Source organism: Tachypleus tridentatus, chromosome 2 (genome assembly GCF_004210375.1).
Source record: "Tachypleus tridentatus isolate NWPU-2018 chromosome 2, ASM421037v1, whole genome shotgun sequence".
NCBI lineage: Eukaryota > Metazoa > Arthropoda > Merostomata > Xiphosura > Limulidae > Tachypleus > Tachypleus tridentatus.
The window spans coordinates 120439676-120500623 of NC_134826.1; the positions used below are offsets into that span (position 1 = coordinate 120439676).

At 34.9% G+C, this 60948-nt stretch overlaps 1 protein-coding gene across 1 annotated transcript; it reads right to left on the minus strand.

Moving 5' to 3' along the window:
- Window positions 1-26951: 26951 nt before the first annotated feature.
- Window positions 26952-38757, minus strand: LOC143244960 (failed axon connections-like). The gene is made up of 5 exons (XM_076490569.1): window positions 38322-38757; window positions 31609-31811; window positions 28810-28942; window positions 28431-28568; window positions 26952-28159 (listed from the first exon to the last, which is right to left on the minus strand). Exons 1-5 carry the CDS (start codon window positions 38580-38582, stop codon window positions 27806-27808), a joined length of 1089 nt encoding a protein of 362 aa, XP_076346684.1. The 5' UTR covers window positions 38583-38757; the 3' UTR covers window positions 26952-27805.
- Between the last annotated feature and the right edge of the window lie 22191 nt (window positions 38758-60948).

Consider the following 60948-nt stretch of genomic DNA (forward strand, 5'->3'; position numbering starts at 1 on the left):
GAGTACCATTGTGCTTAATTTAAAACAACAACAACAACAATTCTTTGGCGAACATATAAACAAGTGTTTGGTAAAACCTATAAAAACTGAGTTTCATTTCAATGCTTCACCTATCAAAAACGATTCCATTAAAAATATTTCGTTTCATGTGTCTTAAAACTAGTGTTAATCAAACTGTTTCAAAATCAAAAAGGTTAGAAATTCTTCAAAAATTAAAAGTAATCATAATATTAAAAATACTGTAAATCAAAAAGTTCGCGACGCGAATTGATCCTTTGAACTTCTGTACTTGCAAGACGAGAATAAATCCGTGAGGCAACACAAAATATGCCCTGCACCTTAAGCTGCTGGTGCATTATAAAAGGTACAGTCAAACTCTTAGCGGCCCGGCATGGCCAAGCGTGTTAAGGCGTGCGACTCGTAATCTGAGGGTTCGCATCCCCGTCGCGCCAAACATGCTCGCTCTTTCAGCCGTGGGGGCGTTATAACGTGACGGTTTATCCCACTATTCGTTGGTAAAAGAGTAGCCCAAGAGTTGGCGGTGGGTGGTGATGACGAGCTGTCTTCCCTCTAGTCTTACACTGCTAAATTAGGGACGGCTAGCACAGATAGCCCTCGAGTAGTTTTGTGCGAAATTCAAAACAAACAAACAAACAAACAAACTCTTAGCTTGAATGGCAGGCAGGGTGCTGCCGACTGGTTCTCTCCTTCTGGCACTAGATGACGCTAGTTGCTTTGCCATAAGATACAAGTATCACAGTTCTGAAGGAATTATTTTTTATCAAAATAAATAATGTTATTAATTCATCCAAGCTCGAGATTTTTCTAATTTGGAGCACTAATTAAAAACAACCATATTTTGTCCTTTGAAATATCCTTTCCGTCAGGTAATTTTTGTAATAACTAAATATTTATATTCGAAGTTTTTATAATCAAAATTTCAAGCGTATATAAATGTTATTTGCTTAAACATTTTCTCTAAGGCCCGCCATGGACAAGTGAGATAAGGCGCTCGAGTCGTAGTTCGAAGGTCGTGGATTCGAATCCAGGTCACATCAAACATGCTCACCCTTTCAGCGATAGGGGTGATATAATGTGACGATTAATCCCACTATTCGTTGGTAAAAGAGTAGCCCAAGAGTTGGCGGTGGGTGGTAGTGACTGGTGTTACACTGCTAAATTATGGATGGCTAGCGCAGAGAGCCCGCGAGTAACTTTGCGCGAAATGCAAACAATTTCCTCTAAATTGATTTTATTTTACATACTGAGAAAAGTAGTAAATAATAAATATTTTCGTATTTCTTTAGTCCATTCAAAGCAAACTCTCTAGAACTATTGTTAGGATGCTTTAGTCAATTGCTGTTTGAAGTAGTTAAGATGTTCGGAGAGGATTCGATACAATTGTTATTTTATCAACCTGCTCAAAGTTCGTTCTTGATAATTTTCATTGTCTAACTATGCTTTATTGCACTTGTGTTTAAACGTACTTTTTTCTTCACTGTTGATCGTACTTTCGATTCGAAACACAAAAGGTTTGAAGCAGTCCAAAATAAATATACCACAGTGATGTCGAGAAAACCCACTTGTAGATAAAAAAATATATATGTAAAATGGCTCGTTTGGGTTGAGAATATTATTTTTTAACGTAGAGGAGCGAACAACGTTTTGACCTTCTTCGGTCATCGTCAGATTCACGAAGAAAGAAAGAGGTAACTGACCGGAAGCTGACCACATGTTTGAAAGGGATTGTACAACAGAGTGTCGGAATGTAGAGGGCGTGCTTATATGTTTTAATATATAATTTTATATTATTTATTTTATTATTATTATTTATTTATTATTTTTAATATAGGTATAAAGGCGTTCCTTGTTACCTATATTAAAAATAATATAATAAATAATAATAATAAAATATATAAATATACCACAATTAAAAATTCCCATGTCATCTTATCCGTTTCGTGTTATTGAATGAAAAAATATAAAGAAAGAAAAAACAGAGTGCCTGCGAGTTCCAAATAAATATAGCAAACGTGAAAAGCTAAACGGATAAAGTAAGCTAATTTTGTGATTCTACCAAGCTGTCAATAAACCAGGTCTGTGAGTAAATGTATCGAATATTTGACATAAACTATAAGTTCGGCCTACTGTCCTGGTTGTTTTACAGCAAATGAAGCATGATCTTCAATCTGTTGTTATCGTTGTTTTTCGATCTTATTAAAATTTATTTTGTTGCCTGGTAACACACTATTAGCTAGTACAATCAGCAAAAGCGGGTGTAAAGTATAATATATAAATTTGTAGCCAAAACAAAGAATGTATTCTCTTTGTCTAAACCTTAATTTACTGAAGCTATTGGACTTACTTCTAAAGGTTATAACAAATTTACCGTTACACATTAATTTTATTATTTACATTTGTTTCAGTTTGATGCATGTGACGTATTTGCACAAGTCCCGCCTGTTCTCTAAATTTCTAGAAGATTTTTGAGAGCAAGAATCAATAATACATGTTTACGAAAACACAAGTGCGTCTTCGCACAATGTTGAGCTTTCGAGAATCTCGCCTAATGAATATGCAAAAGCAAGTCATCATAAGACGCCAAGAGATAATTTTATATCGTTTGGTCTGATACAGTCAATATACTGCAAGTCTTAGAGGCTATAATTGTGACAAACGCTTATTAATCGGAAAACTACAGATATTTAACCAGGATCGTTTATAGATTTCAAACCGTTTAATTTCAGTTAATTAACTTCGAACGCTAGTATTTCTACATGGATATTAAATATCTTTATCAGTAAAAAAATTCAGCTTATAAATAGCGTGAGACCAACCCAGCTAGCTAGCTTAAGCGAGATGTAGCAATATCAACTCAGAATTAATTTGCTCGTCGCGTATCTGAACAGTCGATAAAATATTTCGTTCCAGATCAGACAGAAGACTCAGTATAGTTTGTAAGTTTGTAAAACTCGTGTAAATAAACCATTTTTTGTAATAACTGTTTGTAGTAAGCGTTATTATAAATCGTATTGTTGTTTGTATATTAAAATATATTTGTGTGAAAAAAGAAAATTGTGCATATCAATATTGTTAGCAAATATAAGTTTAATACACACTGACATTCAATTAACTTTTTAATTTAAATTGAAATTTCTGGCTATTTGAAATCTTAATAGCTAGTGTACGTAACACAATAAATCTGAGACTCGTCCAAGATAAATTATAATGAGTAACAAGATGTTTGAAGTTTTCTTTGAAGTTCCGACATAAAATAAGTGAAGCTTGATAAGTTTCTACCAAATGATGTTTAAACTTGACAAATCCAGCTGTTTGGACGTTAGTTCTGTAACAGTTTATGAAAAATACATGTCAGTGAGGTCTAAGATATAAATCCTTAGCTTTTTTCTCGTTTCGGTTGGTCTGATTATCTGTGCAACGTAGCTGGTTAAAAAACAGCGAAACTGGTGTTTGATGTGCCAGTTCTCAATCGTTTCGCTCTGAGAATCACCCGAATCCGGAACATGATTTACGATTAGAACAGTTTATAACCATTTCTGCGTCCGAATTCACGCTTGATAACAACTCCCTTTTTCCTTAAACGTCACAGTATTTTAGTTCGAAGTGTACTTATGTTTACGATGAAGTAAACATTCAGAAATTTTGTTGCTGTTATTTTAGGTATATAATAATGTTTACGAATGTTGACAAAAAGTAACAATAATTGTTAATGCTATATTTTTCATAAATGTTCCATTGTGATAAAAGGTAAGGTTCCTAGGTATAAAGATCAGCTAACCTACTGCGTGTCAGTAAACGGTAATTAGTGCGTTCACTACCTACTTTTTTTTTGTTAGTGGTTTATTATACCCAAACTGTAAATCTAACAGTCTATGGTTCATTACATAGTGGCCAGGTGGTTAAGGCAATCGAATCATAATCTGAGGGTCGCGAGTTTGAATCCCCGTCACACCAAACGTGGTCGCCCTTTCAGCCGTGGGGACGTTATAATGTTTCAGTCAATCCCACTATTCGTTGGTAAAAGAGTAGCCCAAGAGTTGGCGGTGGGTGGTGATGACTAGCTGCCTTCCCTCTAGTCTTACACTGCTAAATTAGGGACGGCTAGCGCAGATAGCCCTCGAGTAGCTTTGCGCGAAATTAACAAAAACAAAAACAGACAAACAAACCATCGTGTAGCTTAGCCCGAAATTCAAACTAAACCAAATCAGTATATAGCTTTGGGTAAAATTTTGAAACAAACAAACAAAAACAGATATCATCTATCACAACATAAACACGAAACGCTGCTGGGATAATAAATGAAAATACCTCTAACATTATAAAGGATTACAAGTGTGAGTCGTTTGACACAACAACACTATACGTTATAAGATTTGCCTTTATGAGAATCATAAAAATAATAAATAAAGAACTTTATGCAAAATTAAAACGAGTTTCTCTGCGTAAAATCATCCTACATTGACACCTTTTGTCATAAAACATAAACTATGGACGAACGTTTGTTTGTTGTTATGTGCAAAACTACCCATTGGGATATATATGCTCTGCCCACATTGGTTTATCAAAACCTAATATTTAGCGTTACAAGCACTCAGACTTAGCGCTAAGCCAACTGGAAAAGGGGTTTGTATGAATGTGGTCATAATATTATTATTTGTACTAAACATAAAATCTGCTATAATAACTAGTTTATCCATGCTTTAATTTCATTATGTGTAAATATAAAGTTTTGGATTAATACTATTGAAATAGGAGATTTTAAAAGAAAATCGGTGAATGATTTTATTATTACATCGTTACAAGATCTTCAAAAATAGTTAATCGTAACATAATATACAGGAAACAAAATCACAGACCTAACAAAAAATGCCTCTAAGCTTGAGCACCTTTCGGTCTTAGTTCTCATAATTTTTCATCGTCTCAAAACTTCACGAGATAAAACATCAGTTTAGTTTTTTAAAAAATCTGACATGCACACTCCAGCTGCGATGACATTTCGTCTAACTTATACTTTAGCGAATTTGTTTACATAAATGTAAACTACATTCCATTTAACGTAGAAATAATAAAACGTAAAATGTGGAAGTTTACTGGCACCTTATCACAAGTTCACAGCGTGTATGTAACTTACTATTTATAAAAGACAAAACGCGAATAATTTCACATGTGAAGAAAAGCTTTATTGTGATTGGTTGGGTAAACACGCTACGTGAACTTGTACGTCAGCAAATAATGGCGTCTTCGAAGTGTCTTGAATTCCCTTGTGACTTGTTTTAGTCCTTCATAGTGATGCTAAACCTTTTGTATATTTTTAAATGATACGGATATTGACCTTCAGTTTCATATTTTTAATACTAGTTAAAATATTTTAATAAAATTGTACAAAACTATATTTTAAACACGCTCTCTAGTCAGATTAATCTCTGTGAAACAGAGGTGACACTTGTCAAACTGCTAATGTGATATATACACGTGTTACAGATCTTGTAAATATGAAACGTTTTATGTTCAGATAATTTTATTAGACTTTGATTACTGTATTTGATATCGTTTATATATTTTTTCTTTCATTGTATCTAATAACTGTATTGCACTCATTTAAACTAGTTTCTCAGAATGTTGCAAATATGTTAGAAAAGCAAGCAAAAGAGCTATTTTATTTTTTTCATTTCTGAAGTATGCGATGTCGAAGGTGAAAACAGTATTAACGTAGATATATGTTAATTAAAACATATATTTTTCATACTCTGTCAGCTTGTTCCATGTTATTGCATTTACTAATAAGAACAAGTCAGTGGTACAGCGACTTATATATGCTGGAATCCAGTTTAGAGAAAAAACGAACAAAAACACGTGGATTGGTAATAAGTTTCTTAGTTTGGTTTGGTTTAAGTTTCGCACAAAGCTACACGAGGGTTATCTGAGCTAGCCGTACCTAATTTTGCAGTGTAAGACTAAAGGGAAAGCAGCTAGCCATCACCACCCACCACTAACTCTTGGGGTACTCTTTTACCAACGAAGAGTGGAATTAATTATCACATTATAACGCCCCCATGGCTGGGAAAGCGAGCATGTTTGGTGAGACGGGATTCGAACTCGCGACCCTCGGGCCAAGAGAAGTTAGTTAAAAACTCCAATCATGATTTTAAACTTTGGACATTTCTTTTTTTCTATTCCATTATTATAAAAGAGAGATAGATTTGGATTATTACTGTCCTCTAAAAATGGTACAATGTTTTAAGCCTTTTTATTTTTTACTGTCTTTTTTAATTAGAAATACTGTCAACTTAAAAGGGAATGAATAAATTATTGAGTTTATTGGTTCGAATTCATCTGCAAATTGAAAAGTTGTTTGATGCTGATAAAAAGGAAGAGAGAGCTACATTGAACAGAATACTTTGTCTGAGCAGTTTATATGAAATATAGATTACATAACTGCATAGCTGTTTACATAAAATCCATAAACATTCAATGACGAGTCAACAAATCATTATTCTGTTCTAACACTACATGGGAAGCTAGCTAGACTTAAATCAGAATAACTATATTTGTTTGATTACAGTAAAGCACTCCATTTTCTATTCCCAAAGTTCTTATTATGTATTAAATTATATTACTAACTTAAATAACTTTGTACAAGAGTAATACGTTAGCTATTTCAACCACTGGCAATAACAAAAAGAGCATGTTCGTCCGAACCCCTGCGTATTATGTGATTTGGGTTCTGTTTTAGAGGGTTACATTTTTTAATTCAATCAAGACTTTATAATATACGAAAACTTATAATTACCGTTGCCTACAGGAAACTGTAATGTAATGACTTAAAACTGGAAAGACTTATCTACTCTGATTTAATTTTTCGATGTAGGTTAAGATCATATTGTGTGAAAAAGAGTTTTTTATTTTGTACCTGAAAGTATTATATTTTACTTTCTTAAACTGAGACTTTTTGAATAAAGAATGGGGTGCAATTTACTAAATACTTTGTGAACTTTTAATTAATACAGATCTAAACATGTTAAGTCGCAATAAAGCAGATACTGTAAACAGATACTGGTGTGGACCTAGTGTGCACTTGTAAAAATATTTGTGCGGTTTAATTTTCACTTATATAAGTAAGCTTAAGATGACAAGTATTTAAAAAGCATACTTAAGATAATAAACTTCCATTCCAGAGTTAATAAATAAATGTATTTACTAGAATATTCTTTATTACTGGGATCATGTGTTCCTAGCCCTGTATGTATGAGATGCAATAAGGTGTCATGTAGTAAAAAACAATGAAACTAAAATATAATTTTGCACTTGAGAAAAAAATCTTTAGGTAAAGCTCTGACCGTAAATTATATAACTAGTTATCAATACGATGCAACGTCATTTTTAATAGGTATTCTAAAACGTTTTCGTTTGCATATACAATTTTCTAATGTCTAGAGAATGAAAGATAAAATGTCACTCGCAGCATTGTTCTACACGACATACTAAGTGCAAACTGTGGAAAGTCTGAATCATCATGTATATAGTTTCCCCAGATTCCTGGAAGATTTGTGCAAATAACAGATCAGGTCTTACAGAAAATGTTCTGCATAGCATTAGTTGTCGTGTCCTACAGTGGTAAACAAAGTCGAAAAAAAAAACACAACTAACCGCCTGAGATCAGACTGCGGTATCGAAAAACCGTTACAATCCGAAACTGAGAATCCTTGGCCTAGTTTTTAATCACTTAACATTTCTTCTCCCTTACTATTTGTCTGACACTTCTTTACTTCCCTTCGAAAGCCAAAAAAAAAAGGTTTTTTTTTTACACAGTGTTTACAAAGATACCATTGAATACGCTCATTCTTTCTATTTCAATGAAAAATAATCCGAGAAAACACAATGTCGTTGTTGTAAACAACTTGAAAACGAGAGAAATGTTTTCTGGAAGCTTTTTATGAAGGAAGTATATGGAATACTTGCTAGAGAGACTAGGAAGAAAAATTTTAATTTGTCGTATTAAGCTAAATAATTTTCTTGCTGATAAAAAAGAAGAAAAGCATGTAAAATAGTTATTATGTTCTTCGTCCTGAGTTTCTTCAAAAACTATTTGTTACTTATTACATTTAGTTGATATGGTAGCAGATGAGACCTGTGACTTGATGTAATCAGAAAAAAATATATATGTTGTGGTATATTGATATAAAACAAGAAATAATGATAACACTGAGTGGACTTATTAATTAAAAACCAACATTGTTAGTTGTGTTTCGATAAACGCATCTTCAATCAGTATTAGTCAACTACCAGAAGACATATTGCCAAAAATCTTCGTGAACGCGATTTAAAACAATAACATACAAACTGATGTTTCGTTGACTGCAGTTTCTAAAATACTGGAACAGAAGATTCGTCCATCACGACCTCAACGATGTTCGATTTAGTTCATATCATGAATCCTATTATTTTTCATTTTTACACCTCCTAACTGTTTGGTGTTAAAAACAGTGTTTTTACAATGAACTAGCTGCGCTGTTCCGACCCCTAATTTTAGTGTTACAAGCAAAACTCTTACGAATGGATCGCCTTCTGAACATTCTAGTCTCTAGCTTATTCAACTATAATACTTAGAGGTATTATAATCAGATAATTGTTAGTCCATATTACATATTACAAATAAACAATATTTTTTAAAATAATTTTATCTCGCTCAATTTGGAAATACAATCTACAATTTCTATTTTTGGCTAATATATCCTACAATCACAAAATAAATTATTCGATTTTGAAACACTGTCCTTTTTAAAACAACTAACATAAACTACAACGTTACATTTTCCCCAGAACATTGAACATGGGGACGTTTTAAGACTGCTATATCTTGGGTACAAAACATACTAGAATGGGGTCAGCGATCACCATTATTACTGTGGCATTTGTACCTGCTGAACTATCTAGCTACGATACTTCTTAATCCGGTTCCAAAATTTGCCTATCCAGTTCAACCGTATTCATTAAATTGAGAAACCAAGAGATTATGACAGAAAACTTCTGTGAGAGGAATTTCAGGCTCATTTCAAACTAATTTCTAAAGTGAATGTATAGAATAGTGAACAATAAGGTTTTAATTTAAAAGATCCAGTCTTCACAGTATTAAACAAACTCCCAGCTGAGAGCCGTAAGAATCATCAAGTACTAGTGTTTGCTTCACTACCAAGGAAGTTTCTAATTTGTTTGTTTTGAATTTCGCACAAAGCTACCCGAGGGCTAACTGCGCTAGACGTCCCTAATTTAACAGTGTAAGTCTAGAGGGAAGGCAGCTAGTCATCACCACCCACTGCTAACACTTGTGCTACTCTTTTACCAACGAATAGTGGGATTGGTCGTCCCATTATAACGCCCCTACGGCTGAAAGGGCAAGCATGTTTGATGTGAAGGAGATTCGAACTCGCAATCCTCAGATTACGAGTCGAGCGCAAAGTTCAGGAGAAGAGTACGAAGTTAGGATGAACCTTAGGTGGACTTGAATAAGCTGTAGAAAGGCTGGACTAGTTAAGTAATCCAGTTGCTTCACGTGAAATGATGAATTAGTTGTCCCGCGATTAATTCACAGATGCCACAACATGTTGGAATATGTGAATTAGTTTAACATAAAAGTACATTTACGTCTTTAAAAAAGCTGTCCAGTTGGCGACATAACTTGAGTAAATTGAAGTCACATATAAACATTTAAAATCACTATTGATAACTTATTGGATCATAATATTACGTAGTGTAAAGAAATATACACTGTTTCTGACAGACGTCTAGTACAAATCAGATGATTCATAGGACGACTGGTTACTCAGAATAAAAGGGGTAAACAAATCACAGGACAGTAAGTGTTTCACTGGTGTTTTAAAGGATTGCAGACAAAAACCTGCAAGAAGTAGAAAGTTCTCCTAAAGTTGGGAGAAAAATGAAATGTTTTAAATGCGAAAAACATGAGATTGCAGCCGAGACTGACCAATTAAAAAATGATAGTAAATCAAGGAAATGATATTCTTATGATGAATCTCAGCGACCAAAACAGATCCAAAGAATAACAAGGGGATAAGAAGTCCCTTGTTTAAAAAAAATCAGCCCATGAACCACAGGAGTCTTTAAAGAAAGCATGTTGAGTTACAGTGGTTCTACAGCTATCATTACTCCACCTAATTTAAGTAAATGGCATCGAAAAATACTGTATAAAGGCAGTACGTCCGTGCAAAAACATTGATGTGAGGTTATCTCTCTTCCAAGTAATTTCACTCTCTTCAACCAGGAAATCTATGTGAACTATACGACAATTACAACACCAGTGATATTAAGGAAGAAGTTATTAAACCATCAAGAAGTAAAATACATACACCAGAAATTATTAACAGCTTCCTTCGATTAGGTGACTGGGATATGGTAGAGCTAAGCACTTCATCTTTTCTTAGGAGAATATTGTTTGAATGACCCTTATCAGTTTGAAAAATTAAGATGTCATCATCAGGTCCATAAATACAAAAAAAATTATGATACTTCAGTAAATGTTGGGCAAAACATCATAAGATGTGAACCTTTTCGAATAGTAATTCCACATCAAAGAAGAACGTTAGAAGTAGACACCTAAAAATTCAAGATGTAGGAAGTCTAATGTCAAATCCTCATATAAAGACACAAGAGTTGTATGACCAGAGCTGTTTAGGTCTGACAGCTTATCAATGTCGTATATTACATGATTTGCTAATGGAATATTAAGATACGTTCTCCAGTGAATCTAATGACTTATGGCAAATAAATGACATATCCTTTAACATTGATACTGGAAATGTAACCCCAATACATCAGTTGTCTGAATGACTCCCAGTGCAAAATCGGCTGAGGTTCTAAAAGAACTAGAAGCCATGAAAGAACAATAAGTAATAGAACTGAGCACTAGTCTTTGGGCGTCACTTATAATACAAAATTCTATAGTAGATGAATTAAATGAAAAACGAAAGACGGCTACAATTCCCCAGGTCTAATTCTTCAAGATGGATTCTTCATCTTGGTTGAAATAATTTTTGAAAGTGTATCTGGAGAGAGGTTACTGCAAGTGCAAGTCTATAAATCTAATATAAAAAAGACTATTTTTATTGCAGAAAAATACTAATAACAACCTGTAATGTTAACCTCTGGGCTATTCAGTGCATTTGCCACCTCCGAATTATTAATAATGTTTGTTGTTGTTTTTCTTACCTACTCTGGAGTGTTGTACTCATCTACTTAGATGGCATAATCATGCAAGAGAAAAATTTAAATGATACTTGTAATAGAGTAAGAAAAGTGGGGAAATGGCAGGAGATTGTAAGCTGAATACCAGAAATGTCATATGTCAGAATAATAGAATGTATGAAATGTTGCGTTGACATGTCAATTTCCTGGTGTATATAATCAGTGGAGAAGAAACTTCTACAGACCCAAGCAATAGTGAATCTGTTCAAAATTTCCCAACAAAGCAAATGTGCACGAGGTGGGAGGATTTGTTCAATTTTCTTTTACTATTGACATTTTGCAAATTAATTCTTTAAATTAAATTGTCCTCAAAACAAACTGTTTATCAAACCAAACTAGTTTTGTTAAACTCAGTTTGAACAAACAACAATTCAACAAACTGAAAAAATGAATACTACTATTCCTGTATTAGGAAACTCAACTCTTAAAGATTCACTCCTGGAAGAGGTAAATGCCAATTGAAGCAGCGTTATCATAAGTACAATACAGAATATAACATGTTATTGTCTATTACAACAATAGAATAAATGCTACAGAAGGGAAGTATTGTACAACACAGAATCGGCTATTAAACGTTGTTGAAGCCTTGAGTTAATCCCATCTATAGATATGTAGAAAAACGTTGACACTCTGGAGTAATCAGGCGACACTGATATGCTTGATGAATTTGCCCATTTCAGAAGGCCAGATAAAAGATTTCTCCAGAAATTTCAGTAAAACATCTTCATCGTCGTGCAATGACCTGAACAAAAGATACGAGTCTTGGGCTAATTATTTAGTGGATCAGGGATAATTAAGAATTACTTTTATGACAGTCTGTGGATCAGTACAGTCCAAAGACAAAAGTGTACTAGGCATGGTTGTGTGTGTTATATTTATGTTGAAAATGGTAAGGTACCAATGGACAAACAAACTATTTCCACACTCTCTACAATCATAAGAACTTCTTGAACTCTATACCTTTCCAGCAGCTACTCCTGTAGTGATGCTAATGAATGTTTTTTGTGTCAGTAAGAGAACGGAGAGAATAAAAATATGTTTCTATTGGGGAGAGGTGCTGTAAATCTGTAAAGAACTAGTGTAAACTATGTGAAATATGTTGTAAGCAAAAAGTTTTGTTTACATTGTAGTTCCACAAAGAAAGAGTATGGACAGATATAGCAGAATTGTGTTGGAACACTATTTGAGAGAGTTGTTTAATTGAGCTTGGTCCTAAAAATCAGAGCAACAGTAGAAATCAATATATTTTCATTGTGTTGGAATGTTTCATCAAATAAGCAAACACATAGGCTGTTCCTAGCCAGGAAGTAGATAATTTAGTAAGGAAGCTTTTCAATAGACTTGCTTCAAGATTATAAAGTTCAATCATACCAGGACAGAGCTTTGAATCAGTCTTGTTTACAGAGTTATAGTCAATTCTCGGAATCAAAATTACCACGATAACATCCCTTTATCCATCTTCTGATGGAATAGTTGGAAGATAAAGTCATATATTTTTAAATTAAGTAGTTTTTGTGCGGATGAGCATAAAAAATGTGAGATCAAGACCTTTCTACTCTTTATTACGATTTATAAAAGAGCGGTACTTCAGCCTACAAGAATACACCAGCGTCACTGATATTTGAGAGAGAACTCAAAGGGCTTTATAACCTTTTGTATTCATACTCTGAGGACCATTACTCAGAAAAGTTTTGTATAGAATAAGCAGTGTGATTAAGGAGCACCTATGATGTCATATATCATTTTGCCCGAGAAAGACTTAAATCAGTCTGTGATAAAATGTATATGTTAACAAGACTGGACTTCATTATGTTGAAACAGTACGGTTTTACAGTACACAGTTAAAGAGACTATGAACTCTGAACTTAAGAAGATTTTGGAAAAAGTCCCATGATGTAGTAAAAAAAGATCCCAGAAGAACAGGCAGTCTAAACTGAGAGTTATTCATCATACTCAGAGCCCAAAGTTCTTCTTGACTCCGTTCACAAAGTATCACCAGAGTTGGAACAACCAGTTAATTCATTTGACCATCGATATTTTTAATAGCTAAAGGCTGTCGATACAATTTCCAAGGTATAACCAGAGGTGAAACAGTCAGTGGATTCACTTGACAACAGTTAACGATAAAAGACGTCCTATATCTACACCATAAGCCACGGAAAGTACATTTTGAGATTGTATGTGCTTTATTAGGTCGTGTTAAATCTAAAAGTATATCTAGCCAAATCATTAAAAATTTCCAACTTAAAGTAATAAAACCACAGCCAGTATCGGTGTGAGTCCGCAGACATACCGCTATGCCACTGGGGGCTCCTACACGCTGATGAATGAAAAACAACACACATAACTTGCTGATATTTTTGTCAGTATAGGAGATTTTGATGAGGTACAAACGTTTTTCGTCGTATTAAATGAAAGGCATCAATATAAAAGCTCTCTTCTTTTATTCTTTAAAGTTAAATTACTTTTGTCTAAGCGAAAGAAAAACATAATAAGAAAGCTTTGATAAATTATTCTACATTCAATTTGCAACTTGCGATGTTTTGACATCTGAATAGTTGCAGCATTTAAAATAAAACAGAAACAGTTTGGGTTGACGTGTGTGCGGTTTGGTTGTTGTTTATGCACAAATGTACACAATGAACTATCTGTACTCTGATCCCAATGGGTATCGAAATCCAATTTGTAGCGTCCCTGCAGACATAACACTGAGTCACTTCAGAGATTCACGTGTATGTAAAAGCAAAGCAAAACACTCCAGTTAATATTTTAAAGCATTACACGCTCATTTAGTTCGAGACAAATATAGTTCTTCAGACACCTGTTTTTTTCTGTGAAATATCTTATTTGCATATTCAAGCAAAATGTTACGTCATAAGTTTAAAAGATATTGTAATAAGGCACATTTAGAAATTACGCTAACTTGGTAATACATACTTGTCATTAGCTCTGAATTGCATTTATCTTTTTCTTAAACTAATTCTCCCCCGAACGATCCCACAAAAACCTCGTTAAATGGAATATTCAATAACTCGCGGTTGTTTTTTTTATTTTGTAGTAACTTTTCGGGACTTATTCTGCAGCAGTTGCTTTGAGGTAAAAAAATATGTATAAACTATATGTATAAAATATACGTATAAAATATATGAATAAAATATACGTATAAAATATATGTATAAAATATATGTATAAAATATACGTATAAAATATATATGTATAAAATATCCCTGAAAATACTTTTAACATTGCATGGAACGTTTTATGTTACTTTTCTTCCATTGAAGTCCTTAAAGCTTAATCATGTTAAAAACATATATTTTTTAATAGAACCTCTATTTGCAGGTACTTTACATATTTTTATTCCTGGTGGGATTAGGGAGGCCAAATCATGTGGGATCAATTGACAGCTCGTACCATTTTTTATTAGTGTCATTCTTCAAGACGCCCCGGGCGCAAACCGTGAGCTTTCCACCTTATATAACAATGCGTTCATCTTTAACTCCAGATAAATGAAGTATTTATTATTTCAGGTTTGTTTTTTACTTGCTAAGCGCAAAGCTAAACCATGGGCTATCTGCTCTGTGCCCAACGTAGATATCGAAACCCGATATTTAGCGTTGTAATTCCTCAAAGACACCACTTAGCCATCTTTGGTATTGACTTTAGGGAACTATTAAATATGTCGATTTTTTTTTTCTCGCCCCATGTTTTGATTTTACATCCATCACTTCAACTCATAGATCTGAAGAGAGCAAGCCATGACTTTTTGTCTGTAGGTCAAAGAATCTCTTAAAAGTTTGTGATCCCAATCTGTAATCTTATTCACTATGATGTAAATCATTTGATATACGAGCACTGAAAACCCTTGTAATTAAAAATATACAAAGTTGCTCTCTAGTAATAGTCTGATGGTTAGGGCGCTCGACTCGTAAACTGCCGATCGCGGGATTAAAACCTGGCATTCAACAAGATTGTTCTTGTAGTCGTGGGAAAATTATAATGTTCATTATTACACATACATATAAATATACATAAACTAAAAAGGTTCATTAATAAATTTATATTATCGTTTTATACATGTGTCTGAAATTAATTTAGTGAAGTGTGTTTGAAGTTAAGCATACTAGAACAAATAATGCAGTCAGTTACCACAAAATAGAATGTATATGCTTCTTTGTTGTTAAGCGCAAAGATACACAATGAACCGCGTTTATAAGAAGGTAAGCAGTCTTGCCAGGTAGTTAACGCATTCGACTGGTAATCTAAGGGTTGTGGATTTGAATCCACAAAATATGATATTACGAAACGTTAAATTACTTGTTGTTATTTCTAACCAATGTTTATTAGAGTCCTAGATAGTAACTTGCATTAACGTCTAGTCTAGCCATTTCCTCTGTGTTAAAACTGAAGTGCTTCAAAGAATTGACATAAAGAAACCGATTCGTGGCTTTATGCACGTAACTAAGCGTTCTGTCAGAGAAAGACAGGGGAAAATAATAAACTTTTTATGAAGCTTCAGTTCAAACCACGTGCGTGTCCACATTCTTAGGTTACACGCAGAATGAGACTCAAGTTTCATTCATGCTTCACAGGCAACATATGCGAGTGGCGTTCTAATTTCCCACTCAATGTCTCTTTTTCGTTTAATAACTTGGAGTATAAGCAAACCACAGGCGCGAGTGTCACTGATACCATCAGTGCTATCGACGGCCCTAAAGCAGAGGTACGAAGATATGTTTAAAAATTATTTATTTCTTGCGTTGTAAACCTCGCACTTGTGTAATTCTCTCTCCTCTCCCACGTGCGGCCTTTCGCGAGTACAGCGGTATGTCTCCGGATTTACAACGCTAAAATCAGAGGTTCGATTCCCCTCGGTGGGCTGAGCAGATAGACCTTTGTGGCTTTGCTATACGAAAAACACACAAACACACTCCCACGTGCGTAACCAGTATTAATTTTCTTAGCCCTTCAAAACAAAGTTCTCTTCGAATACACGAAAACAGAAGTTTATAACATTATCCTTATCGAAACTATTACACACCACCAAGTTCTCTGCTGGTACAGCGGTAAATCTCCGGACTTACACCGTTAAAATGAGGTGTTCGATTCCTCTCGGTGCTCTCAGCAGATAGCCCGATGTGGCTTTGCTGTAAGAAAACACACATAAGATGAAACGTTTATTTTTGACTTGACTTTTTAAATTGTTTATAAATTTGCCTTAGATATATGATATGTAGCATACAAAGAATGGAAAACGTTAATCATAAAAATATGATAGGATTGCTAGAATAAAAGTTGCGTTTTACTAAATTACTTCATATGATACCAACAATATTTTTTTTTTATATTTATTCTCAGAAAGTATTTACATTCTGGAGTAGAAAACGGTGGTATTTTTCTTCTTTGCAATAATATTTACCCATTATTATAAAGATAAGCATAAATATTATTAACTGCACAATTAATCGAAATTAATTTAGATTTAAGGTAACGCTAAAGTTACACTAATAAGCAAGACAGAAAAGTATTACTTATGTATGTTATCTTTTACACATGTAAGTTGGATTTGTGAGCCAGTTAATTAAAAAATTAAAATAAATCTGGTTATGTGTGAAGTATAATGGTGAAATCATACACAAAATAAGCGTATTTCTAATTGTCTTGATAGACTAGAGACTTTCCCTGGCACATAGTTGTTTGCACCTAAAGCAATCTTTTTGACTTCTCGCATGCACCTGTCATCACGCTTAGAATGGGAACGTGAGATTCGCTCGTGAATTTTAAACTCAAATATGTAAGTATGTACAATGTCTCAGAGTAAAACAGTATTCAAAATACCTCACGGGAGCAACGTGAGTTTCGAATGAGTTACTACACCAGTCACGTGGATGGACTATTTATCTTGTAGCAAATAAGAGTGTGTGTGTTTTCTTATAGCAAAGCCACGTCGGGCTATCTGCTGAGACCACCGAGGGGAATCGAACCCCTGATTTTGCGTTGTAAATCCGAAGACATACCGCTGTACTAGCGGGGGGCGTAGCAAATAAGAATTTTGTTTAAAAGACACATTTATGTATAACGTACCAGAACGTTAAAGTAATATAGTGCTACTTCTAGTATCGTCTTCAGTTGAAGCTTGCTATAATCCAGTGTCTAACAATGTGTGGACCACAAAATGCTGGCTGAGGTGGTGCAGCCTTTATTTGAAAGACCAGAAAAATGACGAAGGAAACAGAGGAAATGGAAAGACGATAACCTAACAAAACTATCACTTCGCTCGCAAAGTTTGTTTTTTTCTCTCGCATTTAGTCACTCCTTACGAGCATTTTTTCATTAAAAACTTATTAAACACGAGTGGAGAAAATATTCATTTTGCTGTTACCTCTCGCGAAAATAGTTTTAATGTGAAAGGAGCGCAACGAAAAATCTGCCAAATGAGGGCAGTGTTACTACATAAAGTGTGGAAAACACTGCTCTAGTCTGCGTTATCATACGATACGTTATTTCGTAATGAAAGAACAACAGAGTACAGAACACTTGTCAACAGCGTTTTTAGAACAGACAGTCTGTATATAACTATATTACTTTGTTATAAGCTGCATACATACTATTTAAATGTGTGCGTTTGTTGTTTTCACTTTGACTGAGCATTCGTTCACAAAAATCGAGTTGAATTTGCCTCTATATAGAAACTATAATATATTTGAAGGCGCCGTCTATAATGAGTGTATACGTTTTGGTTTGTTTTGAGTTTCGCGCAAAGCTACACGAGGGCTATCTGCGCTAGCCGTCCATAATTTAGCAGAGCAAAACTAAAAGAAAAGCAACTCATCACAACCCACCGCCAACTTTTGGACTACTCTTTTTACAAACGAATAATGAGATTGACTGTAACATTATAACGCTCCCTCAGCTGAAAGGGTGAGCATGGTTGGTACGACGGGGATTCGAACCCACAACCCTAAGATTACGAGTCAAGAGCCCTAACCACTTTCACAATACGTATTTGTACATATTTTCTACTTTATCCATTAAGAGTGTTGGCTAAACTGCAAGAACATCTTTTAAGGATTTCATTTCATTTTCATGTCTGACATTTTTGCAAATGTGTGTGTGTGTGTTTGTACCACAAATCACTGGCCAGGAGACTTTTACTTCAATTACAGACTTCTTGAGGTTCAGACAGAAGATAAATCTGAAATGTATTTGATATTCTTACACACTTCTGACGGAAAGTCTCTTGAGTAAAAAAAATTAAACGAATGTGAGGAGAGCAAATACGCAGTTAAGCGTGGTATTATCACATTATAGTCACTTTATACTAGGAATTCAGAATTTATAATCTGTGAATACATTTCTGCAGTATTGTATGTCATAGTACTGATGGTTCATTTTTAGATGTACTGCGAGTTTTAAATATATTTGAAATACGAAACTTTTTCAGCTGGCTAACTAAAATTGGATTAAAATTCAAAATGATATTGTACGCCAAATAAGATGTTCGCTCTCGCGTCTCGTAGCTACTGATAAGTGTGATGGATAATAAAGCTAAAAATAGGGTTTCGATACCTGCGATAGGCAGAGCATACACAGCTCACTGTTTAGCTTTATGTTTTTTTAAATAAACAAACGAACTATTTGCTGAATGTTTTTCTTTGAAAGAAGGGACACAAAATATATACTACTAATTATAGTATAAAGCTAAAATCTGGTGGGAAAAATAATTTTATAAGTTTGTGGAGCGCTGTAGAGAAGGCAGTTACACTAAGGCCCGATATAGCCAGGTGGTTAGGGTGCTCAACTCGTAATCTTAGAGTCGCGGGTTCGAATTCCCGTCACATCAAACATGCCGTGGAGGCATTATAATGTTTGCGATCAACCGCACTATTCGTCGGTAAAAGAGTAGCCCAAGTGTTGAAGGTGAATGATGATAACAAACTGCCTTCCATCTAGTCTTGCACTGCTAAATTAGGGACGGCTAGCGCAGGTAGCCTTCATGTAGCATGGCGCGAGATTCAAAAAACAAACAAACAAATAAAGCATTTGCGCTGGTAATGGAACACAAAAGCTGCGTTATTTCTATTAGTACAATTTTATCACGTGATTATTGTTTACGAAGGAAACTTTAAACTTGGCATTTAGCCAAATCAAAGAGGCTATTTCAAGGCCTATTAGGATATGAGTTAGTCGTAAACACTGGGTATTACTTCCAATGTTGACACGTTCATTATACGCCGCTTTCAAGACATATGAAACAGAAGCCATTCACTATTTCTTGCCAAAATATTACAAACATTTAAAGCATGTTACAGCCGGATATAAATCACGTATGACATTTACATTTTAACCTCATATTTAATGCACACCCACACACAAACTTACAGATCGGGATGGGGGTTAGAGCAACTATTTCCTACTCCCAAAAATATTTGGGCAGAGTAAGTCCCTAACTTAGCAGTGTAAGGCTAGAGGGAAGACAGATAGTCATCACCACCCACTGCCAACTCCTGAGCTACTCTTTTAACAACGAATAGTGGGATTGACCGTAGCTTTGTAACGCCCCCACGGCTGAAAGGGCGAGCATGTTTGGTGCGACGGGGATTCGAACCCGCGACCTTTAGATTACGAATCGAACGCCTTAACCCACCTGGCCATGCCGGGCAGGCAAAATAAAAAGCAGTAATTATATTTTCAGAGGTCAAAAACGCTGAATATCCATACCAGCGTAGATGAAAAATTAAGCTCAATATTACAATTTATGGAAATATTTGATCTTGAATATACTATTTATCCCACTTTTAAAACTATTAAGTATCTCACTATGCACAGAAATAAAGCTTTAAGGCTGTCATTATCACTACGTAATTGATTGTTAATTAAATTTAGCAAAATCCTTAAAATACTTCGGGAAATTGATCTAGTGATACTTCGCGAAACATATATTAATGATTAGTATGCATATCGTCTATGTGACCCAATAAATTTCACTTTGCACGCATTCACTACCAGGACACTAACAGCCTCGTTTTTGTTTTTCATTTCATATCTTTGAGAGTCGTGGTTTCACAAAATTGTAGTCGTTTTCTGATCCCAAGAAGATAGAACCGACAGCCTGTCGTGCGCGAAAAGTACAAGGAGGAAACTGACGTAGATTATAAAGAAAATCATGTGAGAAAAATTCACAAAGTCTAGAAAGCCACATTGAGTGCAGTGTTAGTGGGAAATCAACCACATTTCAATATTTTCTTCACTGGGAGCGTCAAGCGTCGAAATCTGGAACGTGCACGTGGAAGCAGTGACAATGTGTTTGTGAATCCTTTCGCACAAAACAGTCCATCAGAAAAAAATATTTAATTGGAAAAAGTGGTGCCATCTAGAAATAAAATAAGAGGAGATTGTCGAAGCTGAGCACAGTGTCAATGATTCAGACTTTTCTATAGAAAATATAATACTGGAAACACAGCTTGTTGTGTCTGTGACCGACATTGACTCAGCTAGCATATTAGTCTCAACCGTAAGAAGAACGTTTCCGATATATTACATGCAGTAGATCACGTTGTAGATAATTCATTTACTGAAACGACTGACGTTGATTAGAGCGCTAATGATGACATCGAAAGTTATTAACCTCTCTCAGCTGAGACACAAGAATCAACTGGTTACTCCACCCCAACCAGTCGTTGACCATCTCCCCGAATACACCCAAAGCAATCGTTTCTAAAGGAGTATAGTTCAAAGAAGTTCGGAATAGTAATCTTTTAGAGGGACTTAAGTCCCCAGTGGCATAAGACATAGCCCTGGATTGACTGTGGCATGAGGAAACATAAGTATGTGTGTATGCTCTCCTTGCAGGAAATTCAGAAATTGGAAAAAAGTGTCAGAGACTCATAAAACATCCCAGAAGGTTAATCACAAAAAGCCAATGGCCAAATGGATCAATTTGATGTTCCAAGCCAACGCTAGACTTCTGTGTTGCATCAGATGGATACGGCTCGTAAACGCGGGTCCTTCGTAATCGCGAGTATTTACATATAATCATCGTTGCAATAAGAGGGAATTAGAATGGCAGAACAAGTGTGGCGGAATGTACGATATCAAAGAGTCACTTTCCTGAAATTATTGCACCTAAAGTGCAAAGATCTTTCCATGGCTCAAGAATAAATTACAAATCTAATTTGAGTTACACACGATCAATGGGCACTGCCATCCAACCAAAACAAGATATTAAAAATTGTATCCAACCCTTTGTGTAGCGGATTATCTGGGATTAGCTGATGAGTGGAGAGTTTGTAATAATCATGGATGGAACCGCGGATTAGCCAAATGGAGTAAGTGAAACTATCCCTGAGATACGTTTTGGAGGATAAAATGTAAGAGGCATTCATTAGATTCCGCTCAACAGGATTAGCTGAAGATAAAAAACATTATATGAACTCGTGAAAAGAGTTATCGGTGGAATTGGCTTGAAGTTGCTGAAAATTGTCGGTAAGTGTTTTGATGGTGCGTCAAATGCGAGTGATGTTCGCAAAGGAAAAAAAAAAAAGAGTGCACATCGTGAAGAATATATATACATCATCACGGTCATCTCCTCAGCCTCAAGCTGCAAGATACGCCAATTAGAAATGTGCTCGGGACAATCTAGAGCCTTTACAATATTTTGGAAGCTAGTCTAAAACGCTACGCTCTGTATAAGGTCATTGAAGTAGATGGTGATCACATGGTTCTTACATTAAAATTATTGAGTGTAACGAGATGTCATGCGAGTGGAAGATGGTGAAAGCTCTCCTCAACTTAACGGGTAATAACGACACTAAGACCAACGCTGACAGCACTGCACATCTGAATGTTGTTTGTGATTTTGAATTGGTGTTTTGATTGCTCCTTCTGAAGTTGATATGTTAGATACCAGCAGTTTCAGTAAATACCTGCAAGAAAAGAGCATGGACATTATCACCACCAGAAGAAATGCAGACCTCGCCATCAAATCCTCAGAGACTGATTGTTGGGGCGAAAATAACATCGACCGATTGTGAACCACACCACACTTCTTTGTGGATAACATAAAAGAAGAAATTAGAAGGACTCAGTTCACATTCAAGGAGGCGAGGGTGCTAAGAAGTAACCCATCCCACCATTTGCAAGTGGTCATCGATGAATTAATTAATACTGTGCGCGTAGAAACTCCGAAAGAACACCACTGCATCAATACATATTATCGAAGCCTCAAAGCCTCTGTGAAACGAAATCGCACTTCGAAGGTAACGACCCAGAAATTTTGTGTGCTTTGGGGAACATTGTACTGAACAATTCGCCTTCGGATTACACTCGTCAAAAGCTTTCCGGTAGTCGAGAAGGAGATATGTATAACTTCCATCGCTGAATGTTCGATCCCTCAGCTCAAAACCTTGGCAGATGTTGTACGAGATAGCGACCATCCTGGTATCAATTCTGGTTACTTCGAGCTAAGTGGAATGATCATTCAGTAGACTGAAACGAATGAAAACCTACCTTCACACAACAATGGGACAAGACCGTCTAAACAATAATGCCATTATAAAAATTGAATAAGCCTACGCTAATAGAACTGTTTAAAATTACATTGACAAAATTATCGACATCCTTGCTAAGTCAAAGAGGCGAAACGCTTATTTTACCTGGTACTTTGATATTGAGTTTAATAGTTGTAATTAGTAACCCATGTATACATACAGTTTCATTTCCATTGCGTTCGCATATTCAGGAGGAACATCACGTATAAATAGATTGATTAGTATTATTATTCAAATCCAAACAAAGTTGTGTTTGCTTTTTATCCCAAGACGGCTGATATGGGTATTAAAAGTTTTATTACCCATACCAGCTGTCTTGAGATACATTTTTACTTAAAGTAGATTTCTTATCATCACGAATTTTATTTGTCTTCTCCTCCCCACCCCTCATTAAAAAAACAAAGATTTGGGACCATACGCCTTTGCACCCACACGTAATAACCGCTCACTTGGAGTTTATCATGATAAACATCAAAATTATCCTTTTTTAATAAGTTAGTACCATTCGCTTCACTACGTCTCCAGTAATTCTTTTATTACCAATTATTCACGCCCTACAGGGCCCGGCATGGCCAAGCGTGTTAAGGCGTTCGACTCGTAATCTGAGGGTCATGGATCCGAATCTCCGTCGTACCAAAGATGCTCGCCCTTTCGCTCGTGGGGGCGTTATAACGTGACGATCAATCCCACTATTCGTTGGTAAAAGAGTAGCCCAAGAGTGTGCGGTGGGTGGTGATGACTAGCTGCCTTCCCTCTAGTCTTACACTGCTAAATTAGGGACGGCTAGCGTAGATAGCCCTCGAGTAACTTTGCGCGAAATTCAAAACAAACACGCCCTACAATTCACGTTCACAGTAAACTTTAACCAAACGTAAGCAAATACGTGTTAATCATGTTAACATTTTTTTATTTTATAATTTCAATTTTTTTTCGATATCACATGATAAATACATTTTAAATTACATCAAATGACGAATTCGTAAAATAAATTTAAAATCTTTCTATAAAGTAAAAACAAAATTATCAAAGTGAATTAATTCACAATGCTGTTTTTCCTCAACATTCTTACCCAACTTACTTAGCTTATTGCGGAATATATTCATTAAATAATGCGTTATTTTGTAATTTAAATATATATTATTACCTTTTACAAACTTGAGGTAAATGTCGGATTTGACGTGAATGCTCGCATATTCTCAAAAATAAGATCACTACTAATCAACTAACTACACGATAATGTTATAGTAATTAAATAAGAGAATACCTAGTGTATGGATTTACTACTACTACACTATTTATTACACTACGATTTATTACACTACTATTTCATAATTAAAATACAAGTTATACTTTTTTGTCATTCCTGTTCGTATCGAGAAAGTTTGAATACCTGATAAAGATACATGACAGCTTTTCCAAAACTTTAGCTTTTATGGTAATTACCAGTTAAACGCTACCTCAATTTCACCTGGTCTTCGTGGGAGGTGGTGTTACCCTTTCACATACAACCCTCATGTAATTAATCGTCTGAACAAGTGATTAAAGGATCTTCTAAGCCGTCCGGTGAAACTATAACTCTTCTGTTTTGCTATTGGAATTTTGAGTTCATTTTAGATACATTCTTGTCTTCAGTTCCAATAAGCGTACATGGTCACTGAACTCTGATTGTAACCTTTAAATTTAATAGAATTGCTTTCAATCAAGTAGAAATATATCCTGCACGCTCATTAAATTGCAGGTTAAACTGTATCAGTACATTTAGCGTTCGTATTACGGTAGTTGCGTCTTATAAACTTGTCTGATTGACAATCGATCAGCGATCTTTAAGCTTTTAACTATGCCTTTTCATCTTAAATTTTATTAAATTTTAGTCACTCCACTTTAATTTCGGCGTTTATAATGCTTTAATCTAATCAACATTAGAAGCTTTATCAAAAATTAAGTGTGATTTGTATATACCTTGCACTTGTCGCCAACAATGCCTACTGAAAAAGCTTATGAAAAATATGAAACATTAACCAAGAAGTAAGGGGAGAGTCCAGGGACTCGTTGTCACATAATTAAAAAGTTCTCGCACAACGTGCAAGTAGTAAAATATAATATTTTATTGGGAATTAATCATATTTGTAGGTTTTTTTAAAAAGTCCAAAATTCCAAACACTAAGCAATGAGCTGTTCATTAATAGCGTTCCAGCCTAACCGAGTTGGCTTACCCCTCATGATACTTTGTGGATTTGACATAGCTAGGTTCCAAAACATGTCGTCCGATTTTTTTAAATGCTCGAATTTTAAGGAGGATGGTCTAAAACTTGGTTCGTAGTTATTGAAAGAGACTTTAAAGGGTGAGCAATACGTTAAGATTATTAATATCGGGTTTAACATAAGAATGAAAAACCTATTCGCAACCATAATGTTTTCCCATACATAATGCAACGGTATACACTTAACTCTTTCGTAAATCTCCAGTTATTCAGCGTCCATAGCGTGTACTCTAGGCACAACTGAAAACATACTTTTCTTTCCATTTGAAATAAACTGTTTTCAGGGTGGTCATTAACAGTCACTTGTAATATCTATAGCATGAGAAAAGTGGAGGTAATAAACTTCTGACCTCTGTTGAAGGATTTGGTCAACTGTCACATGTCTACTGCCATTCATAAGCCTCTTCAGTGGTCTTTATATATATTATCTCCAAAATATGAAAGTCACAGTTGCCTCTAATGAGAGTATTCCATTTCTATTATAACTATGAAAACTATTTGATGAATACACTCTTGCCAGGCTAGTACTTTCAACTATGTCCTTTGGAAAGGCACAGAGCTGTTTTTGCTCTTCTTCACTACTTTATAGATTAACTATTAAACCACTCAAACCCTAAATTTATGGGTTTCACACTACCAGCTGACAGGTCGAGTTTTTATTGGTTTTTAATCATAATATACTTAATAAGCTACCTTTGTTTTATTCACCACAGGTATTGAAACAAAGTTTTTAACATTATGGCCATTCAAAATTATAGATACAAATGCACATGGGAGTCCTATTTCAGTTTATAGGAAACTAATCTCACTTTCTCAATCCACTACATTTAACTCTGCCATGTAAATATCTGATCCCCTTCACAGCACTTCCATGAAGAAAGGGTAATCATGGCTACTTCACACTGGGTACTAGATTCAAGTTTCAGGTACAATACAAAGCAAGTCTTTTTATCCATCAGAACTATTCAAAACGAAATTGTTATTACCAAAGTTCATTGTACCAAATTATATACAATAATTTAGTTGTTTTGAATTCTGAGGAAAGCTACACAATGGTTATCTGCACAAGCCATTCCAAATTTAGAAGAGAAAGACTAGAGGGAAGGCAACTAGTCATCACCACCCACCAAGCATGTTTGATGGGACGGGGGATTCAAACCCTCAATAAGCAGATTGCAAGACAAGTGGCCTAACCATCTAGCTATGCAGGGCCTCTAAAGATAAAAGCAACCATTTGGCAAACAGACATCCATGATCTTTTAAATAATAAAGTGTACATTTCCAATGTCATCTTTACAGTCAGTGGTCCATTGTCAAAATGGAAAATTTTCCCAAGTATATCAAGAGCAACAATATGCCAAGTTAGTTTGTGTTGAGAGGAAACCATTCCATAAAATAACTTTTCAATGGTTGAAGTGAGTTTAAAAAAGTTATTTTTAGGCTACCCTTATTTTAACAAGTAAAAAGGACTAGAAAAACTAGACTATTATCAACCATAATTTTTCAAAGTGTTGCAAATTAAAGTAAATACATTTATGTATATACTATATTTCACTGAAATCTTAAATTTTTCACATTTTAAAAAAACTGGGAACATCAGATCCATAGAACACAATTTAACTGAAAATTGAGCATTTTCCCCACACTGTATATTTTGTAAGTTTTTGTTTTTACCAAAAATCTACTAGTTTGTTATTCAAAAACACTTGTGCAAGTGCACTTAATTTTCACAGTATTAAAAAGATGCTAGTTAGCACTTTATGTTGCAAAGTTGCAGAGGAATTTTTTTTTAAATCAAGGTAATTATCATCTCAAGAAAAAAAAAGACAAATACACAAATGAAGAATATTTTGAAAGCTCATTTTACAATCAATATTTTAATCACAATGCCATTGATTACAAACCATTTTGATGATGTATATTTATAAAACAAAAAATATATGTCAATACACAATGCACACATGGAATTGTTATACAAACATAAAAAGATTATGGAAGGGCTAAAAAGAAATATATTGTACTTCATAAAATATTACTTAGTCAATTAAATGTTCATTTGTATACCAAATCCTAAAAGTACAAATTCTCACCTTTAATTTTAAGATTAAAAATCTTTTCTTTATAAATATGTTGACTTCTTAGGAAGATTGTGATTAAAAAAAGGGTAAAATACTATTTTGAATACAAATGTATATCTTAGTTTCTTCTTGGCAATAGGAAACACGTATACTTATGGTACATTTTAGAATATTTTAAAATTCAGTGTGCAATTAAGAATTACTCAGCTTAAGCATGTCTTCAAGTAACATGGATACATCATTACAGGTGATGAGCACTTTGTGATACATTGAGCAAAACAGCATTCCAACAATACAACTGCCAGGTACATAAAGGTAAAAGGGATTTGCACTTCAAGCATATGATGAGTTAAAATAATCCAGATTTCTTGTTTTGTCACAACATAAGAAATTGAGCATGCACATATTAATACTGACCTGACACCTTGAATGAAAAATGAGACAAGACTATGCAAGATATAGAAATAGCTACATGTGATCACCCCATCCCACAATGAGCGATAAGGCGCGCGAGCCACGAGCAACAGAAACAGAACAATCAACATCAAAGTGAGTTGAGACAACTAGCAGATATTTGTGACCACAAAATGAGTACTTATTTGGTCTGTTTTGATCACAAGTGACTAACCCTGGTTACTCATTCTTTTTTCTCACTTTCCTCTTTCTTCTGCTCCTCCAATCCTTCATCTTTCTCATCCTTCTCTATTTCTTTTGTTTCTTCTTTGTCCATTGCTTCGGTTACTCCTTCATTTGCCTTTTTTTCTACTTTCTCTTTTTCTTCCTTGTTCACTTCTTCTTTCTGTTCCTTCTTTGGTAGGTGTGTGTTCAGCTCCAGTGTCTTTGCCATTTCCTCCCAATCTGACCAATAACGTTCTTTCATTCTCTCCAAGAAACTAACAAGGTTGGAACATTCTGAATCCATGTATTCTTTCATGTCCCCAAAAGGAATGTAGTAGAACTGGCACAAATGAGCAAAGGCCACACAGTCAAGCTTGAATATAAAAATATGGAAATATATGGTTACAAAATAAAATCTAAAGCTTGTGAAAAAACATACAGCCTTGTTAGTATTCAGACAAGCCTTACAAAACAGAGCTATATGGTAAAATTGTTTTCATAAAAGTAACAAGTTTTTTTAATATATTTTTCTCCTTCTTTAAATAGGGCAAAACAGTAAAAACTATTTAGATGCAACATATTCAACTGGCATTTCATTCATAGTCTTAACTACCTTTGCACCTTCATGATAAAATGGAACTTACAAGATGGGGTTCATCTCCAAAGAAGAAAGATTTATCTTGAAGATATTCTGAGAGCACCTTCAAATCGTTCTTTCCAAACATCAAAATCTCCTCACTGCTATGACGACCAAGCCCGTGCCCAATAGCTTTTTTAACGTTCTATAAGACAAACAAGGGCGTTCTTAGTAACATGGTCAGTTTATAACAAGGAGTTTGAGAAATGCACTTCTGATTAACATATTTTGAAAATACACTTGTTTCAGAAGCTTACAGCTGACCTTCTGCACTTCTTGTGATTTGGTCTTTCCCAGAGTTTTAATAATGTTCAATGACTGATCCAGTAACTTGAAGATAAATCCATAAAAAAAAATAAAAACTTATAAAATATGCTGGTACTTACACTTTTGAAGCCCATCTTGAAGAAAAACTGAAGTATGCCTTTAGGTAGTTTTGAATTTAAAACCTGTTTCACATCCAACTGTGCAGTTTTTAAAAACTGGCTTGGATTACTGTAGCGCCACCAACGCATCACCCTGGAGCAAAAAACAAACAAACAAAAACTTATCAATGTCATGGGAAAAAAAAACAACAACTTGTATTAACAATCCTTTTCATCAGAGTTTAATGAATGATTAGCAAGCTTAGTTGAAAATTGGTTTAACTGTACAATTCATCTGAAAACATTTTGCATATAAAGAACAGTTTTAAGCAAAAGTTCTTATCTGACTATCTTTGAATTTCTCTTCTCAAAGTACATACCAAGTTAAATTTAAAACATGTTCACAAACCCCACAAAAGCATGGTTTATAACAAACTGAGGTTTCATCCATTGCTTCAAGACATCAGCAACCTTTAATACTTACAAACTTGTTTAATATCCGATATCTACAGTAAAAAAAAAAAGTTAACAAAATCCATGTTGTGCAAAGACTGGGCACTTCAGAAACAAAGAACTAACCGTTTCTGTCTACAGCTGGCTTCCATCAACCGGAACAAAAAAGTCGTATCTTTTTCCCCTTCATTTTAATAGGACGTATTCATAATAGAATATCAGTAAAAGTTCATTTTTAGAAACTAAAAGTAAATGCACGATAATGTGGTACTTAAACATTTTTCACTAAAAGCATTCCACTGTCATCCACAAATACTATCTAGGGCAGGAATTTGCTTTCACTGATGCAAATGTGTTGATGTACAAACATTGACACGAACACAATGCTATTTTATGAATTTACGGCCATTCATTTTACTGCGAGTGAAAACATTTGGTTTGCACAGCATTTTGTTTGTATGCGCTTGCGAGCAAGCGCAATAACAATGTTGTAGCTCTGCCGACCTAATATAAATGATAAAAATAGCATGCATTTTGTTTTTGAAGGTTTTTTCCAAGGGCCCTTTCTCTTCATAAATGAAATAACGTCTGCATAACCAAATCTTAAGACGACTCAACTCCTTTAGAAAAAAACATTTTAATTTAAGGATGTAACAGTCTTCATTCCAAAGATAGCCTGAGAATAACCAGGTGCATACAAAAAAAAACTTAAGTTCTCGAGCAGAAATCTCACCAATTAAAAATTACAGTTATAAAAAAAAAACACTTTATTCATGATCAAAATAAACAGAAAAAATTTAGGCTTTAAAACGCGACAAAGAGGTTTGAATACAAATGTTTTCCGATAGGTGAAGAGGAGGTTATTCCAGATTTTACAGACACGAAACATTTGCGAAAGCAGATAATATTCAAAGGAAATAATGGTTTAGTATAATCAAGTTAAATATACTCTGAAAACAGGCTTAGCTAATAACCAGGGTATTGCAGTAATTAAGTTGGGTACAATATTGAAATATTTCAGCTACATAAGACGAATAAGTGGTTGCGACATTAGTAAATAGTTAATTTTCCACACTTCTCGAGCCCGTGCACCTAACCCTTCGAAACCATAATGGTAGTTCCCTACGTATAAACAATCAGAGATATCGATTAGCACGTGACTCGTGCCCCGATTGTTAAATGTTTATTTACTCGTTATTCAGTTTGAAATAAAATCAAAAAACAGAAACGCTAAAGCTAGAGTCGTTCTTCGATTGGTTTATTTGAAGCTAGTATAACTCTACACCAGGTGTGTCTTGTCGGTAACCACGAGGAAATGGAGTATTTGTTGAAATGTTATAAATCTTATTTAATTTTTTGTACACATTATGAAAGGATCCTATAAATTAATCATATATCATTGGAAATAATGTGAAAACAACTTAATATTTGCATATAAATTGTGTCTGACAGAGAGCGTATCAAGTTTTTTATTTTATTTTAATGATAGATAAGGAATTAAAAAAGGTAAAAACGTAAAATTTGAAGGCACGTTATTATTGTCATAATTTCCAAAAACACGCGTTACAAAAATAAAATATACTAAATCGAAACTGAACAAAAAAACTATTCAGTTGGGGTTTTAACTACACACGGACTTCATCTGGTTATCGTTCTTCAACGTATAATGAATTTAAACAGAATATCATGCAGTTAATAGTAACCTAACACCAGAAACTAATATCAATTTGAGACATAGCAGCTTGGATTTCATCCATAAGAGAGAGACGTCAACGCACGAATCATTGTAGCCGTTGCTGGGTGAATTAAAGCAAAGCTAACATCGTCGTTTTCTAACCAACTCGCATTAAATCATCAATATCACACACACACACACACACATTAGAAATACCACCACGTATGAAATTACTTCTTAATAGTCAACATTATTATGGAGTCAAAAAAATCCATATGCAGAAATTCACCTGCACATAAGTGAAAAAAAAAAAAAAAACGAAAGTGCTACATATAAAAAAGTTATTTACGGTTATTTAGAAACCACTACCGATAGAACCGTTTCATGAAATACCGAAGTGAAGCTTCAATCTTCAGTCACCATCTTTTAGCGTAAATAATTTAAATTGCACACTGCCCTACTAGTTGTTGCCCATCGCTTGATAATGTTCCGAATAGCAAAAATGCCATAGGAAATTATAACACAAGTAATAACAATGTTTTACTTCATAACAAGTAGAAAAGCTTCTGCAAGATTTTGCAAAACGCCTTTTAAATAAAAGTTTAAAAAGACAAAAACTTGCAACGTTATCAACCTAAGAAACATGTTAAAACGATATATAAAATATACTCTTGGTTATGTAAGAAGCTTACCAAGATGTGTGATTGTTGAGCATAGAGATAAACGCGTGACTGATATTCTTCTGATCGGCGCTCAGATCGATGTCAAGGTCTTTCTTAAACAGCTTTGTTAGTTCGCTGATGATAATATCCGAGTCTGCTATTTCTTCCCCATTCACCTCCACAAACGGAAGTTGTCCCTTCTTGGACTTGAACTTCAAGCGGTGGTCTACATTCTGGAAGAATTAACTTACTTTATCGGAAGTTAACGTCAAACAAGTATACCACAGGCTAACGTGTTATATCAAATTATTTGTATTCGATAAGGTAAAAATAAATCAAATTTAACTTTCAACTGAGTAAAATTTAGTACAGTTTGACGTTGTTTTAACACAAAACTATACAATGGTTCTGTCCATTGGAGAGAATAGAGAGATCGGATTTTATCGTTGCAAGTCTAAGCCTACCTCTGACCTACAACTAAGCAATGTTATACACTATAGTTTGTGCTTAAATGTTTCGCGCATATAACTTTAAAAGTAAACCTATATCACATAGTAAAATTAGGGAACAGGCTACAATATAGGTAAAAATTTTACCTTAACAAGAGGGGTATCTGAAAAAACAGGACCCTAAAGTAATAAATATACACACCTATCAGGTTCAACATCCATTTTTTTTAGCTTCAAATGAGAGAACGTTAAAAATATATCAGTGCTCCAGCGAATAATATTCTACATCACTATATGCAAAGACTACTCACGGAGGTTTATTAGTGATCCTTTTAACGAGAAATTTGAAACTTTAAACTGTTTCAACAATCGGACGGATAAGTAGTTGATCATAAAACTAAAGTTAACACACCCGCCCCCAAGAAAAATATAAAACAGCACAAGCTTTGCAAATGCCGAAATTAAAATTGTTATGAGAAATGTTCATAAAAAGTAACAGCGAGAGATTTGAGAAGTCACATACGACGAGAGCGCTCAACGCTAAGCCACTTTCCAATTACACATACATACCCATCCTGACAAGCAAAGTACAATTTTCGCATTTATATTTTTAATATGCTACGCTTCGTTTACCTCTAAAAATTTACTCTAAAAACAGAGTATGCTTCTTTTTTTTTTTTTATTATTATGTTCTCAATTTTTAAATATAAAAATTAGCATAACTGATGGGTAATCTCAGACACAGACGCAATTTTTACTTGTTATTCATAAATACATAAATCATGCAACATTCCTTTTGTTGACTACGAACTCGGCTCGGTGGTTAAGGCACTCGACTCTAATCTGAGGGTCGCGGGTTCGAATCCCCGTCGTACCAAACACGATGTTATGGTCAATCCCACTATTCGTTGGTAGCCCAAGGAGTTGGCTGTGCTGGTGATCACTAGCTGCCCTTATTTTAGCCTTACACTTCAAAATTATGGACGGTTAGCACAGATAGCCCTCATGTAGCTTTACACGAAATTCAAACAAACCAAACAAATTGAAAACTAAAGAAGGATGAATTTTCTCCTTGATATTACGTTAAATGTCTATTTTAATTGGTCAATAACACTGCGCGAGGAGAACGCTCACATGTTAAAAGACAGGGTTAATACCGGTGAAGTAACCACTGTATGATGAGTTATGATTAGTTATCCCACAGATTCACTATTATCGCATGATTATAATTAATATTAACATTGTTAATTAAAACAAATACATTATTAACTCGAGATATCTTCACGCCGCTGTCAAACTGTTGTGCTAAAAACAAAAACAAAATATTCAACCAAAAACAAATTTTATATTGGTCTTTTATCTCAAATGTGTCGTAAATTTTCTAAACTTAGACAAATAACTACACGGCGTTTTATTTGTAACTAATAAAGGTTAAACTTCATTTTAGAGTAGACAAACGTCAAGCTTTAAAATTAAAAATTGCATATTTTAAAGTATTTATAGCTAAAAGATCTAGACAGTACATGGTTTCTGCTATTACGATTCTCATTAGAGTGGAAAATACTGATAAAAACAACACTGCTACAGACTACTCGTTTCCATGTTATCAGATAATTAACTTTATAAAAGCTAAATCGTCAGACCCTTAGCCACGGATTTCTTTCACCAACCTTAGTGGTGCGCAAGTCAAACAATTTAAGTCCCATTAAATTTAAAAGGTTCTTTCTTTGTGAACCTGACGATGACCGAAGAAGGTCGAAACGTTGTTCGCTCTTCTATGTAAAGTGTTTTCTCAGCCCGAACGAGCCGTTTTTGCATATAAATTTGTATTAAATTTTGTTAGTATTTTCAATCTATGTCAAAATGCAAGAATTGAGAAAAAAAACTTGTACCAAAGAAGTCATATTAATAACGTTATATTTAAAGTTGCGTTACGTAAAACAAAGGTTACATACTCTCTAAACCAATGTTTATTGTACAGTGAGGGGCCCTTTATCTAATACATCATGCTTACGCAAATTAGTTACATCCTGGAGATCAACTGAATAAATAATGAATTCTATCAAGGGGGGGAGTGAGGGAAGAATTGTCCAGCAACCCTGATGTTAGTTCGACAGTTACACCTCAACCCCCGGCAACAGTCCATTCGTAAGAAAAACTTATCTTCCTCATTCTTCACTCCCAGTCATACACATGTATCATGAGTCTGGTGACCCCCCCCCTCGACATTCAACGTTCGCAGAGCCTCTGTGTGTAATGCCCGAAGGTTAAAGTGACTCAGGCTGGAAGAATGAAGTATACACATGTGGGATGCTAGTTGGAACACCAGTTGTTTTTTCTGTCCATGGCTAACAATGGTCTTTATATTCGCGATAAAAGTTAAGTTTAACGCACACACTCTCTAGACTGTTATTATTCTATTACAATTATACAGTACCAACATTTTTATCAAATGTAAGATTAACGCGAGACTTATCGTTTCTGGGTTGGAAAAAACTTAAGCATATTTAATTGAGGTACTTAAACTGTTGATAAGTTAGGAATTATAAGAGTAAATTAAAAAACAACTTGAAAAGTATTCAAAAATGTTTCTAAAATAAAAACCTGAAAAACAAATGTTACCAGTTTACATTCTAAGCTAGAAAGATTATTATAAGGCTTAATTTCAATGTACAGGGTGGCCCGCAAGTCCCTACCCATCCATATGTTATATTCAATTACGCAAGTATTATAAATTTTTCTTTTTTTTTCAGAGAAATATGGCCGATGTAAGCCCATGGAAGGAAAATGTCTCGCAGAACATGGCGTCGCATAATAGTATGCAGCGAGAATGAGGGACAGCACACAGATACACTGGATACATAAGATATATGGATGGGTAGGGACTAACGGGTCACCCTGTACATTTTAAAAGAAACGGGACATTTTAGAATGGGTGAGTCGAGAACTGAAATAGCTAAAAAGTACTTCAGTCAACTAAACTATGCCTACTAATTGAAAGTGAACAATATAATCGAGTCATAAGATAAATTGCAATTATTCCCATGTCCATCTAATTACCGAAATAAAAGCTTCAAAAAGTATCTGAAGATTTTGAAAAAAAATATGCGTAAACAATTTTCCAGTATTAAAGATGTGAAACTCGCTAGAATGTAGCAACTTATTTCTTCTGAAGAATGTATATGAAGCACATTTATTAGGTTACAACCTGCACAAACGTGGCCAGGAAATGAAAGCACTCATTGTTTTTTCGCCCTTTTAGTTGCGTTCACGAAACCAGTAACAGTCACTTCCAGTTTACTACCGTGGTATTGTACACGATGCAAATAATCCTATAGCCGATTAGTAATAGCAACTAGCAGGAAATGACGCGTATTACCCAGTAATCATTGATCTATGAGTAACTGAATTTCGCTGTTCATCTCCAGAACACTGAACAGCCTGCGTTGTCACCTGCTGCCACAGCTTCCTGTAACACATTAATTTCGACGTTCAACTATTGGTAAATTTTACTTGCACCTCTTCCTGCTAACAGGCAAACTAACTAGCATGTCTGCATTCAACGCTACCATTACATTTAACATAATTCAACCACTGCTATGCTACACAACCAACAACAACTTCTATTATATAGGGTTATTAACACAAGAATGCAGTATTATGCAATAATTACTAGCTTTCTGAAAGCAAACTTACACTCCATGTTATAATTAATTACTTACGTTCTGCTTAGACAGTACGACAAATAAATAGGCAGATACTTTAGAAGTGATCATGAAGTTAGAAATTTAAGTATTGAATGGATATGAATGTCTTATGACATTCATGGCAATTTCTTGCAAGTGATAAACTTTAAATACATGGTAATTTTAAGAGCGTCTTTAAAGCTTTTGTTGATTATGGGTTTTGAAAATACCTGTTCAAAGTACAGGTCTAAAATTATCTACAACTAAGCATACATTAACATGTTTGTTAAATACATGAATATTAATCGACGATGTATTAAAAGTAATTAAAAAATTTAAAGAATTTCTGATGTGAACGTCATTCGTGCTTCGACAAACCTTCGCTTAGTTATGGAAGGATGATTCATCTAACTTCTGGGAAATATGCGTGGGATAATTCGTATTTCTATGTAGTTTAAGATCACCATTTCCTGCCCACTTGACGAACTTTGTCAGTTGATAAACAGTCGGTAAAAGTGTTGTATTGATTGTTGTACAAATTGTCGCATTTACCATTTCAAAAACTCGTTCATGTCTAGTTTAGAATGACACTCCCGTCTTACGAATGTCATACGAGTCTGGTGAAAGTTAATACAGAAACCGAGACACCATTACTTACTTCAGTACGGAAGGAGGGGGAAGGTTGATAGATGTGTTGCTGGAGGCATAGATTTCACTCATATGTAAAAACTGCTCGTTTGGGTTAAGAAAAATAATTTTGTCAACCCAAACGAGCCGTTTTTACATATATTTGTCTCTACAAGTGGGTTTTCTCGACATCACTGATTATAGATTTAACTCAATATACATCGTCAGGCGGTGTTCATTTGTAATAACGTCTTCTAACATAATGTAAGATGTCAAATATATTATATGGATTTTTCGGTTTTAGTTACTACTCTTACTCTTCCATATAATCTAACACATCCAGACTAAACTTTGTTCAGTGACAAAAAAAAAAAAGGTTGTGCGCCAAACCGCCAGAAAACCAGACTGAAAATTCCTGTCCATTCAAAAGCACACATGCAAAACCCAAAATCACAGAGTTCGCCGCTTTTTCTATTTGATCATCTATATCCACCCTCATCTATATTTTGGTCCAAATCCCACCCAGGAAATAAATATTACATTTAAAACGTATTTGTGAGTGTAAGGGGAGCATTAGACGTTAACAGGTTTAAGATTTAAAACACCTAGAGGTAAGTTCAAAATAATTCTTTCTATTCTAGTAACAAGGTTTGTTCATACTTCTAGTACAGAAGAGTAAAGCTCTTTGAACATTACTCTGATCTTACTTTTTATTACCAGTTTTGCAAATATGTAATTACAAAATCTCAATCAATTAAGAGAACTACACGATTTTTCGTAGCGTTTACTTTGATAAAATATAAAAGTTCTTTTAAATGTTATTTCTTGTTCTAAACTGAAGTGTGAGAAAAAGATACAACTAGATTTAAACATTCATAAAAGATGCCATCGTTCCAGTTTGTTTTCCATCATTATGTTCGTGTATGTACTAGATACACAGGTATTTGCATGTAATATTTTAGTATAGAAGCACACGATGCTACTATAATAACAAATGGCAATCTACAGTTTCTAAGCATACTAAAGTGGTTTATTGTGGGCAAAACATACCAGACGTTTCGACAGGGCATGTCTATCTTCATATCACATTGCACGCAAGTTTTTATGTATTTTAATAACAAGTTAAGAAAACTGTTTTAATATTACATACGTTTTACTAGTTACACACAGTTACGAAATAACGATTTTTTCTTGATAATGTCTAAACGTATGTGCACCAGGAAACATATTTTACGACTTTCATTTCTCAGACCTGTTGTCACTTTATGATTGTGTCATGTTCTCCAAACATGTTTTATGAAATTCATTATCCGTACAAGATTACAACAGTTATCTATACAAAAGTGAATCTAAATTTAGAAGATATGTATCAGATAGAGAGAGGGGAAAGCTGAAAAAAACAAAAGGCACTAGTTTAATGATAATCCTAAAATAGACTTATCCTTAAAGTTACTTTGGTTTTCCTAATAAAATATGGTTTTACGTAAACATAGTTTATGATTAAACACTTGTGCAGATTCCTTGACGCGTGTATGTCATTGCCACATACCTCGTAAATCACTATTTTAAGAAACATAAAAAGCGCTTTTCCTCAACCATTCTAGAGGCCAGCTGGAACAAATGAACGCCCTAAGTCTACATTCCTTGACAGCCCGTCCTCCCCACCATCTCGTCATCACCAATATAGATCGTTCTAACGATACCAATATAGGAACAAAACCTGTGCTACAAAGTAGTACAACATAATGTTTCAGTGTCTCGTTTTGTGGTTTTTACAGTGCATTAGCAGATAAGAAAGAACGAAATCATCCCTCACTTAGAAACTACGCCTGTTCCTAACTGTTTGGTAAATTCGATAATCCGCACCGTTAATTTCGATGTATAAATTAAAGTACTATTTTCCTTCGTGCGGTGCAAGATTTTACCTATTCTAAACGACTGCTTAACTATTTACTTCATAAACCAAGTTGTATTTTCTCACCTCGTACTTTAGTCCTGTCATTCGCAACCATGTTTCAACTTTCAGACAAAACGGAGATGCCGAAGGCGCTACAGGACACCGCACAAACTGATACAAGTATACGACATCTTTCTCGTAATCAGTTTTGTGCACGATAGGCCGGTTTTTGGGTTGGGATACATTCTTGGTATTATCCTCGTCTTTAATTTCATTATTAGTTGTGTTCTCTGGTGCAGCGTCGTTTGTTGTTGTCTCGATAGTCGTGCTTTCTGTGCTCGTCATGGCTTTAGCTGTCAAGAGGCAAAATCTCCTTCAAAATGGCGTGCGCTAAGGTATCACAGAAGCGATGACGACGTATTCTACGATCCCGAACTTCTCCTCTCTCTTCACTACACGAAGAGCTACAGTCTTTCTTCTCACGGTCGTGAACAACGCGTATGTGAAGCTTTAATCCCATAGGCTGAAAACGTCATATCCCGGTTAATGCGCACGCACCAAAATAGCGATACAACGAATAGGGAACAGGCTAGCAGGGATTTAAATTTTGACAGTATAAACCCTGCAGAACGAAACTACGTAGGGTTAAAAGGCAATCAAATCATACATATCCAAACTATCTAATGCGAAAGTCTCACCGAATTCACGTGCATGGCTCTGAAAAGGAAAGAGTACCAGAAAGTATAAATGAAATGCACTTCTAGCACGCAAGTTATCATAATGAAGCCTAAAATTACCTATAATTCCGAAGATATAAAGAAGTCTAGATCGTAGCTGTTGCTCCCAGATCTATAATGATCTAAAACCCGATACCAAAACGAAACGGGGTTATCTAAGTACCACTCTTCAGTTAGTATAAACATTAACAGTAGAAACAGGCCTCCTAACGCTAGACTTTAAATATAAATATTATTTAACTAGTTTATACTAAACGTATTAATTAAGATACTTACGTTTAATACTCTTGTTATAAATTAGTGATATGAATGTGTCGTGATATACTGAACTGTTTGTGATATGTAGGACTAAAGGACATTTCGTTACAGAATGATACTCGTGGTATATAAGTGGCACGGCTTTGAAAGGGGTTGTTGTTACTAAAGGCTGTAAACGATGCACAACCCTCACGTGTAATTCGTTTATCATTTAGCAAACATGATGGTTTATTTTGCACGATAATTACAAACACTGTACGGGAAGGAGTCTTCAATGGTATCTGACCCTCCCAGATCCTGACAAAAGGATTTGAATCCCGTTCCAGAGAGATCCAGACGTTGTTACCTGTAGTAGTCCTTTAGTTCATTCTTCCTGCAATTGTTGCCAGAAGAGTAAAATGTTTTACATTGCATCTCATGTTTTACTGACAAATCATAAACAAATTCCAATCATCAGTATGTGTGATAGAATAAATGAATAGAACTGTCCTTTAATATTATGTTTTACGATTTTTTTGCTGTTTTCTATTAAAAGGCTTGTATCTTCTAATCTTAAATGTTGGTTGTGAAAATTTTAACATTCGCTATATATAGTCAGATATGAAACATTACAGAGTAAAATGAAATATTTTGTTGTCAATATAGTTACGAGATGAATTATTTAGTCGTTATAGTTAAATAATAAATAATTAGCTTTAAAACATTGTGCAAATAGTATATTGTTAATTTGTTGCGAAGCGCAGAACTGCTCAATAGCATGGGTTGTCTGTGTTGTGCTCACCACGTATGTCAAAATCCTGTATTTAGTTAACTGGTATACTTAAAGCTAGGTGTGAATCATATGATCATAGGATACGCTTTAAAGTTAAACATGGAAAAAATATATTCTTACAATTTATTAGAATACGAACTCAATTATTCATTTTACCTTTTTTTTTTCTTTTTCCAAATTCAATATAAAATCAAATAACGCTTGCCTTACTACTACATGATTTATTATGAGGCGTTTAAATGCCACAGTTGTGTTTTCTTGTATTCGTTGCTAGTTTTAGATTCATCTTTACCATGGTTTACTTTTCTTTTGTTCGTAATTTTTGATGATGTATTTGTATACACTCTTAAAACCAAGATAGTCAATAATAATTGTACTACATTTTAAAATAAAAATATAGCGATTTTAAAACACTAAGTTTATAGAAACTAAAACAGGTATGGTATTTTTATTTAATTAATTTGTTTGTTTGTTTTTTGAAATTCGCACAAAGCTACTCGAGGGCTATGTGTGCTAGCCGTCCCTAATTTATCAGTGTAAGACTAGAGGGAAGGCAGCTAGTCATCACCACCCACCGCCAGCTCTTGGGCCACTCTTTTACCAACAAATAGTGGGATTGACCGTCACATTATAACGCCCCCACGACTGGGAGGGCGAGCATGTTTGGCGCGATGGGGATGCGAACCCGCGACCCTCAGATTACGAGTCGCACGCCTTAACACGCTTGGCCATGCCGGGCCTTTGATTTTGTAAATCATTTGTGGAAGAAAAAACAAAATGCAATTTAAAAATGTATGATATGAAAGTTTCCAAAAAAAAGTAAACATTTTTTACAGATTTTTGTCTTAGTGTGAAAGGAATTATACGTCTTGCATTACTTTACTAAATATTAAACTTTTTGTACTGTACGATTGTTCATAGTATAATATGCATTTTACGACTAATGCGTTGTCTTTTGCACAAATAAAGTGAAGGACTCGCACCTGTAATTGGCGATAAAGCAGTAAAACTTTCCAATTAGGATTTTTATTATTAAAAAACAATAGGTAGTTCCCTCTGGCTGTTGTACAGTATATTGCGAAGCCTGTAATACTGTACATTCTCATCATCTCTCGTATTTTCTACAAACAATCGGTTTCTGGTTCCCTTTTGATACTGAGTAAATTATTTTCCGGTTTTTCCATTCACTGCTTTGTTGTTAATTACTTCTTGTAGGTGGAATTCGCAAGCGGAATTCTTCAACTACTTACATATATATGTATATATTATCTTTCTAGCCCCCCAGTGGCACAGCAGTATGTCTGCGGACTTACACACTAAAAACCGGGTTTCGATACCCGTGATGGGCAGAAAACAGCCTATTGTGTAGCTTTGTGCTTAATTCTAAACAAACAATGTATCTTTTTCTTCTTTTTTTTTTTTAGTAGATATCGTAAAGCGTTTACACTCAAATTTGAGCAAAATTTTATCGATAACTTCAGTGTCATTATGGATTATTCATTTTTCAAACAAATCACGCACAATGTGTTCATTTTATTGTTAGAGTTTAATATTATTCAAAACGAAAACTGAGTCTCAACTTGTAATTTTTTAGTCTTTGTACAGACCTTAAATCTTTAATCCCTTGTATTATATCTTGCAATAATATTTGCTCACTAGTCGGTTCGGAAGCGTTCCCGGCAAGGCCGGGTGGTTAGGGCGTTCGACTCGTAATCTGAGGGTCGCGGGTTCGAATCCCCGTCACACTAAACATGCTTACCCTTTCAGCCGTGGGGGCGTTATAATGTTACGCTCAATTCCAATTCCCACTATTCGGTGGTAAAAGAGCAGCCCATGAGTTAGCGGTGGGTGGTAAGAGAGTAGCTGCCTTCCCTGTAGCCTTACACTACCAAATTAGAGGCGGCTAGCGCAGATGACCCTCCTGTAGCTTTGCGCGAAATTCGAAACAAAACATATCAGTTCTGAATTGGTGTGACACTTGACTCCAGGTGATATTTTACTTAAGATGTGAGAAATAAGCTATCTTTCGTTTCTTTTTAATTAATTAGATGTTATATCAATAACAAATAAATATAATCTGCTAAAATCTGTTTGAAAATAAGCAGACAATCTAACTCTGTCCGTACATAAGTTAAACTCCGCTCTGCATTTCTCTTTCATGACCCAATAAAGATATTTTTTTATAACCACAATTTCCTTATAACACAAAATTTTGTTCATTTACAACTTTTATCTGGCATTCGTTTCAAACCAATACATTTTCCACCTCAGCTCCTCATACCAAAACATATATTTAGAATCGTCATTTTTATTTATAATCTTGTTGTATGGAATTTCAGTTGAATATTAAATAACTTGAAGATTATCTGAAAAATAAATAATATTATAACTATTTCACTCCAGTGGAACATGTTTATGAAGTTTTACTTCATCCAGGTATCAAAACAAATTATCTATCTCGCAAGATTTGTGATTCTACTTGAGCCTATACAAACATCAACTTAACACAGATGGAAATAAAACAATAATTTATCTCACAAGATTTATAAACCTAACAAAGGCTAACCAAACTTCAATTCCTTAAAGAGGAAAACATACCCTGTGTATACATAATGGCTAACGATGACTTGGCATTTACGCCTGTACTGTATACATGCAACAATTTTAATTAGTTTATATACAATATAACTGATTATGCACAAGCAGAATATCGTATATGGAATTCACATAAGAAATTAGTACAGTGCTACAGAGCTGATATAACTATTATTATTTCTAATTCACCTTCAGCTAGTACTTACTTTACCTAAGAAATCACATTGAAGATGCTAATATTCCAAACATAATTACTTTTTCTTTATAAATGATATAATATTCTATCTCATAAAAATATGATACTTTGATCAGAATTAGCATACAAAAACTTTTGAAGAAGTAATTGAAGTTATCAAGAAAAAATTACTGAAGAAGTAATTGATAAATATGTGTGTTTGTTTTCTTATAGCAAAGCTACATTAGGCTATCTGCTGCATCTACCGAGATGAATCCAACCCCTGATCTTAGAGTTGTAAATCCGTATACTTACCGCTGTGTCTCTAATTTCTGCGTTATACGTCCCTAATTTAGCAGTGTAAGACTAGAGAGATGGCAGCTGGTCATCACCGTCCATCGCCATCTCTTGGGCTAGTTTTTTACTAGCAGATAGTGGTATTAGTCGCCATATTACAACACCCCGGCTGAAAGAGTGAGCACTTTAACCACCTGGCCATACTGGTTCTCTTGGATTCTGAAATCTTGAGGGAGGGTATGAGAATATGAAATGAAACGAAACCTTGGCAGAGATTTAGTTTAGAGAGAGAGAAGTCTGAGGAATTCTCTCCCCAACAGGAGTGTTCAGGAATGTTGTAGTTCCTCTTCGTCCCCGCTCATGTAAGATTATTTATCTGGATGTGGGAGTTTTCCTGTATTTTAATTTGGCTTGTTTAAGGCAACGAAGTGAGGTGGGGCAGTATGAAAATGCTGAGCGAGACAAAGATGGCAAAAAGGAAGTGGACAAGTCCGGAGCCAGTCGGCAGAAAAGAAGCCAGAAATGCATGAGAATAATTAGATTAATATGTATTTACGCTGTACACTTGGATTCTGAAATACTGACTACAGAGTTAATCAGTTTTAAAATGAATTAGTGCGATATTTTTGTGAGTGACTTTCTTTGTACTCGACGATTGTTAAACGCGTCTTTACAAGAATCCTCAGGCACAAAATCAGCTGGTTCAATTAATAAGAGTTCGGTAGAGAGAAAAATTAAAGGCACAATAAACTGTTGGAAGATATATAGCATTTAACTGAATAGATATGTAAATATGTAGTTTAAAAATTTATTCTCCATAAAAGGATATAAAGAACTTAAGAAACAATATAATTAAAAATTATTAATTTAAAAAGGGGAAAACTTGTTGGAAGGATTATTTGTTTATTTGTATCGAAATATTGTGCAGAGCTACATAAGCGTATCTGCACATATTGTAGCCGTCTGTAATTTGGAATTCATTGATTAGAGGGTGAGGCAGTTAATCAACTGCACCCACCCACAACACTTAAGATACGCAGATTTTATGGAATAATTAGATTTACCCATTATTCTTACAACACACCTAAAATGCGGATCGTGTTTATGTCACAATCAAGTAGCGACACTGAATTCGACATTCCTAGTTTCTTATTGGAACAACAACTGTACAAGTGGCGCAGTTGTTATATGTTAATAAATTGTGAAATAAAATTGTGTTTTTTTGTTTTTTGAATTTCGCGCAAATCTACACCCGCGACCCTTAAATCATCCGGCCATTTCGGGCCGAAATAAAATTGTTGTTGATACGTTTCTTTGTTGTTGTTCGTACTAACTTCTCTATGCATGTAGGTTCGGTATGGTGGACACTACAAGATAGAGGTTCGAATTCCCGTTACACCAAACATGCTCGCCCTTTCAGCCGTGGTGGCGTTATAATGTTAGGTTAATCCCAATATTCGTTGGTAAAAAAGTAGCCCAACAGTTGGCAGTGGGCGGTGATGACTAACTGCCTTCCCTCTCGTTTTACACTGCTAAATTAGGAACGGCTAGTGCAGATAGCCCTTGCGTATCTCTGCGCGAAATTCAAAACAAGCAAACTTTATACATGTACATTCGTTACGGATGTGAGACAAACAAGTAGGATCAAGAAATCTTGATACAATGTGATAGAAAACCTATAATCTGAGCGCTTTTGAAAGGTGGAAGTTTCTTCTTCAGGGATAAACTGGGAATTATTCATAACACGTTCTTTATTAACATAGCACACGAAAATATGATGAACAAAACCCTTATTGACAGATTGAGTTTCATAATATGCAGTTCCGTCAAGATTTTAGTTCTTTGGTAGCATGACCCAATTCTTTCCGAAATTATCCATTTCTTTTCAAGCGTACCCGAGATTACAACGTATTGCCTAAATACAGTGACTCTTTATTCTCGTGTTTAATGGGCCTTGACCTATTCCTGTTTTTGATTGGCCATGTTCCTTGGTTGCATGACACTAAACTAAGTGTCTTCCAGTGACTTAGCGGTAAATTCGAAACTTTATAACATTAAAAATCTGGTTTCTATACCTATGATTGGCTGAGCACAGATGTCCTACTGTGCATGTTTGTTTTTAACATAAAACGACAATACACTAAACTGGGATGAAACCTTGTTGTTCAAGATAAAGGTACAGAAAATAACCGAGATAATTCAAAAGCACAGATTTAGTGGATTAATATACAAACTCTTCCTTAGATGTGTTTGGATTATTGTTTTAGATTTATCTAAATTTTTATACGCTCTGCATTAATACTGTTACTTATAAATGAGTATTTAATGTGTATGTGTATCTTATCGTACCATTTAGATCTGTCTAAATGAAGATGTATCATAATCAGTCCTAACATTTGAAAATATTTGGTCTGTAAAATTTTTTTTCCGATACTGTGTGCTTTTGTGATTGTATGAGAGTAAATTACTTAACAAAGACACGTTAAGAAATCCCTTTCTCATGTATCAACAGGACAGTTTAAAAAGAAATAAATAAAACAGAACCCATTATTATGAATAGAATCTTCTTTGGTCAAAAATATGAAACCATGCATGTTACTAGAGTATAGAGAGCTGTTAGCGCCAGCTTTCCCTAATACTGAAGTGATAAACTAGAAGAAAGTAAACTAGTCCCACCAACTTTCGCTAACTCGTAAGCTACTTTTTGCTAATTAACAGTGAAACAGACTGTCGCATTATAACGTTTAAGTAAGGGGTTCGCTCTTGTGATCTCTAGGTTTCGAGTCGAGCGCCTCAACCAACAGGCAAGCTGTTTGAGAAAAATTTGGGAGGCAAGAATGTGTTTATACGGAGTTCCCGCGTTCTTGGATTTGTTTAAAGTGAATATGTGGCATGCTAATAAAATTTAATATAGCTTGACAGCAGACATGGCAAAAACGTAGGATTGGAACTTCACTGTCAGATTTTTTTAAACTTCTTTATAGGGGCATCACACTACCTAGAGATCCAAACGTTGTAAAAATTTGGCTTTGAAGACACCGAGTTCCATTACGACTTTTTATTGAATGTCAGGCCAATTTTGGCAGGAAGTTTCCGATATGGAATTCTGTTCACCGATCCCTGGACACCCAACCAGGATCTCCCGATATCAATTTTTTTAATAATTTAACAAACAAAATAAAGTCGCAAAATTCAACTTTGCAGAGTGCCAACCAGTATAATGTAAATATTTGCTCATTTTGTGTGACTTTGTTATACTTTGTTGTGTTATACACTGTCTGCTCGTTGTACCATATTTCAATGCATCAAGTAAAAGGACATTTTCATTGGTGAGAAAAATCCTAACGAAAAACAGTACTGATTAAGGGCGTGACACGGTATACACCCTTTTAAACTGCAAGTTTAACTCGGATTCCTCAGTCAGTAAATATAATCCCAACAAGCAGATATTAAAAGATGCCAAAAGTGCAACATACCAATATAACAACAACAACAAAAAACACTAATTAAGAAATGTATATTTTTATTTTTGAATAAAAATATATAACAATATTAGCAAACGACTGTGTTTCTCTTAGTATATACGCCCACTGTAAATGTATAAAAAAATCACTTCCGTCTTATAAGTGTAAATAAATGTCTGAAGCTGCCAAAAATATATGTAAAAGTGCATCTTTTTTTTTTCTCTCTAAATTTTCTGGTGGAGCATGATTCTCCACCAGGGGACGCTACTCGATGCTATAGTGCCTCAACAGAAAGTCTCCCTGTTTGGTAACTCTCATTGTTGACAAGTATGGAATGTGATTGCATGTGATTTACTGATTTGCATTACCAAATTTATTTTAACTTACCATACTCGACCCCCTGTATTTCCTACTACTTTATCTGTACAAAGTCTATTACAAACACTATCAGACAGATTTTAAGTTGAGGAAAGTTATTGGGATATTTATGATACTGTGATGACTAAAACCAGAGATAATTTTATTCTTGGGGACGTTTTTAGTCCGTTAAGAGATAGATCTTTTGGATATCAAAATTGATATAGCGATATAGGTTTTTCGGTTTTGTTTAACGTGTTTAAATAAAGGCTGTTCTTGGTATTGTCTTCTTGTGTAGTTGTGATATCCTACGACTTCAGTGCCACCATTAACTTCGTTTGTTTGTTTGTTTGTTTTGGAATTTCGCACAAAGCTACTCGAGGGCTATCTGTGCTAGCCGTCCCTAATTTAGCAGTGTAAGACTAGAGGGAAGGCAGCTAGTCATCACCACCCACCGCCAACTCTTGGGCTACTCTTTTACCAACGAATAGTGGGATTGACCGTCACATTATACGCCCCCACGGCTGGGAGAGCGAGCAGGTTTAGCGCGACGCGGGCCCGCGACCCTCGGATTACGAGTCGCACACCTTACGCGCTCGGCCATGCCAGGCCTTATTAACTTCGTTATGGTACTACTCATAAAACTGTCATAGAACTTATGACAACTATTCGAGTGATTGGAGAACCTCTTTGTTCTTTGATCTGGACTTAGATTACCTTGATATATCAGGTTTTGTTCTTTAAAAACATAGAAATGATATATATATATTAGCCAGAAGAGGTTAACTTGTAAACTCATATCGATGGAATTACAATAAATTTGCTTTCCTGTTTGTATGTAGTTTTAGCAACATATTAATTTGAAAATACAGAAAGGCGCAGTCATTAAACTTAAGATATATGCGAAAGAAACCCAAATACGTACACAAGCTTATGGATTAACGAATAGAAGTAATTTTTTTTTAAATACTGCTTCAGCTAAAAGCTATACACAACGGGCTATCTGCGTTCTGTCCTCTGTGGATAATTGAACTTCTTTATATGTTCTTAAAATTACCGCTGATCTCCCTAGGCTGTAATTCAGGATGATTCAACCGACAATTAAAGGTAACTCAACTAATAAAAAGAAAACACTTTATTTATACAAATAAAATAGGTGTCGAGCGTGAAAAATAAAAGCGATTAATGTTGACAAAATTACCAACAAATATATTTATTCTCTTTTTGCCCAGGTGAGCTTTCTATAGTGGAAGAAAAAAAGTCCAGTCAAAAACGAATTTCAAACTAATCAAGACGTCACGGTTAGTTCGACGTTGACTTTAAATCTGTAACATTTTGTTGGCATTCAAAAGATGGACGTCGGGCAAAACAAAAACGATTTCAGTAAAACTGGAGTTCGCAAAATGTTGTGAGGTAAATGTAACAAAATATTCATTAAATCAACATTCACGAGCGAATACAACACGTCTTTCTCACGCAATCCCAATATGGCCAATTTTGATACCAGAATAATTGAAAACTCTTCTGTATCACTGCTTCAGACATGTAAAGAGGTATTTTTGTATCAAATTCTATGTAAATTGATTGGCACTCATGAAAACTCCCAGTTGTACTTTCCTCGCTGAAAAATTGAGAAAAGAACAAAATTTCAAGCTTATTCATATTTATGTAAAGGAAAGGTTTGTTTTTTGCACAAAGCTACTTGAGGGCTATCTGTGCTAGCCGTCCCTAATTTAGCAGTGTAAGACTAGAGGGAAGGCAGCTAGTCATCACCACCCACCGCCAACTCTTGGGCTACTCTTTTACCAACGAATAGTGGGATTGACCGTCACATTATAACGCCCCCACGGCTGGGAGGGCGAGCATGTTTGGCGCGACTCGGGCGCGAACCCGCGACCCTCAGATTACGAAGCGCACGCCTCAACGCGTTAGGCCATGCCAGGTCTGTAAAGGAAAGGTAAATAGTATACTTATACTAAATCTCACTTACGTTGGTCGAAATACGACCAAGAAATTTACCAAAATTCCTAAAATCATGATTTTGTGACCTTGTGATACCCCCCTAAACTAATTAAAAATTAGTAATTTCCAGGTATCTGCATGTCAATGTGTGTTGCCTGTAGAAAAGTAGAAAAGTATCTTTGATCTAAATTCTATGTAAATTGGTCAAAACAAGGCTAAGAAGTAATTGATCAAACTCTTTAAAACTATGGGTTTATTTAACCTCCTGACTCCCTGAAATTACAAAAAAAAAAAGACATATCTCTTATTCTTGTACATACATTTGTGAGACCTGTAAAAATTATTTTTGTACCAAATGAGGTGTAAATTAGCCAAAATACAGCGGAGTAATTGTCAAAAAACTTATAGTTATACTTTTGATGGCGTCTGTACCCCATATAATTACTAAAAATGAGCAAATCTACAACTTTTGTTAATATGTGGTGATGTAAAAAATATCTTTGTAAAAATCCCATGTAAGTGATCAAAATGTTGCCGAGTAATTGACCAAAAACCACAAAATTATGCTTTCTTGTAAGCTCAGTCACATCATGAAAATAAGCAATCCAACTTTTTTTTGTACGTCAATGTTTTGGGCGCATAATACTTTATATCACTATTCTTCTTGATTGCTGTAGATATGACCGTACAGGAGCCCAAAGTATACATTTTATAGTTGTTTGACCTTTCATCTCGTAAAATCCTTTAAAATGCCTAAAATAAAAATAATGAAAAAGTATTCTATTCATATTAGACCACGGTGTAATCTTACGAAGTTTCTAGTGGATCCATTGAGAAATGAATGAAATGGCGTTCGATTGAGAAATTCTTTGGAAGAAAAAGAAACAATAGGAAAAAAAGAATATGTTTCTCTGCAAAAGCAAAAAAAAAATTGCTGTAAAAACTTTCTACATCCACATTTACAGTAAATACGTCTTCATAGACGCTGCCTTTTGACCAACGTATTTTATCTTTCGACCTTTCTACCATTTGATTTTCGTCAGGTCTAATTTCCTCTTCATAGATGCTGCCTTTTGACCAACGTATTTTATCTTTCGACCGTTCTACCAATTGATTTTCGTCAGGTTTTATTTCCTCTTCAGATTATGTCTAAAATAAAGTCGTTGCTTATAACGTTGCTAGACAAAATCTGTTTGTTTCAATTTAAAAGTTGTATTTTTATTTGAAGGGAAAACAGATGTTACATGCTCGTTTTCAATTTCGAAAACAATCTCTGACCACTGCAGTTTGATACCATCATGGAATTATGCGACGTCACAGTTACGTGTTGATTTAACGTGGACTATAAACCTGAAACATTTTGCTGACTTTGTTGGCATTTCCAAGCTGGACACCAGGCAAGAGGGATATTTTCATAAAATTGGAATTTGCACAACGCTGGAAGATAAATGTAATAAAGTCACTCTAAAATGTAAATCACAACACTAAGGTAAACAGAAATTTCTTTCATCTAGCGACGTTTCCAGCGACTTTGTCAGATATAATTTTATTTTCATATTAATTCTGTTTGAAAAGTTGCTACATAAAACGTAATTGTCTTAACTTAAAGGTTGTATTTTTATTTAAACGGAAAAGTTCATTTCCAGTTTACTGTAAGTCACCTATCACAAGTGCCTCGTCCCTCATAGAAGCTTTCATATTGCATTTTACTATTTATACGCTTCTTCAAGCCAATGAGTGAGTGAGCTAACGTCGAAACAACACCAGAAGTCCACATTAACAAAAATTTACAGTATAAAAAGGAGTGCACCAACACTGAATGTCAGTAGGAAATTTTGAAATGCGCCTATTTTTTTTCCCATCACACCAAACATGCTCGCTCTTTCAGCCGTGAGGGCGTTATAATGTGGCAGTCAATCCCACTATTTGTTGGTAAAAGAGTATCCCAAGAGTTGGTGGTGGGTGGTGATAACTAGTTGCATTCTCTCTAGTTTTTACACTGCTAAATTAGGGACAGTTAGCACAGATATCTTTTGACTTAACTTCACTTTGCGCGAAATTCAGAAATAAACAAACAATTTCTTTTCCCCTAAAATATATGTCTAATCTAACCACCTTTTAACATCTTTCCTCCCATGTAACTACTAAGTTAGCAACCTATCAAGGCATATTAAGAAAATACCAATCTCAGTAACAACGTGCAAGATGCAGTTGTCTTTCACTAGTCGGAAACATAAGTTTATGCTGACGTTTATTTTAAAGTTAACTGTACTTCGCAAGAACGATTGTTCAACTAATATGGAACCTATTTCTAACATTATTGATCATGCTTAGTGTGATGGCCACGATCACGTCTTCTTTAAAGGACGAGGAAGTTAATCTTAGACCACACATCTTGACAAATGTCAGCAGACCCTTCGCCACAAATGAGTACTAACTTCAAAATAATGTTTAAAAACATACTAAATACATAACGTAAGACGATAATTCTTGGTTTATTTTGTTAATTATATTTATAACATACTTACCTTTTCTTCTGTCGTTTAGTTGAGATATCTCTAGCTGTCTCACACTCCATTAGAATTAATTATTTATTTTCTTACAGGGACAAAGTAAGTGGCACTGGATGTCGCTGAGGTCTTTATGATAATAGCTGTAGCTGAATATACAGTAAGGGTGACTTGGACCCTCACGGAAGGAGAAGAAAAGCCCCTTCCATCTTACTGTAGATGCATTGATCTCTAACGAAGTGAGTCAACTTTACAGTCAAAATTGTAAAGTTGAGCGTATAGATATGAGAACATTTTAATGACATACATAGCCTTGTAGCACTGGAAACATTCTAATTTAGCAGTGTAAGACTAGAGAGGAGACAACGAATAGTGGGATTGGTCGTTACAGTGTAACGCCCTCACGGTTGAAAGGGGAATCGTGTTTGGTGTGATGGTGATTCAAACCCTGACCCACATATTATGAATCGGGCGCTCTAACCATTTTGTCATGCCAAGCCATATTCAGTCATAAATGACCATGAAAAAAATTTGATTAGAAACTGCACGTATGTGTATAAAGCTGGATTTGTTTTTTTATGGCTTAATCATAACTGAATTCGTCAATATTAGTTTGAAAAAGTTTAGGTTTCGAAGTGTCTTACATTCTATGTTCATTATAGACAGGTTGTTCAGTCGGCTTTGATTTGTTCTTTCTCTGAGCTCACTTTAACAACTGCAGTTTAATACCACCATGGACAAGTATATTCTTAGTACCATCTCAACATCAAGAAATGTTTGAATAGTGGCATATAATGGAGAAATAATTATTATTAGATGATGTCGTATTAAATAGATTTTGTGGTTACTTACTATGGTGGTATTATCTTGTCGAGTGGTCAGGAATTCGTTGTACAACACTAATGGCTATTTTCATCAGGGCGACTTCAGTTGCTGGCGAATTACATTCTTCTGAATAATTTCTGAATTGCTTCATGGAAATGCCTTGCTAACTACCTTCCCATGTCTACAACAGTGAAACGCTTTAAATAAGAGAACAGCCCTGATCTTTCTCCCCCACAATTTGCTGAAATCTTTTCAACCAATTAAAAATCTAGAAACTGATTACAAAGGCTTTGAAGTCGTCAATAAAGTACCTTTCACACTATTTCCAAAACGGAATCGTGGACTACAAGTTGCATTTAACATTTCATTTAGTGCGTGTTTTTGTTTTTTTTCAGAGATTTACTTCAGAACTCAAATACGAAAAATTCTTCAATGGGGAAGAAGAAAGAGTTTAATCAGATTAAAGAAAAGTTGGGCAACTTGTTGGAGTTTACGTAATTTGAAAAGGCAGCCAAAATATTTTGTAACTGGTTGCCTCTTGGAAACCGGCATTTATATACGTGTGTTAAGCCTGCCGTTTTTGATGACTCTCATTCGTAGTAACACACCACTGCATTAATACTTGCAAATCATTTGTATAAAGTGTTACTAACCTGCGTTACAACTTAAAAAGTATCTCGATATATTCAAGTTCTAAGTTGCGGAATGAATTTGTTTGATATTTAGTTTTAAGCCCAAGGTCATCAAGTTGTCTTGCCCTGCTGGAAATTGAACTGTTTAAGACTCATTCCACCATTAAAGCATCCTCGAGCTTTCGTTTTTTTATTTTGGAATAGCTGAATCGATTGCTGGTTATGCCCACTATCTTGTTGTCTTAAATTCACGACTTGAATGTATCATCCTAGTTGTACATGGCATACTAGAAATTGAGTATTAAGGTTCCTAAACCAGATCCTTCCTCGAGGTCTCACTTATCATAACCCCTTGTCAGTAGAACAAAGTTCTATCATTACTGACCATTCACTGTGATATTACGTTCAAGCTGACTAAAATTACCAGTAGCTAAAGGTTACTGTTGGGAATAATTTATTGATCCCCCATAGAACACCTGACTGAATGCCAGAACACTGTACCCATATTTAAGTTTTACCAAGTTTGCTTCACCTCTGTTTCTAATCATGACTGAATGCCAGAACACTGTACCCATATTTAAGTTTTACCAAGTTTGCTTCACCTCTGTTTCTAATCATGACTGAATGCCAGAACACTGTACCCATATTTAAGTTTTACCAAGTTTGCTTCACCTCTGTTTCTAATCATGACTGAATGCCAGAACACTGTACCCATATTTAAGTTTTACCAAGTTTGCTTCACCTCTGTTTCTAATCATTTCATTCTGGCAAGGTATTTATCTCCAGAAAACGTTTTTACTGGGATCTGCAAAAATAAAGAAAAGAAAAGAAAATATAAAAATGAATGAACCAAAGAAGAACTCTATAAGTATTTACTGTTATTATTATTTGTTGGAAAGAGATCTGGTTAAGGCACCAAAAATATTAACCTCTCTCTGTTATTGTGATACTTTTAACCTGTAAGTAATTCTTAAGATTTTACTTCTGCACAAATAATTTAAAATTTCTGTTGTAATTTTCTGTTAGGTTCATAATAATGAGACAAAGCTTTGTTTCGTAACGTGTGCCTTTTAACTTTTTGATTTACAATTTAGATTACATTGAGATTCTATAATCAAACGTCATTAAGAATGAAATTTCCAGCAATTTGGACGACCTTTCACAACTCTGAGATCACATTAAATAAGTACACCAAGTCTAAAAATAAACTTTCCTGTGTATGAAAATGAACACATAAATAACATAAAAACTAACAGGGTGGCTGTTTCAAAATCTTTAACCGAAATTGTTAACTATAAAATTTCTTTTCTGTGGATGAGAGTTACCTCTTTCTTAAACAGAGAAAATCGCTACATATTCAATTATAGTTAAACCACTAATAAAAGAAGCAACCAATCAGATTCGAAGAATTCTGGTTTGTTCACGTCATTTTGTATGGCGCGAGTTCCGCGTTACGTGAAGTGTCTACTTGAATATAACTGAGGGTATTAAGAAATAAGACAACAGATCCTGGTTGTGCGTTTTATTTTCTCCAAGTGTTGTAAAATATGATGAATAACAAGTTTTTAGCTCACACAACATGAAAGAAACTAAACTACGAACACTTGGGCGTATTCTTATATTCAAGTTAGGTGTATATACATACACCTAGTATATACGCGCATGTCTACGTTAGAGAGATGTCCAACAATATTTTTCATTTGGAGAGATTAAAATAACATCTGTGTAGGTATTGTTAATACTATTACTCGTTGTTTTCACGTTTTATTGTTCACAGAGCACCAACCCCACATAATATGGATAAACTGTTTGTTTGTAGTTAAACACAAAGCTACACAAAGGACTATCTTTGTTCTTCTCACCACGAGTATCAAAACCTAGTTTCTAGCATTGTAATTCAGAAGACATACTGCTTTGCCACTTGGGAGCGGCTGAACTAGTAGAACATGCTTATTGTGGCTATAAATATACACTTTGAAACTAAAAACAAACAAACAACGTCTTAATCACAATTAGCTTTACTTTAAAGCTAATTATTAAGTTCTGGAATTGTACGCAGTAATAACTACATAACCAAACTGAATATTCTTTTATTTTAAATTCTAAGAAAAGCGTCTTTTCCACCTCTGTGACATTCCGTAATTGAAAAAGTGTAAATGAAAATTTCTTACGGAGAGTTTAAAATGAAACTAACATGATAAAAAATCACGTTTTATTGAAATCTATCGTCTTTATGGAAAATGTTTCATTGGTTTGCTTTTTAAATTTCGCGCAAGCCGTCCCTAATTGAGCAGTGTAAGACTAGAGAGAAGGCAGCTAGTCATCACCCCTCACCGCCAACTTTTAGGCTACTCTTTCATCAACGAATAGTGGAGTTGACCGTCAATTTATAACGCCCCCACGGCTGAAAGAGCGAGCATGTTTCATGTGACAGATATTCAAATCCGCGTCCCACGGATTTCGAGTGCCTCGACTACCTGGCCGTGTCGGACCTATTTCATTAGTTATTGTGTATTAAATTTATCGCAGGAAACAAAACGGTCCTTACCAGTAAATCTCAATTTTAGCTTTTAGCAAGGAATCAGTGAGTTACGTTCCTATATTAAATCTGACATAACCCATTAAAAATTATTACTGGTAACAAAAGCTATATGAAATACGATTATGAAAATAACAACATTCATGAATAACTGCTAGAATGATAGGAAAAGACAGACATTATAATTTTAAACATCATAAGGAAAGACGTATTTTTAACTCTTCCCAGTACTGAAATAGAAAACATACTGGACAGATGATGTAGCTACTCATGCAAACTTATTACATCCAAATTTTTAATAGATAATTGGACTTGTTAAACTAGAATGAGTTTAAGATTATACATAGCATATTTAGCTGCCATTGAAATTTAATTAGTATTTTTGTTTATTTACAGGGGCATGATTTCATTTTTTACAAATGACCGAGTCTTCGTTTTTCTTAAAGCAAAGCCACATCGGGCTAGCTACTATGTTTACTGTATGTCTACTGAGGTTTTTTTTTGGTTTTTTTTGGTTTTTGGAATTTCGCACAAAGCTACTCGAGGGCTATCTGTGCTAGCCGTCCCTAATTTAGCAGTGTAAGACTAGAGGGAAGGCAGCTAGTCATCACCACCCACCGCCAACTCTTGGGCTACTATTTTACCAACGAAAAGTGGGATTGATCGTAACTTTATAAAGCCCCCACGGCAGGGAGGGCGAGCATGTTTGGTGCGACGGGGATGCGAACTCGCGACCCTCAGATTACGAGTCGCGCGCCTTACGCGCTTGGCCATGCCGGGCCACCTACTGAGGGGAATCAAAAGCCTGATGTTTGCATTATAAATCCGAAAGCTTATCGCTGTTCCAGTAGGGAGCGTGACCGAATGAAAATTAGTCTAATTCTAAAGCTTTGTTTCGGGATATTTTGACTTGTTGCTTTCTTATGTTTGATTTACTACTATTATAAAGTGTCTGCATGGTGTAATCATACAAAAATAATATATAATAATACAACCTTTATTAATAAAATGTATATATTTTTAATATATAATATTTAACCGTAAAAAGTTAATTACTGAGCAAAATCAAGTAAATAAACAATAAGGAAACAGTAAGAACATATTTGTTTAACGAAATTAAAGTTACCGAGATCTCTTACACGTTTCCTGATCAAACCTAGCATTAATATTCATGTCGTTAAGTTTTGTTTTGTTTTTGGAATTTCGAACAAAGCTACTCGAGGGCTGTCTGTGCTAGCCGTCTCTAATTTTGGAGTGTAAGACTAGAGGGAAGGCAGCTAGTCATCATCACCCACCGCCAACTCTTGGGCTACTCTTTTACCAACGAAAAGTGGGATTGACCGTCACATTATAAAGCCCCCACGGCTGGGAGGGCGAGCATGTTTAGCGCGACGCGGGTGCGAACCCGCGACCCTCGGATTACGAGTCGCACGCCTTACGCGCTTGGCCATGCCAGGCCCTATTCATGTCGTTAACAAACAATTTCAACCACTCTCAAAAACTAGGATTTATATACTACTGTGTACAGTAAACTACTTTTTGTGAGTGTGTATTAACATTTACTATTGTGTAAACAGTAAACTACTTTGTGTGAGTGTGTATTAATATTTACTACTGTGTACAGTAAACTACTTTTTGTGAGTGTGTATTAATATTTACTACTGTGTACAGTGAACTACTTTTTGTGAGTGTGTGTTAATATTTACTACTGTGCACAGAGAACTACTTTTTGTGAGTGTGTATTAATATTTACTACTGTGTACAGTGAACTACTTTTTGTGAGTGTGTATTAATATTTACTACTGTGTACAGTGAACTACTTTTTGTGAGCTATGTTAATATTTACTACTGTGTAAACAGTAAACTACTTTTTGTGAGTATGTATTAATATTTACTACTGTGTACAGTGAACTACTTTTTGTGAGTGTGTGTTAATATTTACTACTGTGCACAGTGAACTACTTTTGTGAGTGTGTGTTAATATTTACTACTGTGCACAGTGAACTACTTTTTGTGAGTGTGTATTAATATTTACTACTGTGTACAGTGAACTACTTTTTGTGAGCTATGTTAATATTTACTACTGTGTAAACAGTAAACTACTTTTTGTGAGTATGTATTAATATTTACTACTGTGTACAGTGAACTACTTTTTGTGAGTGTGTGTTAATATTTACTACTGTGCACAGTGAACTACTTTTTGTGAGCGTATGTTAATATTTACTACTGTGTACAGTAAACTACTTTTGTGAGTGTGTATTAATATTTACTACTGTATACAGTAAACTACTTTTTGTGAGTGTGTGAATTCTGAAGTTATTCAAATATTCATTAATTAACTTAGTCACTTCAATACAAGAAAATATCAGAAACTGGTTGTATGTTTCAATAAATGAACCAGTGTGTTGGGCATTGCGTAAAAGAAGTTGACTATTTATGTCTTACACAGCTAGTTATGGTATTTGGGTTTAGCTAAGACATATAAACGAGTGTAACTTAATATGTGTTATAACAGGAAGTTAGTATTTTGCGACTTCAATGGTACTTTCTATGATACAGGGGCTAAACAGTTGGTTTCAAGACCCTTACTTTCCAGGCACACTCATACATAATGTAGAAATGCTTAGTAGAAGGGGACTTACCGGTCAGAAGCACACGTCGCTTATGCAGCTACTCTAAATAAGTAGTTTAATTGATTATAACAAGTACAAGACTCTAAAAATCAGAGCACGATCATCGGCATATTTCGAATTGAACCTTGAATATTTTGTTTGTAGAGCGGCACGCTAACTATTAGGTCACGCCCAACCATCAGAAGGCAGGGTTTTATTAATTTGTGGTATATTAATAGATATTAGCGAAATTATACACCATAACTGGCTAAGTTCCTAATTTCACAAATATATTGTACAATGACTTTATTTGAAAAGCTAGGATTTTTAGCGTTATTAAAATTAATTTGAAACGGACACTTTGAGACTGTTTTATGTGGGTGAAAAGAGTAAAGGAATTGGACTATCGTTTAATATAATATGTCTCTGGTACGTTGCTTACAGAAACCTGAAAATAATATACAGACTTCAACAGAACGTAAATAAGAAAGTAATGAATAGAAATACATTGATAGGAAATAACTTTAGCCAAGAAGAAGTTTAAACTTATCCTTATGATGTAAGTCTGTTCTGGTATTGTTGTTATTTTAGCGCAAGGCTACATAGTGGGCTATCTCCGCCATAAGTGAATGATTGTTTTTTGATTTGGCATATTTTAATTTCGCGCAAAGTTACACGAGGGCTATCTGCGCTAGCCGTTCCTAATTTTGCAGTGTAAGACCGGAGGGAAGGCAGCTAGTCATCACCACCCACAGCCAAAGCTTGGGCTACTTTTTCACCAACGAATAGTGGGATTGACTGTCACATTATAATGTCCCACGGCTATGCTAGGCCATCATGAATGAATGAAGCGACGGACTGTAGCTTTGTAAGGATGTGTAGTAAGTAATCTAACTACATAATGATGACATACAGTAGAAACAACAAGTTTGAATTAGTTTGTGTTTGGTATCAGTTCTGTGCAAAGCTACTCGATGGCTATCTGTACTAGCTGTCCATAATTTAGCAGTGAAAGGTTAAAGGAAAGGCAGCTAGCTATTACCATCAACTCTTGAGCTACTCTTTTACCAGCGAATAGTGAGATTAACATCATAATTACCCAACGGCTGAAAGGGCAAACATATTCGGTAACGGGGATTCGAACACGCAACCAGCAGATCGTGTGTCAAACTCCCTACTCACCAGGAACAATCGGATAAGAACCAACATTAAAGAAAGTTGTACTGTCATTTAAACCCACAATGGTTTCCCACCCTTTTTTCAGTCGATCACAAAAACAGACTTCTTCGTTTGCTTTGGATATTCGTACAAACTTACCCAAAACTATTTTTGCTACCAGTCTCTTATTTTTAACTTATAGGCTAGAGGGAAGGCAGCATCACAAACCTTCAATTCTTGAGCTACTGTAATCGAGTGGTGGGATTTGACTGTCACTATTTTAATGCACTACGATCCCAAAGTGCAGAGTACAATTTTGTAGCAGTGATGCACTAACCAGGTGCCTTCAAATTCAGTCCGAAAGAGTAATTGCTCGGACATGCTTTGCTGATAGGTAACGAATAAAATGCAGCTTGCAAATCTGTACTAGCAAATCGTCTCTGGAACATCTTGAATATTTTTGATATGAATGAAAAAAACTGCTTTATAAAAGAATCACGAATGAAATAAGAGGTTTTTAGTTCATCGTTGATTCATAGGAGACATATAGTTCCAGCTGGCGCCACAGATAGATAAAATAAGTATTAAAGACAAAAATAAAATAAAGAAAACTTCACGATTCTGTTTAGCTCCCTAAGTCTAAATTAAAACCATGGTCTTAGAAATCATTTAATAATTGGTTCGCATATTAAGTAAGATAATTTTCGTGTATAAAATAAATTCAAAAACAATTTTAATCCCAAAATATCTTGTACAGAGTTCTTTAGACTCCTTACCTAACTTCCGAGCAACATTTTCATGTCTGAAAATAGGCTTAGGTTTCAGAAGCGATCCAACAAATGTTTTTCATATTTGTTTTACTGTTAAATAAGACATCAAAACAAAAATTTATTTGTTGTTAGGCATAAAGCTAAAAAATGGGCTAATCAGTGTTGTGCCAACCGCAGGTATCGAACCCTGAATTTTAGTGTTATCAACTCTCAGACTTATCGCTGAATAGCCAGTGTTTAATCCTGTGGACTTATAGCAGTCCCACCGAGGGACTAACACAGACATAAACGCTTTTCCGGCTAGTGTTGAAACTTATCGTGTATATTAGTAATTTGTTTTAGAAATGAATGCATGCTAGAGACTGAAAAAAAATATATGGTAGTTTTATTTGAAAAACTGCAAAATGGGCTGTCTGCACCGTCCCTATAAATTACATTGATTGAGCCCTGAATTTTAGTGTTATAAGTCATGAGCCTAGTAAAGGGTTATAAAATACTACGCCAATGCTTACGTATTTGTTCACATCATAATGATGGATGTGAAGTGATCTGCTACAGTTTTGTCTCTAGTATAGTACGTTACTTCCGATGAATACACCTCAACTGATTCAACAGCTAGATAGAACAATAATAGTTTGAAGCTGAGAAGGACAATAATAGTTGGATGTAGGAAGATACTTAAACTGGTATATGTTTACCTTTTCTCTTTTTTTTTCTTCTTCTCTCAATAGTTTCTCATTAAGCAACGTATATTTCTACTGTCAAGAAAAGTAAGCTTTTATAGCTCAATGATTTTTGTTCAATTTGTATGTCAAATAAGGGTAATAATAAATCCTTAAACTAACCGCTACAGATATCTATACTTAATTACTTCTGAGTCAAAGTGATACAAAACGCTGCATTCTCTGGCTCAGAAGGGTCATGCTTCGCCTAAGCAGTTGGTGTACCCGGACTACAGATCCAGGGGCTAATGATTCACGTCCTGTTGTATTTTGAAGCTGTAAATGTGTTATAAGTGTGGCAGTCAGGTCCCATTATTAAGTTAAAC

Coding starts and splice junctions, on each gene's coding strand:
- LOC143244960 (XM_076490569.1), bottom strand. CDS start 38,582: ATGACGAGCACAGAAAGCACGACTATCGAGACAACAACAAACGACGCT. Junction 28,569..28,809: donor TCAAGATGGGCTTCAAAAGT/GTAAGTACCAGC, acceptor TTTGTCTTATAG/AACGTTAAAAAAGCTATTGG. Junction 28,160..28,430: donor TTGGAGATGAACCCCATCTT/GTAAGTTCCATT, acceptor TTTATATTCAAG/CTTGACTGTGTGGCCTTTGC.